This window comes from Pteronotus mesoamericanus, unplaced genomic scaffold, assembly GCF_021234165.1.
Source record: "Pteronotus mesoamericanus isolate MK-2021 breed Mesoamerican mustached bat unplaced genomic scaffold, CSHL_Meso_final scaffold_99, whole genome shotgun sequence".
Taxonomy (NCBI): domain Eukaryota; kingdom Metazoa; phylum Chordata; class Mammalia; order Chiroptera; family Mormoopidae; genus Pteronotus; species Pteronotus mesoamericanus.
Genome location: NW_026555330.1, coordinates 16,106,099 through 16,177,130, shown reverse-complemented (window position 1 = coordinate 16,177,130; position 71,032 = coordinate 16,106,099). Strand labels below are relative to the sequence as shown.

Here is a 71,032-nt window from a genome sequence, read left to right as displayed (position 1 = left end):
TCCTCCGGTTTCTCCCTTAACAGGCAACGAAGAGCTGACTTTTTCACTTTCCACAAAAGGGTGGCTGGGACACGGCCCCGCCGTTTCGTTCCACGTCCCTGGGCCCTCTTCCGGGCCACTTCGCCACTCCGTCTCCCCACCGCAGACACACACTTCCAGCCGCCTCTGGCCGTCCTCCAGGGATCGGGGATTTTACTCCACGAACAGGCTTTGGGAAAGGCCCAAACCGGGGGCCTTCTGAACGTGAAGGCCTGCAGAGGACTGCGCGGGAATCAGAACCGCAAGGCCGGGCGGTGACCGCTTTCCCCCGGTCGCCAAAGGGACACGGATGGGAACGGGGCGCTCTGCTGTCCGCCGATTCAGGTCTCGTTCCCACGGGCGGAACTCTCCGTGGCCCTGACGGGGAGCGGCGCTCCTTGGACGTGACCGTCCCGTTTCCCGCTCAAACCTCCTAGTACCGGACTCCCTCCCCATGCCACCGGCTGTGCACACGGCACCACCTCCGTAGGACGAAGACCGCCTTTCGGAGTGGCTGCTGCTCGTGGTCCCTTCCGTGAGCCCACGACCTCTCCCGGTCTACAGCATGACCACACCCCCAACCTGGCGTAGAAACAGAACTTCTCATTACGTTTCTGCAGAGAGCCACACGTGGAAAAGCGGTCAGGGAGTGGCACACCCGTCCTCCCCGCTCAACCTCCGTGGAACACAAATGTGAAACCGGTTACAACGCCCCTGCCGCCGCTGCAAGCGAATCCTGACGCCTGAGTGGAGTTCGGTGGCCTTCCTCTCACCTGCCACCACGCGGTTTGTCCTTGGTTAATGTCACAACTCACTGGCGATGGACTTCAAATGGCCTACCCGGCCCTTGGGGAAGCTCCGTGTGAGAAACCTTGGGCATGAAACGCCGCCCGCCAGTCCTCCCGCGAGCCCTCGCTCACGGCACCTCCTCCGGACACGCCGAACGTCTTTTAAGGAGCCTCAGTCGCGCTTTTCTCTTTCCGGAAACGACAAAGCCTAAGAGGCCAAAAGCGTGGCTCACCATCACCCATCTTCCACAGCCCGCACAAGCAGCTCTGACGGGTTCTTTTCATTCCATGCACGCCGGTGTGACACGTTGTCAAGGGGATGGTCCAGCAAAACAGTTCCCAATGAACCTCCAGGCAAGTACTCGAACCACAGCCGTATGGAGGGAGGGCGATTGGCGGGGCGCGTGGGGGACGGAAGCGAACGTTTTCGGCAACGGGGTATTACGGTCGGGGGACCGAACAGATTTTGGGGGCCAACCGCGCGAGACAGCAGGGTGACCGAGCGGGCTTTGTGGCCACCCTCGTATGACGGTGGAGTGGTTCAGGCTTTCGGGCCAATCCGGTATGACGGTGCGGGTGGCCGAATGGGGCTTTTGGCCAGCCCTGCTGGATGGTCCGGAGACGGACCGGTCTTGCTGGCCAACGCCCTATGGTGGCCGCGGCCGCCGAACGGACTTTTTGGCCACCGTGTATGAGGCGGGGGGGCCGAACGGACTTTTGGCCACCCCGGTATGATGGCGAGGACGACCGAACACTTTATAGACAGCCTAGCGTTGCGGTTAAGAGGGCCCCAGTGGCCTTCGTGTCCAAACCGGGAGGACGCAGGCTTCACCCAGCATCGCCGCGATGAAGCCTGTTCTCGTGACGGCACCGACGCTGGAATTCACTGAGGAGCGGTGACTGCACAGGTCTCTGCTCTGGTACCGATGACACGGGCTCCTAAGCGGCCTCCCAGACGAACCACCCTTTGCGTCACACAATAGGCTGAACCGGAAGGACACCAGAGGTACTACGTGCCGAAACGGGAGAATAACATCGTCACTCCACGACCCCCCCCCCTGCCCGGGCGCGAGTGTTCAGACCAAAGTTCGAAACGCACGAGAGGCGCACCCCTCCTAGGAACCGAAAGGCGTGAGGGAAGTGCGGACAAAGCCGGAGGCACCGTCTGCACACCCGTCCGGAAGGGCGCGTACACAAACTGGGACAGCGCATCAACGGTCTTTCATTTCTTTTTTCCCCCTCTACGGAGGGGATTCTGCGTGCGTTTTGCTTTCCCCCTTTGTCGGGAGAGGCTGCCGCAGACGCACCAACTCACGAACGAGTCTCAGGCGAGCTCGGCACACCTGAGCTCCTGCCTCCGGGACGCCACCACGCCAGTGCCAACAAAAACCGCCGAGACACGCTCGGGTCCCCCTTGGCCCCGAGCCCGCAGCCCAGTCACAAGGTAACGGGTCGGTCCCGGCACGGGGGCGCCTCAAACGCGCTCCCGAAGGACCCCGCCATGCAAAATCCATGACTTCCCGCGACTATCGACCGCTTTCCCCGCGGACCCGCGCGAGGGTGTCATTCCCCGAAACGGCCACGAGACGGCAGCAGAGACCGTGAGGCGGAGGACACTCGGGCACATGGGCTCCACCAAAAGCTTCCTCCGGTTTCTCCCTTAACAGGCAACGAAGAGCTGACTTCTTTCACTTTCCACAAAAGGGTGGCTGGGAGACGGTCCCGCCGTTTCGTTCCACGTCCCTGGGCCCTCTTCCGGGCCACTTCGCCACTCCGTCTCCCCACCGCAGACACACACTTCCAGCCGCCTCTGGCCGTCCTCCAGGGATCGGGGATTTTACTCCACGAACAGGCTTTGGGAAAGGCCCAAACCGGGGGCCTTCTGAACGTGAAGGCCTGCAGAGGACTGCGCGGGAATCAGAACCGCAAGGCCGGGCGGTGACCGCTTTCCCCGGTCGCCAAAGGGACACGGATGGGAACGGGGCGCTCTGCTGTCCGCCGATTCAGGTCTCGTTCCCACGGGCGGAACTCTCCGTGGCCCTGACGGGGAGCGGCGCTCCTTGGACGTCAGTGACCGTCCCGTTTCCCGCTCAAACCTCCTAGTACCGGACTCCCTCCCCATGCCACCGGCTGTGCACACGGCACCACCTCCGTAGGACGAAGACCGCCTTTCGGAGTGGCTGCTGCTCGTGGTCCCTTCCGTGAGCCCACGACCTCTCCCGGTCTACAGCATGACCACACCCCCAACCTGGCGTAGAAACAGAACTTCTCATTACGTTTCTGCAGAGAGCCACACGTGGAAAAGCGGTCAGGGAGTGGCACACCCGTCCTCCCCGCTCAACCTCCGTGGAACACAAATGTGAAACCGGTTACAACGCCCCTGCCGCCGCTGCAAGCGAATCCTGACGCCTGAGTGGAGTTCGGCGGCCTTCCTCTCACCTGCCACCACGCGGTTTGTCCTTGGTTAACGTCACAACTCACTGGCGATGGACTTCAAATGGCCTACCCGGCCCTTGGGGAAGCTCCGTGTGAGAAACCTTGGGCATGAAACGCCGCCCGCCAGTCCTCCCGCGAGCCCTCGCTCACGGCACCTCCTCCGGACACGCCAAACGTCTTTTAAGGAGCCTCAGTCGCGCTTTTCTCTTTCCGGAAACGACAAAGCCTAAGAGGCCAGAAGCCTGGCTCACCATCACCCATCTTCCACAGCCCGCACAAGCAGCTCTGACGGGTTCTTTTCATTCCATGCACGCCGGTGTGACACGTTGTCAAGGGGATGGTCCAGCAAAACAGTTCCCAATGAACCTCCAGGCAAGTACTCGAACCACAGCCGTATGGAGGGAGGGCGATTGGCGGGGCGCGTGGGGGACGGAAGCGAACGTTTTCGGCAACGGGGTATTACGGTCGGGGGACCGAACAGATTTTGGGGGCCAACCGCGCGAGACAGCAGGGTGACCGAGCGGGCTTTGTGGCCACCCTCGTATGACGGTGGAGTGGTTCAGGCTTTCGGGCCAATCCGGTATGACGGTGCGGGTGGCCGAATGGGGCTTTTGGCCAGCCCTGCTGGATGGTCCGGAGACGGACCGGTCTTGCTGGCCAACGCCCTATGGTGGCCGCGGCCGCCGAACGGACTTTTTGGCCACCGTGTATGAGGCGGGGGGCCGAACGGACTTTTTGGCCACCCCGGTATGATGGCGAGGACGACCGAACACTTTATAGACAGCCTAGCGTTGCGGTTAAGAGGGCCCCAGTGGCCTTCGTGTCCAAACCGGGAGGACGCAGGCTTCACCCAGCATCGCCGCGATGAAGCCTGTTCTCGTGACGGCACCGACGCTGGAATTCACTGAGGAGCGGTGACTGCACAGGTCTCTGCTCTGGTACCGATGACACGGGCTCCTAAGCGGCCTCCCAGACGAACCACCCTTTGCGTCACACAATAGGCTGAACCGGAAGGACACCAGAGGTACTACGTGCCGAAACGGGAGAATAACATCGTCACTCCACGACCCCCCCCCCCCTGCCCGGGCGCGAGTGTTCAGACCAAAGTTCGAAACGCACGAGAGGCGCACCCCTCCTAGGAACCGAAAGGCGTGAGGGAAGTGCGGACAAAGCCGGAGGCACCGTCTGCACACCCGTCCGGAAGGGCGCGTACACAAACTGGGACAGCGCATCAACGGTCTTTCATTTCTTTTTTCCCCCTCTACGGAGGGGATTCTGCGTGCGTTTTGCTTTCCCCCTTTGTCGGGAGAGGCTGCCGCAGACGCACCAACTCACGAACGAGTCTCAGGCGAGCTCGGCACACCTGAGCTCCTGCCTCCGGGACGCCACCACGCCAGTGCCAACAAAAACCGCCGAGACACGCTCCGGTCCCCCTTGGCCCCGAGCCCGCAGCCCAGTCACAAGGTAACGGGTCGGTCCCGGCACGGGGGCGCCTCAAACGCGCTCCCGAAGGACCCCGCCATGCAAAATCCATGACTTCCCGCGACTATCGACCGCTTTCCCCGCGGACCCGCGCGAGGGTGTCATTCCCCGAAACGGCCACGAGACGGCAGCAGAGACCGTGAGGCGGAGGACACTCGGGCACATGGGCTCCACCAAAAGCTTCCTCCGGTTTCTCCCTTAACAGGCAACGAAGAGCTGACTTTTTCACTTTCCACAAAAGGGTGGCTGGGACACGGTCCCGCCGTTTCGTTCCACGTCCCTGGGCCCTCTTCCGGGCCACTTCGCCACTCCGTCTCCCCACCGCAGACACACACTTCCAGCCGCCTCTGGCCGTCCTCCAGGGATCGGGGATTTTACTCCACGAACAGGCTTTGGGAAAGGCCCACACCGGGGGCCTTCTGAACGTGAAGGCCTGCAGAGGACTGCGCGGGAATCAGAACCGCAAGGCCGGGCGGTGACCGCTTTCCCCGGTCGCCAAAGGGACACGGATGGGAACGGGGCGCTCTGCTGTCCGCCGATTCAGGTCTCGTTCCCACGGGCGGAACTCTCCGTGGCCCTGACGGGGAGCGGCGCTCCTTGGACGTCAGTGACCGTCCCGTTTCCCGCTCAAACCTCCTAGTACCGGACTCCCTCCCCATGCCACCGGCTGTGCACACGGCACCACCTCCGTAGGACGAAGACCGCCTTTCGGAGTGGCTGCTGCTCGTGGTCCCTTCCGTGAGCCCACGACCTCTCCCGGTCTACAGCATGACCACACCCCCAACCTGGCGTAGAAACAGAACTTCTCATTACGTTTCTGCAGAGAGCCACACGTGGAAAAGCGGTCAGGGAGTGGCACACCCGTCCTCCCCGCTCAACCTCCGTGGAACACAAATGTGAAACCGGTTACAACGCCCCTGCCGCCGCTGCAAGCGAATCCTGACGCCTGAGTGGAGTTCGGCGGCCTTCCTCTCACCTGCCACCACGCGGTTTGTCCTTGGTTAACGTCACAACTCACTGGCGATGGACTTCAAATGGCCTACCCGGCCCTTGGGGAAGCTCCGTGTGAGAAACCTTGGGCATGAAACGCCGCCCGCCAGTCCTCCCGCGAGCCCTCGCTCACGGCACCTCCTCCGGACACGCCAAACGTCTTTTAAGGAGCCTCAGTCGCGCTTTTCTCTTTCCGGAAACGACAAAGCCTAAGAGGCCAGAAGCCTGGCTCACCATCACCCATCTTCCACAGCCCGCACAAGCAGCTCTGACGGGTTCTTTTCATTCCATGCACGCCGGTGTGACACGTTGTCAAGGGGATGGTCCAGCAAAACAGTTCCCAATGAACCTCCAGGCAAGTACTCGAACCACAGCCGTATGGAGGGAGGGCGATTGGCGGGGCGCGTGGGGGACGGAAGCGAACGTTTTCGGCAACGGGGTATTACGGTCGGGGGACCGAACAGATTTTGGGGGCCAACCGCGCGAGACAGCAGGGTGACCGAGCGGGCTTTGTGGCCACCCTCGTATGACGGTGGAGTGGTTCAGGCTTTCGGGCCAATCCGGTATGACGGTGCGGGTGGCCGAATGGGGCTTTTGGCCAGCCCTGCTGGATGGTCCGGAGACGGACCGGTCTTGCTGGCCAACGCCCTATGGTGGCCGCGGCCGCCGAACGGACTTTTTGGCCACCGTGTATGAGGCGGGGGGGCCGAACGGACTTTTTGGCCACCCCGGTATGATGGCGAGGACGACCGAACACTTTATAGACAGCCTAGCGTTGCGGTTAAGAGGGCCCCAGTGGCCTTCGTGTCCAAACCGGGAGGACGCAGGCTTCACCCAGCATCGCCGCGATGAAGCCTGTTCTCGTGACGGCACCGACGCTGGAATTCACTGAGGAGCGGTGACTGCACAGGTCTCTGCTCTGGTACCGATGACACGGGCTCCTAAGCGGCCTCCCAGACGAACCACCCTTTGCGTCACACAATAGGCTGAACCGGAAGGACACCAGAGGTACTACGTGCCGAAACGGGAGAATAACATCGTCACTCCACGACCCCCCCCCCCTGCCCGGGCGCGAGTGTTCAGACCAAAGTTCGAAACGCACGAGAGGCGCACCCCTCCTAGGAACCGAAAGGCGTGAGGGAAGTGCGGACAAAGCCGGAGGCACCGTCTGCACACCCGTCCGGAAGGGCGCGTACACAAACTGGGACAGCGCATCAACGGTCTTTCATTTCTTTTTTCCCCCTCTACGGAGGGGATTCTGCGTGCGTTTTGCTTTCCCCCTTTGTCGGGAGAGGCTGCCGCAGACGCACCAACTCACGAACGAGTCTCAGGCGAGCTCGGCACACCTGAGCTCCTGCCTCCGGGACGCCACCACGCCAGTGCCAACAAAAACCGCCGAGACACGCTCCGGTCCCCCTTGGCCCCGAGCCCGCAGCCCAGTCACAAGGTAACGGGTCGGTCCCGGCACGGGGGCGCCTCAAACGCGCTCCCGAAGGACCCCGCCATGCAAAATCCATGACTTCCCGCGACTATCGACCGCTTTCCCCGCGGACCCGCGCGAGGGTGTCATTCCCCGAAACGGCCACGAGACGGCAGCAGAGACCGTGAGGCGGAGGACACTCGGGCACATGGGCTCCACCAAAAGCTTCCTCCGGTTTCTCCCTTAACAGGCAACGAAGAGCTGACTTTTTCACTTTCCACAAAAGGGTGGCTGGGACACGGCCCCGCCGTTTCGTTCCACGTCCCTGGGCCCTCTTCCGGGCCACTTCGCCACTCCGTCTCCCCACCGCAGACACACACTTCCAGCCGCCTCTGGCCGTCCTCCAGGGATCGGGGATTTTACTCCACGAACAGGCTTTGGGAAAGGCCCAAACCGGGGGCCTTCTGAACGTGAAGGCCTGCAGAGGACTGCGCGGGAATCAGAACCGCAAGGCCGGGCGGTGACCGCTTTCCCCGGTCGCCAAAGGGACACGGATGGGAACGGGGCGCTCTGCTGTCCGCCGATTCAGGTCTCGTTCCCACGGGCGGAACTCTCCGTGGCCCTGACGGGGAGCGGCGCTCCTTGGACGTAGTGACCGTCCCGTTTCCCGCTCAAACCTCCTAGTACCGGACTCCCTCCCCATGCCACCGGCTGTGCACACGGCACCACCTCCGTAGGACGAAGACCGCCTTTCGGAGTGGCTGCTGCTCGTGGTCCCTTCCGTGAGCCCACGACCTCTCCCGGTCTACAGCATGACCACACCCCCAACCTGGCGTAGAAACAGAACTTCTCATTACGTTTCTGCAGAGAGCCACACGTGGAAAAGCGGTCAGGGAGTGGCACACCCGTCCTCCCCGCTCAACCTCCGTGGAACACAAATGTCAAACCGGTTACAACGCCCCTGCCGCCGCTGCAAGCGAATCCTGACGCCTGAGTGGAGTTCGGCGGCCTTCCTCTCACCTGCCACCACGCGGTTTGTCCTTGGTTAATGTCACAACTCACTGGCGATGGACTTCAAATGGCCTACCCGGCCCTTGGGGAAGCTCCGTGTGAGAAACCTTGGGCATGAAACGCCGCCCGCCAGTCCTCCCGCGAGCCCTCGCTCACGGCACCTCCTCCGGACACGCCAAACGTCTTTTAAGGAGCCTCAGTCGCGCTTTTCTCTTTCCGGAAACGACAAAGCCTAAGAGGCCAGAAGCCTGGCTCACCATCACCCATCTTCCACAGCCCGCACAAGCAGCTCTGACGGGTTCTTTTCATTCCATGCACGCCGGTGTGACACGTTGTCAAGGGGATGGTCCAGCAAAACAGTTCCCAATGAACCTCCAGGCAAGTACTCGAACCACAGCCGTATGGAGGGAGGGCGATTGGCGGGGCGCGTGGGGGACGGAAGCGAACGTTTTCGGCAACGGGGTATTACGGTCGGGGGGACCGAACAGATTTTGGGGGCCAACCGCGCGAGACAGCAGGGTGACCGAGCGGGCTTTGTGGCCACCCTCGTATGACGGTGGAGTGGTTCAGGCTTTCGGGCCAATCCGGTATGACGGTGCGGGTGGCCGAATGGGGCTTTTGGCCAGCCCTGCTGGATGGTCCGGAGACGGACCGGTCTTGCTGGCCAACGCCCTATGGTGGCCGCGGCCGCCGAACGGACTTTTTGGCCACCGTGTATGAGGCGGGGGGGCCGAACGGACTTTTTGGCCACCCCGGTATGATGGCGAGGACGACCGAACACTTTATAGACAGCCTAGCGTTGCGGTTAAGAGGGCCCCAGTGGCCTTCGTGTCCAAACCGGGAGGACGCAGGCTTCACCCAGCATCGCCGCGATGAAGCCTGTTCTCGTGACGGCACCGACGCTGGAATTCACTGAGGAGCGGTGACTGCACAGGTCTCTGCTCTGGTACCGATGACACGGGCTCCTAAGCGGCCTCCCAGACGAACCACCCTTTGCGTCACACAATAGGCTGAACCGGAAGGACACCAGAGGTACTACGTGCCGAAACGGGAGAATAACATCGTCACTCCACGACCCCCCCCCCTGCCCGGGCGCGAGTGTTCAGACCAAAGTTCGAAACGCACGAGAGGCGCACCCCTCCTAGGAACCGAAAGGCGTGAGGGAAGTGCGGACAAAGCCGGAGGCACCGTCTGCACACCCGTCCGGAAGGGCGCGTACACAAACTGGGACAGCGCATCAACGGTCTTTCATTTCTTTTTTCCCCCTCTACGGAGGGGATTCTGCGTGCGTTTTGCTTTCCCCCTTTGTCGGGAGAGGCTGCCGCAGACGCACCAACTCACGAACGAGTCTCAGGCGAGCTCGGCACACCTGAGCTCCTGCCTCCGGGACGCCACCACGCCAGTGCCAACAAAAACCGCCGAGACACGCTCGGGTCCCCCTTGGCCCCGAGCCCGCAGCCCAGTCACAAGGTAACGGGTCGGTCCCGGCACTGGGGCGCCTCAAACGCGCTCCCGAAGGACCCCGCCATGCAAAATCCATGACTTCCCGCGACGATCGACCGCTTTCCCCGCGGACCCGCGCGAGGGTGTCATTCCCCGAAACGGCCACGAGACGGCAGCAGAGACCGTGAGGCGGAGGACACTCGGGCACATGGGCTCCACCAAAAGCTTCCTCCGGTTTCTCCCTTAACAGGCAACGAAGAGCTGACTTCTTTCACTTTCCACAAAAGGGTGGCTGGGACACGGTCCCGCCGTTTCGTTCCACGTCCCTGGGCCCTCTTCCGGGCCACTTCGCCACTCCGTCTCCCCACCGCAGACACACACTTCCAGCCGCCTCTGGCCGTCCTCCAGGGATCGGGGATTTTACTCCACGAACAGGCTTTGGGAAAGGCCCACACCGGGGGCCTTCTGAACGTGAAGGCCTGCAGAGGACTGCGCGGGAATCAGAACCGCAAGGCCGGGCGGTGACCGCTTTCCCCCGGTCGCCAAAGGGACACGGATGGGAACGGGGCGCTCTGCTGTCCGCCGATTCAGGTCTCGTTCCCACGGGCGGAACTCTCCGTGGCCCTGACGGGGAGCGGCGCTCCTTGGACGTGACCGTCCCGTTTCCCGCTCAAACCTCCTAGTACCGGACTCCCTCCCCATGCCACCGGCTGTGCACACGGCACCACCTCCGTGGGACGAAGACCGCCTTTCGGAGTGGCTGCTGCTCGTGGTCCCTTCCGTGAGCCCACGACCTCTCCCGGTCTACAGCATGACCACACCCCCAACCTGGCGTAGAAACAGAACTTCTCATTACGTTTCTGCAGAGAGCCACACGTGGAAAAGCGGTCAGGGAGTGGCACACCCGTCCTCCCCGCTCAACCTCCGTGGAACACAAATGTGAAACCGGTTACAACGCCCCTGCCGCCGCTGCAAGCGAATCCTGACGCCTGAGTGGAGTTCGGCGGCCTTCCTCTCACCTGCCACCACGCGGTTTGTCCTTGGTTAATGTCACAACTCACTGGCGATGGACTTCAAATGGCCTACCCGGCCCTTGGGGAAGCTCCGTGTGAGAAACCTTGGGCATGAAACGCCGCCCGCCAGTCCTCCCGCGAGCCATCGCTCACGGCACCTCCTCCGGACACGCCGAACGTCTTTTAAGGAGCCTCAGTCGCGCTTTTCTCTTTCCGGAAACGACAAAGCCTAAGAGGCCAAAAGCGTGGCTCACCATCACCCATCTTCCACAGCCCGCACAAGCAGCTCTGACGGGTTCTTTTCATTCCATGCACGCCGGTGTGACACGTTGTCAAGGGGATGGTCCAGCAAAACAGTTCCCAATGAACCTCCAGGCAAGTACTCGAACCACAGCCGTATGGAGGGAGGGCGATTGGCGGGGCGCGTGGGGGACGGAAGCGAACGTTTTCGGCAACGGGGTATTACGGTCGGGGGGACCGAACAGATTTTGGGGGCCAACCGCGCGAGACAGCAGGGTGACCGAGCGGGCTTTGTGGCCACCCTCGTATGACGGTGGAGTGGTTCAGGCTTTCGGGCCAATCCGGTATGACGGTGCGGGTGGCCGAATGGGGCTTTTGGCCAGCCCTGCTGGATGGTCCGGAGACGGACCGGTCTTGCTGGCCAACGCCCTATGGTGGCCGCGGCCGCCGAACGGACTTTTTGGCCACCGTGTATGAGGCGGGGGGGCCGAACGGACTTTTTGGCCACCCCGGTATGATGGCGAGGACGACCGAACACTTTATAGACAGCCTAGCGTTGCGGTTAAGAGGGCCCCAGTGGCCTTCGTGTCCAAACCGGGAGGACGCAGGCTTCACCCAGCATCGCCGCGATGAAGCCTGTTCTCGTGACGGCACCGACGCTGGAATTCACTGAGGAGCGGTGACTGCACAGGTCTCTGCTCTGGTACCGATGACACGGGCTCCTAAGCGGCCTCCCAGACGAACCACCCTTTGCGTCACACAATAGGCTGAACCGGAAGGACACCAGAGGTACTACGTGCCGAAACGGGACAATAACATCGTCACTCCACGACCCCCCCCCTGCCCGGGCGCGAGTGTTCAGACCAAAGTTCGAAACGCACGAGAGGCGCACCCCTCCTAGGAACCGAAAGGCGTGAGGGAAGTGCGGACAAAGCCGGAGGCACCGTCTGCACACCCGTCCGGAAGGGCGCGTACACAAACTGGGACAGCGCATCAACGGTCTTTCATTTCTTTTTTCCCCCTCTACGGAGGGGATTCTGCGTGCGTTTTGCTTTCCCCCTTTGTCGGGAGAGGCTGCCGCAGATGCACCAACTCACGAACGAGTCTCCGGCGAGCTCGGCACACCTGAGCTCCTGCCTCCGGGACGCCACCACGCCAGTGCCAACAAAAACCGCCGAGACACGCTCCGGTCCCCCTTGGCCCCGAGCCCGCAGCCCAGTCACAAGGTAACGGGTCGGTCCCGGCACTGGGGCGCCTCAAACGCGCTCCCGAAGGACCCCGCCATGCAAAATCCATGACTTCCCGCGACGATCGACCGCTTTCCCCGCGGACCCGCGCGAGGGTGTCATTCCCCGAAACGGCCACGAGACGGCAGCAGAGACCGTGAGGCGGAGGACACTCGGGCACATGGGCTCCACCAAAAGCTTCCTCCGGTTTCTCCCTTAACAGGCAACGAAGAGCTGACTTCTTTCACTTTCCACAAAAGGGTGGCTGGGACACGGTCCCGCCGTTTCGTTCCACGTCCCTGGGCCCTCTTCCGGGCCACTTCGCCACTCCGTCTCCCCACCGCAGACACACACTTCCAGCCGCCTCTGGCCGTCCTCCAGGGATCGGGGATTTTACTCCACGAACAGGCTTTGGGAAAGGCCCACACCGGGGGCCTTCTGAACGTGAAGGCCTGCAGAGGACTGCGCGGGAATCAGAACCGCAAGGCCGGGCGGTGACCGCTTTCCCCGGTCGCCAAAGGGACACGGATGGGAACGGGGCGCTCTGCTGTCCGCCGATTCAGGTCTCGTTCCCACGGGCGGAACTCTCCGTGGCCCTGACGGGGAGCGGCGCTCCTTGGACGTGACCGTCCCGTTTCCCGCTCAAACCTCCTAGTACCGGACTCCCTCCCCATGCCACCGGCTGTGCACACGGCACCACCTCCGTAGGACGAAGACCGCCTTTCGGAGTGGCTGCTGCTCGTGGTCCCTTCCGTGAGCCCACGACCTCTCCCGGTCTACAGCATGACCACACCCCCAACCTGGCGTAGAAACAGAACTTCTCATTACGTTTCTGCAGAGAGCCACACGTGGAAAAGCGGTCAGGGAGTGGCACACCCGTCCTCCCCGCTCAACCTCCGTGGAACACAAATGTGAAACCGGTTACAACGCCCCTGCCGCCGCTGCAAGCGAATCCTGACGCTTGAGTGGAGTTCGGCGGCCTTCCTCTCACCTGCCACCACGCGGTTTGTCCTTGGTTAATGTCACAACTCACTGGCGATGGACTTCAAATGGCCTACCCGGCCCTTGGGGAAGCTCCGTGTGAGAAACCTTGGGCATGAAACGCCGCCCGCCAGTCCTCCCGCGAGCCATCGCTCACGGCACCTCCTCCGGACACGCCGAACGTCTTTTAAGGAGCCTCAGTCGCGCTTTTCTCTTTCCGGAAACGACAAAGCCTAAGAGGCCAGAAGCCTGGCTCACCATCACCCATCTTCCACAGCCCGCACAAGCAGCTCTGACGGGTTCTTTTCGTTCCATGCACGCCGGTGTGACACGTTGTCAAGGGGATGGTCCAGCAAAACAGTTCCCAATGAACCTCCAGGCAAGTACTCGAACCACAGCCGTATGGAGGGGAGGGCGATTGGCGGGGCGCGTGGGGGACGGAAGCGAACGTTTTCGGCAACGGGGTATCACGGTCGGGGGACCGAACAGATTTTGGGGGCCAACCGCGCGAGACAGCAGGGTGACCGAGCGGGCTTTGTGGCCACCCTCGTATGACGGTGGAGTGGTTCAGGCTTTCGGGCCAATCCGGTATGACGGTGCGGGTGGCCGAATGGGGCTTTTGGCCAGCCCTGCTGGATGGTCCGGAGACGGACCGGTCTTGCTGGCCAACGCCCTATGGTGGCCGCGGCCGCCGAACGGACTTTTTGGCCACCGTGTATGAGGCGGGGGGGCCGAACGGACTTTTTGGCCACCCCGGTATGATGGCGAGGACGACCGAACACTTTATAGACAGCCTAGCGTTGCGGTTAAGAGGGCCCCAGTGGCCTTCGTGTCCAAACCGGGAGGACGCAGGCTTCACCCAGCATCGCCGCGATGAAGCCTGTTCTCGTGACGGCACCGACGCTGGAATTCACTGAGGAGCGGTGACTGCACAGGTCTCTGCTCTGGTACCGATGACACGGGCTCCTAAGCGGCCTCCCAGACGAACCACCCTTTGCGTCACACAATAGGCTGAACCGGAAGGACACCAGAGGTACTACGTGCCGAAACGGGAGAATAACATCGTCACTCCACGACCCCCCCCCCCTGCCCGGGCGCGAGTGTTCAGACCAAAGTTCGAAACGCACGAGAGGCGCACCCCTCCTAGGAACCGAAAGGCGTGAGGGAAGTGCGGACAAAGCCGGAGGCACCGTCTGCACACCCGTCCGGAAGGGCGCGTACACAAACTGGGACAGCGCATCAACGGTCTTTCATTTCTTTTTTTTCCCCCTCTACGGAGGGGATTCTGCGTGCGTTTTGCTTTCCCCCTTTGTCGGGAGAGGCTGCCGCAGATGCACCAACTCACGAACGAGTCTCCGGCGAGCTCGGCACACCTGAGCTCCTGCCTCCGGGACGCCACCACGCCAGTGCCAACAAAAACCGCCGAGACACGCTCGGGTCCCCCTTGGCCCCGAGCCCGCAGCCCAGTCACAAGGTAACGGGTCGGTCCCGGCACTGGGGCGCCTCAAACGCGCTCCCGAAGGACCCCGCCATGCAAAATCCATGACTTCCCGCGACGATCGACCGCTTTCCCCGCGGACCCGCGCGAGGGTGTCATTCCCCGAAACGGCCACGAGACGGCAGCAGAGACCGTGAGGCGGAGGACACTCGGGCACATGGGCTCCACCAAAAGCTTCCTCCGGTTTCTCCCTTAACAGGCAACGAAGAGCTGACTTCTTTCACTTTCCACAAAAGGGTGGCTGGGACACGGCCCCGCCGTTTCGTTCCACGTCCCTGGGCCCTCTTCCGGGCCACTTCGCCACTCCGTCTCCCCACCGCAGACACACACTTCCAGCCGCCTCTGGCCGTCCTCCAGGGATCGGGGATTTTACTCCACGAACAGGCTTTGGGAAAGGCCCACACCGGGGGCCTTCTGAACGTGAAGGCCTGCAGAGGACTGCGCGGGAATCAGAACCGCAAGGCCGGGCGGTGACCGCTTTCCCCGGTCGCCAAAGGGACACGGATGGGAACGGGGCGCTCTGCTGTCCGCCGATTCAGGTCTCGTTCCCACGGGCGGAACTCTCCGTGGCCCTGACGGGGAGCGGCGCTCCTTGGACGTGACCGTCCCGTTTCCCGCTCAAACCTCCTAGTACCGGACTCCCTCCCCATGCCACCGGCTGTGCACACGGCACCACCTCCGTAGGACGAAGACCGCCTTTCGGAGTGGCTGCTGCTCGTGGTCCCTTTCGTGAGCCCACGACCTCTCCCGGTCTACAGCATGACCACACCCCCAACCTGGCGTAGAAACAGAACTTCTCATTACGTTTCTGCAGAGAGCCACACGTGGAAAAGCGGTCAGGGAGTGGCACACCCGTCCTCCCCGCTCAACCTCCGTGGAACACAAATGTGAAACCGGTTACAACGCCCCTGCCGCCGCTGCAAGCGAATCCTGACGCTTGAGTGGAGTTCGGCGGCCTTCCTCTCACCTGCCACCACGCGGTTTGTCCTTGGTTAATGTCACAACTCACTGGCAATGGACTTCAAATGGCCTACCCGGCCCTTGGGGAAGCTCCGTGTGAGAAACCTTGGGCATGAAACGCCGCCCGCCAGTCCTCCCGCGAGCCCTCGCTCACGGCACCTCCTCCGGACACGCCAAACGTCTTTTAAGGAGCCTCAGTCGCGCTTTTCTCTTTCCGGAAACGACAAAGCCTAAGAGGCCAGAAGCCTGGCTCACCATCACCCATCTTCCACAGCCCGCACAAGCAGCTCTGACGGGTTCTTTTCGTTCCATGCACGCCGGTGTGACACGTTGTCAAGGGGATGGTCCAGCAAAACAGTTCCCAATGAACCTCCAGGCAAGTACTCGAACCACAGCCGTATGGAGGGAGGGCGATTGGCGGGGCGCGTGGGGGACGGAAGCGAACGTTTTCGGCAACGGGGTATTACGGTCGGGGGACCGAACAGATTTTGGGGGCCAACCGCGCGAGACAGCAGGGTGACCGAGCGGGCTTTGTGGCCACCCTCGTATGACGGTGGAGTGGTTCAGGCTTTCGGGCCAATCCGGTATGACGGTGCGGGTGGCCGAATGGGGCTTTTGGCCAGCCCTGCTGGATGGTCCGGAGACGGACCGGTCTTGCTGGCCAACGCCCTATGGTGGCCGCGGCCGCCGAACGGACTTTTTGGCCACCGTGTATGAGGCGGGGGGCCGAACGGACTTTTTGGCCAGCCCGGTATGATGGCGAGGACGACCGAACACTTTATAGACAGCCTAGCGTTGCGGTTAAGAGGGCCCCAGTGGCCTTCGTGTCCAAACCGGGAGGACGCAGGCTTCACCCAGCATCGCCGCGATGAAGCCTGTTCTCGTGACGGCACCGACGCTGGAATTCACTGAGGAGCGGTGACTGCACAGGTCTCTGCTCTGGTACCGATGACACGGGCTCCTAAGCGGCCTCCCAGACGAACCACCCTTTGCGTCACACAATAGGCTGAACCGGAAGGACACCAGAGGTACTACGTGCCGAAACGGGAGAATAACATCGTCACTCCACGACCCCCCCCCCCTGCCCGGGCGCGAGTGTTCAGACCAAAGTTCGAAACGCACGAGAGGCGCACCCCTCCTAGGAACCGAAAGGCGTGAGGGAAGTGCGGACAAAGCCGGAGGCACCGTCTGCACACCCGTCCGGAAGGGCGCGTACACAAACTGGGACAGCGCATCAACGGTCTTTCATTTCTTTTTTCCCCCTCTACGGAGGGGATTCTGCGTGCGTTTTGCTTTCCCCCTTTGTCGGGAGAGGCTGCCGCAGACGCACCAACTCACGAACGAGTCTCAGGCGAGCTCGGCACACCTGAGCTCCTGCCTCCGGGACGCCACCACGCCAGTGCCAACAAAAACCGCCGAGACACGCTCGGGTCCCCCTTGGCCCCGAGCCCGCAGCCCAGTCACAAGGTAACGGGTCGGTCCCGGCACGGGGGCGCCTCAAACGCGCTCCCGAAGGACCCCGCCATGCAAAATCCATGACTTCCCGCGACTATCGACCGCTTTCCCCCGCGGACCCGCGCGAGGGTGTCATTCCCCGAAACGGCCACGAGACGGCAGCAGAGACCGTGAGGCGGAGGACACTCGGGCACATGGGCTCCACCAAAAGCTTCCTCCGGTTTCTCCCTTAACAGGCAACGAAGAGCTGACTTCTTTCACTTTCCACAAAAGGGTGGCTGGGAGACGGCCCCGCCGTTTCGTTCCACGTCCCTGGGCCCTCTTCCGGGCCACTTCGCCACTCCGTCTCCCCACCGCAGACACACACTTCCAGCCGCCTCTGGCCGTCCTCCAGGGATCGGGGATTTTACTCCACGAACAGGCTTTGGGAAAGGCCCAAACCGGGGGCCTTCTGAACGTGAAGGCCTGCAGAGGACTGCGCGGGAATCAGAACCGCAAGGCCGGGCGGTGACCGCTTTCCCCGGTCGCCAAAGGGACACGGATGGGAACGGGGCGCTCTGCTGTCCGCCGATTCAGGTCTCGTTCCCACGGGCGGAACTCTCCGTGGCCCTGACGGGGAGCGGCGCTCCTTGGACGTCGTGACCGTCCCGTTTCCCGCTCAAACCTCCTAGTACCGGACTCCCTCCCCATGCCACCGGCTGTGCACACGGCACCACCTCCGTAGGACGAAGACCGCCTTTCGGAGTGGCTGCTGCTCGTGGTCCCTTTCGTGAGCCCACGACCTCTCCCGGTCTACAGCATGACCACACCCCCAACCTGGCGTAGAAACAGAACTTCTCATTACGTTTCTGCAGAGAGCCACACGTGGAAAAGCGGTCAGGGAGTGGCACACCCGTCCTCCCCGCTCAACCTCCGTGGAACACAAATGTGAAACCGGTTACAACGCCCCTGCCGCCGCTGCAAGCGAATCCTGACGCTTGAGTGGAGTTCGGTGGCCTTCCTCTCACCTGCCACCACGCGGTTTGTCCTTGGTTAACGTCACAACTCACTGGCGATGGACTTCAAATGGCCTACCCGGCCCTTGGGGAAGCTCCGTGTGAGAAACCTTGGGCATGAAACGCCGCCCGCCAGTCCTCCCGCGAGCCATCGCTCACGGCACCTCCTCCGGACACGCCGAACGTCTTTTAAGGAGCCTCAGTCGCGCTTTTCTCTTTCCGGAAACGACAAAGCCTAAGAGGCCAAAAGCGTGGCTCACCATCACCCATCTTCCACAGCCCGCACAAGCAGCTTTGATGGGTTCTTTTCGTTACACGCACGCCAATGCGGCCTGTGTCAAGGGGAGGTCCCGCAAAAACAGTTCCCAATGAACCTCAAGGCAAGTCCTCGAACCAGAGCCCTGTGGAGGGAGGGCGATAGGCGGGGCACGTGGGGGACAGAACCGGACGTTTTGGCCAACGGGGTATCACGGTCGGGGGACCGAACATACTTCTTTGGCCAACCCCACGAGACAGCAGGGTGACTGAAAGGAATTTTTGGCCAACCTCGTAGGGCGGTGGCGTGGTTCGGACTTTTGGGCCCATCCGGTATGACAGTTGGGGTGACTGATTGGAGGTTTTGTCCAACCTTGCAGGACGGTCCAGAGACACAATGGCGTTTCTGGCCAACACCCTATGGTAGCCTCAGTGACCGAACGGACTTTTTGGCCAGCCGGTATCACAGTCGGGCGGTCGAACGGACTTTTTGGCCAACATGATATGATAAGTGGGCCCGAATGGACTTTTTGGCCAACCTGGTATCATGGTAAGGATGACCAAACAGTATTTAGACTACCCAGCATTGTGGTGGTAGGGCCCTTATGGACTTTGTATCCAAACCGAGATGTCGCAAGCTTCACCCAGCATCGCTGCGATGAAGCCGGTAAAGTATGCTTTTTGTTCTTATGACGTCCCCTAGGCTGGAATTTACTGAAGAGCGGTGACTGGAGAGCTCTCTGCTCTAGTACTCACGACACATCCTCCTAAACGACCTCCCAAATGAAACCACCAAAAAATTGACCCGACTGATCCTTACGGCTTTATGTACCGAAACTGGAGAATAAAATCTCCACCCTCAGACACGCGTGATTCGAACAGAAGCTCTAAATGTACAATAGTTGCACCCACATTAGGAACCTGAAGATGTGCGGGAGGTCCAGGCGAAGTATAGGAAATGATCCGCTGACATGTCTGGAAGGGCACATACACAAACAATAGCACGTTTATTTCATTTCCTTTCTACCTCTAAGTGGAGAATTCTGAGTAAGTTTTCCTTTCCCCTTGTTCAGGGAAGCTGTAAGGAACACGGCAACTTACCAACGATTTTCAAGCCCACTGGGCACTTTTAAAAACCTCCCTGTCTGGAGCCACAACGCCAGTGCCAACAAAAGTGACATAAAACACACTTATTGCTCCCTTGGCCCTTAATATGGAAACCAGCCCCAAGCGTGTTACAACGCTCTTCTGAGTAACCCGCCATCAAAACTCACTGATGTTCCGCTACAACAGACCACTTCTCCTGCTGACCTGCACCAAGGTGTCATTGTGGAAAAGGGCCACGAGATGGCAGCTGAGACCGTGAGTTGGAACGCATCGGTAAAAGCGGCTCAGCCGCAAGCTTCCTGAGGTGTTTCCTGTAACAAGCAAAGACAGGCCAGCCTTTTCATTTTCCACAAGAAAGTGACTGGACAAAGGTTTCACCGTTTCGTTCCACTACCCAGGGTCTTCTTCTGGGCAACCTCGCCACTCCATCTCCCCACAGATTTTTATCTTTTGGAGCAGACAACTCCTCCAGCTGCTTTGGCCATTCTCCACGTATGGGAAATTTTTGTCCATGAAGACTTTGGGAAAGACAGAAATGAATGGCGATCCGAGGTGCAAGGTCTGCTGCGGACTGCGCGTGCATCAGAGCTGTCAGGCCAGGCGGTGACCACCTTCCCCTGGTCACCAGACAAACATGTGTGCTCCCGCCTTATCCTGCGGGATGATGGTGCGCCTTCTGCCCGCACCTTCAGGAGCCTTTCCCTGGGGAGATGCTTTCCGCTGGTCTGATGCAGGACAGTACTTGCTGCAAGTAACCGACTGGTTTTCCGCAAGGAGCTCCTCCCTCAGCCCTCCCGCCTGAATGCACGGTATACAGACACCACTCTCTTTGGATGGACACCGCCCTATGGAGGGGGTGCTGGTGGTTCCCTTCGTTTGCCCACAATCTCCCCCCTTCCACATTAATGCAAAATATCAACGGTTCGTCCTCCCCCTCACAATCTGTCTTTAAACGGAGCATTTTCCTTACGTTTCAGTAGCAAGTCGCCCATGTACATGCGGTCAAGAAGGGCCCCCACAAACCCCGCTTAACTTACATGGAACCCAAACATCAAAGCGATTAACGTCACCATGCTGGTGCAAATAATTATCAACGCTTCAGTTTGATACATTGAGTATGTCGCCTGTCTCATATGTGGCATAACGTGATTGGTCCTCGATTTACATCTGGACTCGATGGCTCTCAACTACAACTGGTTGGCCAGACCCGTGGGGCAACATCGAGCAAGAAATCTCCAGCATGAAACTTTGCCAAACACTCCTGACACATTCAATCACTCACAGCTCCTTCTCCATACACACCACCAATCTGTTTTTGCATTCCAGTTGCATTTTCACCTTTCTTGAAATGATAATGCCTATTGTGCCGAAAATGTTGCTTATGTTCATCCATCTTCAATATGAAACTGGCCACACAAACATTCCCCAGTTCTGCTGAGTTTCTGAATGCCCTTGATATGACATCTATCATGATACAGTCTAACAAAATGGTTTCAAATGAAGTTAAAGACAAGTTGTGCCCCCAAGCACAACACCAACGCCAAACCTTAACCCTAACCCCCAACCATGTCACATACCAGACACTGGTCCAGGTGTCTGAAGCCTGTCCCTGACTCTGGACACCTGACTCTGGACATCATACTCCAGAGAACAGTCTATCCTCCTATTTTGAACCTGTAAACTATTGCAACCTAAATATCTAATGTCTAGTAATATAATTCAGGGTGTTGCAAAAAACAGGTTAAATAAAACAAATTGCCCTGACTTCTGTGGCTCACCGGTTTGAGGGCAGGCCTGCGAACCAAAGAGTCGCCAGTTCAATTCCCAGTCAGGCCACATGCCTGGGTTGAGGCCAGGTCCCCAGCAGGGGGCATGGGAGAGGCAACCACACATTGATGTTTCCCTCTTTCTCTTTCCCTTGCTCTCTCTCTAAAGATAAATAAATAAAAATTTTTAATAGATAAATAAAACAATATAAATGACACAATGATGACACACATTAGACATGAGATACATGAGACGCTGCTGCATCATATAAAGATAGGCTCTTTCAAAGCAAAAGCAATGAAAATAAATGAGAAATTAGATGTCCTCCAGCTTAAAAAATTCTGGGCAGCATAAGATATTCAGAGTAAGAAGACAACCCACAGAATCAAATAGTTGCACATTATACTTTCGACAGGACTCTTTGATCCATAACAAAAAACTTTATAACTCATCAATGAAGAAGACAACTGTATTTTTAAAGAACCTGAATAGTCCCTTCTGGAAAACAAACACTAGAAAAGATGTTTGACAGCTACATCATGGTGCGATACCTCTTCCCAGACACTAGAAAGGCTATAATTCAGAAAACCGAAGTGAGAAATGTTTACAACCACAAACAAACAGAAAAATTGACCATTTCTTTTGTAAGTGTTAAATAGTACAGAATTTGCATAAAATAGTTTGGCATTTCCTAAAAAAAATTACCGTACTGTGGTCAATAACTCCACTTCAAAATATATACCTGAGAAATTGAAAACAGGTGCTATAACAAACATATATGATTATTCATAACAGCACTGTGAACAACCACCAAAAGGTAGAAAGTATTCACATGTCCATCCACAAGTCAATGAATAAACAAAATTTGGTCATTCTGTCACTGAAAAGGTATCCGGCCCAAGGTGGGTCTTCACTGGCAAGATCTCAAATGTGTGGATTCTTGACTTGGTGCAGTAAAAATTTCACAACACAAAGCCAGGGGATACTGACAGTTTGTATATTAAATGTAGGGACAATGAAACAAAGAAAAGGCTTAATATAGAAAAGGCAAACTCACAGCAACAAAAGGTGGAGCTGCTTCATGGAAAACAGAAAAATGAAGACACAAAGAAGGTCCCAGGAGAGAGGGTCAGGGGGTTAGCCCGGGACGAGCTGCCGCTGCCCACTGCTCCCCTGGTTGCAAGTCTCGTAGGGACCTTTGGAGCTGAGACACAGAGAAGGTCCCAGGAGACAGGGTCAGGGGGTTAGCCCGGGACGAGCTGCCGCTGCCCACTGCTCCCCTGGTTGCAAGTCTCGTAGGGACCTTTGGAGCTGAGACACAGAGAGGGTCCCTGGAGACAGGGTCAGGGGGTTAGCCCGGGACGAGCTGCCGCTGCCCACTGCTCCCCTGGTTGCAAGTCTCGTAGGGACCTTTGGAGCTGAGACACAGAGAGGGTCCCTGGAGACAGGGTCAGGGGGTTAGCCCGAGACGAGCTGCCGCTGCCCACTGCTTCCCTGGTTGCAAGTCTCGTAGGGACCTTTGGAGATGAGGAGAAACAAAGCAAAGATGTGCACTTAAGGGAAGAAGAAGGAAGGTGCATTGTACTCAATGAACAGTGCATGCTGGATCCTTTGTCTTAAGGGTTTTACATGTTTTCTAACATTGAGGACTTTTTAGACTGTGTCAACTCGATTGGGGACTTATGCTGGCATGGAATTTGACAGAATGAACATCGGCTGGCAGACATGAGATGCCAGAGCCAAACTCAGGACCCTGGACACAGACCCTTGACTCAATCCTGGACCCTGGAGTGGACCCCAAACCAAAACCTGGACCCTGGGTCCAAAGCCCCAAACAGAGTCATGTGCCTCCTCCCAATCCTGACCATTTGCAATTTGGACTCTAGAGCACAGACCCTGGACACAGAACCCAGATCTACAACCAGGATGCTATGGCGAGAATTTGAAGTTGGTGCCAGGACTGGACCCCAGGTGCAAGATGCAGGAGCTGCTGAACCAGATGCTCACACAGTAAATAAACCTAGGGTTCCATAAAATCAACCCATGCCTCTCCAAGTGCAAACTTCAAGTTTTACCAAACCCAGCAGCAACAGGCCAAAGACAGAGTGGACAAAAATAACGCTTAGCTTTGGTGGCAGACGTCCACACTCTCTCAGCTGCATCAGGTTCAGGAGTTAGCGCCGTCTCAGCCATTCATTCCACACGGCCGGCTCTTCAGACCTGGGGGGATAAGAAAGCAGCATTTCTCACAAACCTGGTTGGTTCTAACACCTGTGGGATAACAATCAATATAACATGATCAGATTAATACAAGGTATTCAACATTTAATACGTAAGTATGAATGAATACCAGACGAGGAGGTAACATTAGACACAGAGGGCACTGAGGAGTGTGGGGAACAGGGCCTCACAGAGGTGAAACGGGTGCTGTGCAGGTGACTTATGGGAAGTGCAGCAGGCGGGGCAGGTTAGTTTCTGTTAGTCGATCCCAAAACCACTGGCCACGTGGTGTAAGGTAAAGGATTCAACAGAGTCCTGGCTGGAATATCAGTGTCTAAACCTAAGGTGATTATGCTAACTTCCCCTTCTTAAACCATGTTTTTCCAAGTAAATTTCTTAGGAAAAAAATTGGGGACAACCATAGTTGTGTTTTCTTCCTTCCATTTTCGATTCTAAAAACATCAGCTTAAAATCAACATACCACACGTCAAACTTTGGTCCCACTCATTCTCAGCTTTGAAACATGAAAGTCTTACATGCACCAACTAAATTAATGAACTCTTCCAAGTTTCATTAACATAATCATTCAGTTGAGAATAGGTTTCTTTCCTTAAATTATTCAATGTTGTGGCAGCAGCGGCAGAACCGGCCTGAGAGAGCGGCCTGCAGCACCCACGGGGCCCAGGACCGAGCGCCGCGTCCCCTGCAGCGTGGACCGTCTGCCTCCGCCCCCGCCCCGCTGCCGGCCTAGGGCGGCGGGGCCGCGACCGGGCGGTGAGGGCAGCGGCACAGCCGGGACAGCGACGCGGTGGGGGCTTCATCACCGCAGGGACATCGGGCGCGCTGGACACACCGACGCCGTTGGGGCATCGCCGCACCCCCTCCGTTCTTGGTCTGGGGACCCTCGCCCCGCGCACCCCGCCGACGCCCCTCTGCCCACGCGGGCTCCTCCGTGGACACGTTCCGGCCCTGCGGCCGCTGGGAGGGAGAAGAGGGGACGTGCAGGCCGAGGGGGCACAGGCTGGAGCGGAGAAGGGCTCCGGGACCAGGGCTGCGGGGAGGCCCAGCAGAATACCGGGCAGGTGCGGCACGGGCCTCGGGGCGCAGGGGAGCGCACGACCCCACCTGGGCGCGGGGACGCGGAGCGGAGGGCGCTCACTCGGTAAATACGCGTGAAGCATCTGCTGATGTCGGGCCCAGGGACGGGCATCAAGTGCGTAAGACACGCACGTTGGTGAAAGAACAAATGCGCCTTCGTGGAGCTCACTGTTCTCAGGGGTAGGAGACAAATATATTAGTTTACAGGGGAATAAGTGCTGTGAAGAAAAAAAACGGGATATTCAGACAGGAAAATGAATGACCATGAAAAACCCTCTCTTTACAGAAGCAGCGTGGACGCTGAGACCTAACGAGCAGCGCAGGGCCGGGCGTCGAGCCGAGACGCGGCGGAGGCGCCCAGGCCGCGCAGACACGCGCCAAGCGCAGAGCGAGGGACACCCGACAACTGGGGAGACCGGGTCCCGGTGCGGACGCGCTGCGGACGTCTGAGGACAGGACGGCCGCTTCCTTCCTCATTGCTCACACATCACTCCTTAATCCCTGTTCCGTAATGTCACTAAAATACTCTTTTTTAGATTCCAAAATTCACCATCTAAAATCTTCCTTACTGAAAATGTGGGCATTTGCAATACTGTGAGTTCCTCAGACAACCTAGAACGGGCACCATTTCACTTACAAAATACCTCTGATTCTAGAAGACCAGGGGTCCAAGCCCTGAATATTTAAAAATAGCCTGTTCCTATTTATTTAATCATTAATGAACTTATCACCAAAAAAAAAATTCCTAGCTCCCCACATTACCTCATTTCTTCATGTTTTCTTCCAAGCTTCATCTATTTTTACGTTTTTACAACGCAGTTTTCTTACTGTATGATAGCTTATTTACCTTGATAATCATGAAAGGCAACTTAATTATTACAAGTAATAGAATGTATTACAGGGAGGGGAAATAACATGCGGAAATAAATATCCTTTAGATGTATGCAGAGACAGTAAGTTAAAGATATGATCAAAGAAACAAACTAATAGCAACAGATAAAATACCTAAGATAAACCTTAACAAGAATGTGCACTGTCTGTAGGAATAGAATTTTAAAATAATACTTGAGGGAAGACACTTGAGCGACTGGAAAGAAACATCATATTCTTGTATAAACAAAAACATTAGGATGTCAATTCAGTTATTTATAAATTTAATGTGATATAGATTAAAAGACCATAATCTTTACAACCAAAACAAACTTATTTTCAGTTCACCATTTAAAAAGAAAACTTGAAAAGAAAATTCTGAAAGAGCAAAGTAATGCATAAAAGCTACCCCAACCAGACATATAAATGTATTATAAACCCACAGTAACTAAAACAGGGGGCACTGCCCTGTGAATAGACGAATTGATGGGACAGAATTGAAAATCCAATAATAAATGCAAAATCAAATGGTAATTTTATATAATAAAGAGGATCTTTATCAGGTGGAAAATATTCATTATATATCAATGATGTTGAAATAGCTGAGTGGGGAAAATATTGGACCCCCACATTATATCCTCCACCAAAATCTATTCCTTACTGATTTTAGTAGCCACTTATAACAATATAAAACACTGAGAGCTATCTAAAATATACAAAAAGACCTAAAGTGAAAGAATGGGAACAATATACTACACAAATATTAACCCAATGAAAATTACATTACATATAGTAGACAAAAAAAAGCACTACTAAAAATAAAGAGTACTTTATATAAATAAGTTCAATTTTCCAGTTAATTCAAAATTTGTATTCATTTAGGAATATATGCTCAAAATTATATAGAACAGAGGTACACTGAAAAATACACAAATTGAGATTGAACAAACCTCTCATTCAGGTTCTGTTTCAGAAACAATTAGGCCCACCAAATATAGTAAAAACATAAAAAAATAACATGAGAAGCCAACTGGATTCACCATATGTAAACACTTAACTGTAGCCCAAAACTGCAAATTACAGATGATTTCCAAGCAACCTGGCAACAACATTTTAAAAACTGACATTGTGATGTAGAGCTAGTTCCTAAAAATTTCAAAGGGCTGAAATTTTTATACATAAAGTGTTTCTTGCTTTCCTTGCCATAAATTTAGAAATCAGTAACAAAAGACACCTATAAACTATAAACTATGAAATATAATCATAAATCATTCCCAAAATAAATCACAATCAGTGTTAGAAAATAATTTGCACAGAATGATAATAAAAATACTGCTTACCACAGTCAGATCATTATGGTTCCAAAAAAAATGATCAAAGCTTCAGGAGCTGTGGTTCTTCACCAAGGGCTGACTTTGCCCTCAAGGGGACATTGTATGGAGACCCTTCAGGCTGTCGTTAGAGTGGGGGGGGTCACTGGCCTGCAGTAAATAGGGGTGATGGACGCTAATGAGCACCCACAGTGAAGGGGAAAATCCCCCAGGAGAATGAATTATCCAAGGCAATGAGAAACCTTACTCTGTATGGAGCAGGATGGGGAGTTAATGAGAAGAGAAACAGCCTGTGACTTTGGATGGAGATATGAAATAATGCTTCTCTTTGGACAGGGAGCAAGAAAGCTGAGAGCTACACAAAACAACAATAAATGCCAGCTGTCTTGCAGAGATTGGTAGTGTCCTGGAATGGGAAGAAGCCTGCAGAAGCTCAGCCGCCAAGGAAGACCTGACACCTTAGGAGACGGAACCACACGGTGATAAACCACAGCGCACGCCTGAGGTTCACGCTTCTTCTCACTGCCCATGAATCACTCGCTAATAACTGTTTCCTAAAGTTACTTAGAATCTATAATCTTACTCTTTTAGATTCCAGAATTCACCATCTAACATTCTCTTCTTTGAAAATGTGGACATTTGCAATATTGTGAGTTCCTCAGATGACCTACAAGAGGCGTGTTTTTCTTACAAAATACTTCTGATTTCTGGAATACCACTGCTCCAGATCCTGAACTCATTTTAAATACAAAGAATTCTGTTATTACTGTACTTAATTATTAATGACCTTAAAACTAACGCATTTTTTAACTCTTCATTTCTTTATGCTTTATTCCAAGCTTTAACCATTTTTCATGTTTTATATAGGTAAACTAACAATTTTATTATTGCATGATCTTATTTATCTTGACAACTCACAAACATCAACTTAAAAATTATTATAAATAAGCTTAGTTCATTGTGTGGTAAATGACATGCAGAGATGAATATCTTTTATGTATAAAGGGTAATTTAAAGATAAAATAAAAAAAAAAGAACTAATAGTGCACTCCCAAATCCGGTGTCCGGTCTAGATGCTGTGCTCGTAAAAAGTGGACCAAAGGAATTGGTGGCCTAAATTGGGACCTGAGACTTGTACATCACAGTCTTTTAAAAAAATAAAATCAATATTCCACTACAATCAACCACTTTTCTTGCGGGCCTACACTAAGATATTATTCCCAAAAGTGCCCACGAGATGGCAGCAGAGACGCACACTTGGAACACGTATTAGTGGCTTGGCCAAACTGTTCGACTTTTAAGTATAAAATGATAGCGGTCTTTTCTTTTTTTTAATCTCTTGGGTTAGAATTTTAAATATATTTTACTTTCTTCATTGTTTAAAGAAGCTGCAACAGACAAAGCAAATTAGAAATAATTTTCAAGCACTTTTAAAAACCTATTACACCATAAAGCAAGTTCCAACTAATGTCACATAAAACACATTTATTGCTCCCTTTGCCATTAATCTGGAAACCAGTCATAAGGTAAGTATAGTCTTTACATTTAGATGTTTTAAATTACACTTCTAAATAACATTACAACCAACAGTCCATTTTCCACTAAAACCAACTGCGTTTTCTGCTGACCTGCACTAACATGTTATTTCCAAAATGCCCACGAGATGGCAGCAGAGACCACGTTACTGTACTACTGATTTGCCCAAAAGCTTCGCTCGGTTTTTATGAGAAGACACATTTTTCATTTTCACCAATAACTCTATGGAACAACGTGTTCACCGTTTTGTTCCTCTGCCTTCTTCCATCTTCCATCCTTCAGGAAACTTCATAATTCTATCTTCCCAAAACTATTTATCTTTTGGACAAACCAATATAAAGCAAGATTCAACAAGCATTGCGGCAGTGAAATGCTATACAATGTTTCTTGCTCTCATTGCATTTAAGCTACAATCTGCTAAAATTCAGAAACCAAAAGTCCTTATATTTGTTAGTTATGAAATACACTTATAAACCTAAAATATGAACCACAATTTGAATTACAAAATATTTTGAACTGAATGATGATAAAGATACTACACATCAAAACTTATGAAAAATCTTCATGCTTAAGTGCACAGATTAAGCCCTGGCTGGTGTGGCTCCGTGGACTGAGCGCTGTCCTGTGAATCAAAAAGTCACCTGTTCGATTCCCAGTCAGGGCACGTGCCTGGATTGCAGGCCAGGTCCCCATTGATAGGGAGAGGCAACCCCACATTGATGTTTCTCTCCCCCCTCCTTCCTCCCTTTCCCTCTGTCTAAAATAAATAAATAAAATGCACAGATTAGAAACAAAAGCTGGAAATATAAAAGTTTTGCACCTATATTAAGAACCTGTAATAGTAAGTGAAATCCAGAGAAAGAACATGGAAACGTGCATGTCAATGTGTATGGAAGTGCATACACCTAAAATGACAACAGGGTTTTTGTTGTTGTTTTTACCTCTTGGGGTAGAATTTTAAATAAATTTTATTTTTCTCATCGTTTAAGCTGCCACAAACAAAGCAAATTACAAATGTTTTTCAAGCACACTTGGAACTTTTTAAAAACTGACTATATTAAGCTATGAAGCAAGTTCCAATTGTCACAAACACTACTTTTATTGCTCTTTGCTTAGCAACAAGTCACAAAGTAACTAGACAGTCCCAACATTTAGATGTTTTGAAAGACACTTCTAAATAACTTCAAAATCACAGTCAGAATTGGAAAATAATTTGCATGTTAAATTAATAAAAATACTGTGTGTCAGAGCCAGATCATTCCGGTTTCAAAAACAGTAAAAACTTCGAATGCAGTGGATCTCAAACGAAGGTGGTTTGTGCCCCCAAGGGGACGTTAGGCAATGTGTGGAGCCATTTCAGATTGTCCTGAGGGGAGGGGAAGGGAGGGTGTCATCTGCATGCAGTGAATGGGGGTATTGGATGCTAATAAGCACCCACAATGCAGAGGACAATGCCCCAGGAGAATGAATCCTGGGGCCCAAAAGTCAACTGTGCTGAAAATGAGAAACCCTGCTGTGTCATGAAGAGAATATTAGAATAGAAACAGGATGTCCCTCTGCATCCTGGACCTGAAAAGGTCCCTTTCTTTGAACAGGAAGCAAGAAAGCTACAACTTAAACAGCAACAAATGCCTACTGGGGAGAAGCGCCCCAGGCAAACGGTCAGGGGGCAGGGGAAGGTCTGCCGACTTAGGAGCCTGGATCACCCTGTGACCCAACAGGGCAGGCGTCTGGGGGCCACGGCTTCTTTCCATCGCCCACGAGCGACTCTAACAGCTGTTACATAATGTGACTCAGAACAAATGATCTTGCTCTTTTAGATTCCAGAATCACCATCTAAAGTTTTCCTCTTTGAAAATGTGGACCTTTGCTGTATTGTGTGCTCCTCAGATCACCAACTCAGGGCACATTTCCACTAACAAAATATTGGTGATTTCTGGAACACCATGCACCCAAGGGCTTAAACTCATTTAAGTTACTAAGAATAATGTTACCCTTTTATTTAGACATTAATATATTTATCACTAACAAAAAACAATTTTCCAGCTCCTCACATCACCTCACTTCCCTGTGCTTTCTTTCCAGCTTTAACTATCTCTACATCATATGCAGCTACAGAAATTCAGTGATCACTCTTGCATGACAGCATATCTACCCTGATAACTCATGAGAATCAACTGAAAAGTATCACAAACATAATTTAGTACAGCGATGAGGAAATAACATGCAGAAATAAATATGTAGAAATAGTAAATTAAAGATATAATTTTTTTAAGGACTTAATAGCAACAAAACAGATTTTTAAAAACCTAACCGTAACAACAACGTACAGGATCTGCAGGCACGAAACTGGAAAATGCTACTCAATAACAGACTTCAACAAATGAAAAATATCTTCTTGTTCTTGGATTTTAAAAAAAAACATGTAATGATACCCATTTACCAAAGTTTTCGATAAATGTAATATAATCTAGATTAATATAGAAAAGTGGTCCCACGGGAAGTGGTCACTTAATTGGGACCTGAGACGTGTACCCCAGAAATAGCCTGGCCACCCTTTTCTGCTCCCCACAGGGCGGCTGTATCGGCCGCCCACGCCCTCACCTCGCACCCCACCCAGCTCACCTACGGCCCCGGATCCCACGGCTGGCGTCACGTTCGGCCCCAGGGTCACCTCATGGCCCACGCAGCCCAGAATGGCTCTCCCCTCAGGCCTGCTCCCCCAATCTGCCTCCCACCCAGCCCCCATCTGTGGCCTGCCCCCCTCTTGCCTCCAGCCCAGCCCCACCCCTGGCCTCAGACAGGCCCCACCCCTCTTCTGTAAGTAGGATGTTTAGTGGTCCATTTAAACAAAACAGCCAGGAACCAGGTGTACCTGTGGACATTTAATAAGGAACTACATTAATAATGTGTACTTTATAAAATTAAAGAACACTCTTGAAAAAGTTCAGAGAATAAAAAGACAAGACACAAACTGGGTGAAAATTGGAATTACCTAAAACACAGAGTACAAAAAAACTGAAAGTGAAAGAATACAAAAAGATACACCGGCCAGTGCAAAAGTAGCTTTACAGTTCTTATGGAAAATAATTATTAAATAATAAGACGATAAACTTTGTTTCTCATACTCACAACTCTAAACCTACTTTTGCCCCACTCTGTATTATGCAAACAGAAACCAAATGAAAATTATACAGTAACATGCAGTAGACTTCGAGGCAAAAAACATTACTAGAGGTGAAAAGCGCTTCATATCAAGAAGTGTAATTTACCAAAAGATCCAAATTCACAATGTACTTAATATCTTAAACTTAAATTATATAGAACAGATATACACAGAATAATTAGTAATCATAGTAGATTTAGCACACCTCTGTCATGAGGGATAGAGCGGACCTCTTTCCAAAACAAGAGACCTTCTCAAAAAATCCAGCAGGGATACAAGGAACACCGTGAGCAGCAAATCAGATTCATTCGCCACAAGTAAACAACTATATGTGACTCTACCTGGCGACCTGCACTAAGATGTTATTCCCAAAATGAACAGAATGAACTGAGATGCATGCTTGGAACATTCTTTATATTGAGCATACTGTAATGAAGCAAGTTTCAAAAAAAATTCAACAGACTAAAATTATATAAATGATGTTTCTTGCTCTCATTGTAATTAATCTAGAAGTCAGTCATGAAAGGTAACTATGAAGTTATGAAATACACCTCTAAATAAACCTCAGAATAAATAACAATGGAGTTAAAAAATAGTTGAACCTAAATAATAATAAAAGTAATACATTAAAAACCTATCAGAAAATGTAGTGATAACTCTGCACATTAAAGGGAAACAGCTGAAAATACACAAGTTTTGCATCCACATTACAAACCCAGAATAATAAATTAAATCCAGAGAAGAAGAATAAAAACACTCAAGTAGAAATGTCTGGAAGGGCATATACTTAAAAAAAGCAGCAGTTATCTCCTGTTTTGGTAGGATTTTCAAATACTTTTTATTTTTTCTGTATATTGTAAGTAAGCTGCAACAAGAAAAGGCATTCTCAGTTTGTGTTTGAAAAAAAGTACTAGAGGAAAATGCGTGATTTGAGAAGAACAGTAACCTAGACTGTTGGGGGGCAGCACCCGGGGGCTCCTCTCCGTTTGCCCAGCCCCACCTCAGAGGGGCCCCTTTACCAATTCGTGCTATTTTGTGCGCAAGTGCAGCTGAGCACGGAGGAAACGGCAGGGCCAGGCCAGAAGGGGCAGCACAGCCTGCGGGGGACCTTGTCCCTCGGCTGCCTCACGTCAGGGCCTCCTCACAGCCCTGAGTCTCGCAGCCAAGAAGCAGCCCCTCCGGGCTGACCCACAGCGGCCACTTCACAAGTCACCTGCGACACCACTGAGCCTCTCAGCAGCCACGCTGCCCCCCAGACATTCTGCATCAAAACTGAGCTACTTGCACTAAATAAAGTTTCCTTCTTCTCCACACCCCAACTCTGGGACTCCTGTTGGCACTGAATTGGAGCCAAGGACCATCGGTTCACAGACACCAGATGCCAAAGACAGCCTCAGAACCCGGACACAGACCCTGGAGCCCAGAGCCTGGACCCCAGAGCAGACCCAGGACCAAAAGCTGAACCAGAGCCCTGTCCCAATCCCAAAACTGTCCCTGAGACCTGGGCCAGACCATGGACCCTGAAAGCCAGACACCAGACACCAGGGACTGACAACCAGTGCTGGACACCAGGTTCCACACCTCAGACCCTAGAGCCAGAGCGGCACATGGACCCCACACACCAGCTCAGGGCATGAAGCCGCACCCAGAGACCCCAGATCCTGGACACCCAGCCAAAGACAGATTCAAGCCCAGGCCATGGACCCTGGAGACAGAGCCCAGACCTGTGACCAAGGCCCCACAGCCAGACTCCAGAACGGAAGCTGGACAACGGAGCCCAGTGGCCCGATGCAGGAGGGGACCAGGTCCTCGCATGTAAACAGAGCCAAGAGTCCGCAGAGACACTCCTGACTCTCCAAGTCCGAGCACCTGCCTCAGAAATACTTTTTCATGTCTGCGCAAATGTACAAGAGAGGAAATAACTCCAAGCACTGCTAAATTATACCAAATCCTGCAGAAATAGATTTAAAAAATACTGACTGAGCAAAAAATAATAATAACGCTTACTCTTGCCGGGAGACGTCCATGGTCTCTCGACGGCTGCACTTTCCAGAGGTCAGAGTCCCAGCCGTGAGTGCCACGGGGCCGGGTCACCAAACCTTTGGGGGAGTAAAAGGTTATTTTTGCCACACCTTCTAACAGCTGGGATAATGATCAAATTAACATAATCAGATTAACAGGAGATATTCAACATTTAATACACACATAAGGGGAATTCCTGTTCAAATAAATACCTAACACAGTGAGGTAACATTGAGTATGTAGGTCATGTGGGCAAAGGAAAGCACAGAGTCTTAGATCTTAAAGGTGACATGGGTGACGTGCAGGTAATTTAGCTACAAGGCAGCAGACCTGCCAGGTTCATTTTTGTTGACCCCCCTCCCCAAACTGTAAGACACAAGGAGTAAGGTGAGAGGGTCAGCAAGCTCTTGCTGGGACTATTACTGGCTAAGGCTCAGGTGATTGTGCTAAAGCTCTTCCTACACCAAATTCTGGCAACTAAATCTCTTAGGAAGAAATGAGATGATAATCCTAAGTGATTTCTCAGTTTTTCCTTTCTTAACAGCCAGTGTAAAATGAACATGCCATATGCGAGATGCTGGACCTCCCCATCTCCACCTTTGAAACTTTTAACAGAAGTTTTATACCCACAAACTAAATTAGTACATTGTTCCATATTTCATTGACATAACCGTTCAGTTTTGAGAATAAACTACATTAGTTAAATTGCTAAATCTTACTTAAGCAAATGTTGACGTACAAGTACTCCCCAAACTCACCTCCTGTTCAACACCTTGCTGCTTGCTCACGAGGTGGGGAAACCACCTTTCCTCTAACCTCAAGAATCTTTGGGTTGGCCTAATGATCCAATAGCAATGACACAGATTAGCAAATGAAAGTAACAAAATTTAAGACGTACACAGGCATAGGCTCACTTACAGGAGAGAGTCAGACGCCCCACATGCAGAAGAGCATCAGAAACAGAACGGGAACGTGGGCACAGAAAACGTACTGAGGCTGTGACGCTGGGACGAAGCGTCCTAGTAAAATGGTCAGAGCAGCTGCTGAGTATGTAGGTGCCATTCCCAGGACGTGCGCGAGGTGGCGCCAGAGGAGAGCATTTCGGGGCCGCGGCATCCGAGAGCGCGGCCCGTCTGCCAGCACAGAGGGTCCCAACCCTTCAGCTCCGGGTTCTCTGAGTCGGGGGAGGGGTCTCACCAGACACATCAGACACATCAGACCTGGGCCCTGTGATTGGGGGAGGGGCCCCCCCGAGAGAGTAGGGTGTTCTGTCACGTCACCTCTGAGTCCTCTGACTGTGGGGACAGGTTCCCTCGCGTTAGTGTTGGGGATCCTTTCACATCCCTTCAGGTGGGTACACTTAGTGTGAAATGTGAACCCACCTGAAAGAGTATCGGGTCCTTTGACGTCACCTCTGGGTCGTGGGACTGTGTGGGGGAGTCCAGCCTGAGAGACTGGGGGGTACTGGGATGTCAGCGCTGAGTCCTGTGAGTGTCGGGAGGGGCCTCGCCTGAGAGGGCCGCCGGGGTCCCTACGCGGTTGTCACATCTTTGGTTCTTAGGACTGAAAAGTCAAAGGCCTGATTACAGCAGGACGAGGCAGGCCCTGGCCACGCGGCTCAGCTGGGGAGAGCGCCGTCCCAGCACCACTTGTGGGTTTGACCGCGGGCCTTGGCACACACACAGGAATGGACCGATGTGCAGGAACAAGTAGAAAACCAATTCAAAGTTTCTCTTTCTCCCTCTTCTTTCCTCTCTCTCTAAAAAGAAAAAAAATCAATAAAAATATTTAGAAAAACAGTATTTAACAAAACGTGTTTTAAGGAAACATAGTATCTTTGCTGCCTGGGCAGCAAATGTCTCACACCTTCCTGTCTGGTGCTCTGTCCTTTTCACAAAGTGAAATAAACCAAACTCTGCTTCCGTTTGAGCTTAAATGTTCACGTTTACATTCATTCACCTAATGAAATCTATTCCCATCTTACTCAGCTTCGCATATATAAAACTTCCTCTTTCTTCATTTATCTTCCCAAATCTGCGACTTTCCTTTCTACATTCAGCTTTGGTCCGGCTTTCCCTGTCTCGCTCTAGAACCAGCCTCTCTTAGAACAAAATTAATTCCCTTTCTCTGAAAAACATATGGCCAGACCTCATTCCTTTTAAGTCAGTCACAACATATCTTGTTTTTCTCTTATACGCCTTTCTTTTCTCTATTGCTTTTTTCTGTACCTTTAATTAGAATTCTTAACTTAAAAAAAACCTTAATTTGTAGTGTAAGCTAACAGTAAGAAATTGTGAATTCTGTTACACTGGTGTTAAGATTCATATTTATAAACAAATTCAATCACTTCTAGAGAGATTTAGTCGTAGCACAAATTTTTTAATATTTCACAAGCCATGTTTACTAATAGTCTCAAATATCCTTAGTTCCTCTACAATTTGCAGCAAAACACAACCTGTATTCTGTCAACCTAACCCTCACCCAAACTCTCATTCCCTTACACCACACAAAAACCTAAAAACCCACAATTTCCCACACGCGGCGGCTCCCTGTGGGTCCTCCGAGGACCGACCTCCCGCCGCCCGACCTGTGCCTCCGGGTCCCAGGAGACGCCTCCCACCGGGGACCGCGGAAGCCACTTAAAATGTCTCAGCTGAAAGGCACTACATGAAGCCACGACGCGCTTCCTGACCGGACACAGCTGTCCTGGGCGTCCCGACGCCACGACCCCCCTGCATGTGCCCAAGTGCCATGTGGGACACGGAGGCGGCTTGGGCGCCCCCCGCCCCCCCCCCCCGCCGTCCCGAGGGCCAGCGCAGCCCGCACCTCACTGTTCAGGGGCCGGCCCCGCGGTCCCTCTCTAGCAGCCCTGCTTAAATCCGTTGCTTGGGAAAATTCCAGCAGAAATGCAGCCACGTATCCTATGACTCCTTCTAAAATGGTTACAATACGATTGGAAACTATAGACCCCAGGAAACGAAGCGATACTGTGTCCACATTTCTCACCACCGGAAAACAAGGCAGAAGGCAGCCAACACTGTGGTCTCAATTACTCAGCAACGCAACTCACAAAACACCACCAGCCCCAGAACTTCCAGGCTCAGTAGCTCACGGCCAGGAAGGTCCCAAATTTAGCAACGGCAGTGGGGGTGTGGGGGTGGGAAACAATGATCCTCTGAGACCTTACACCAGGTTCCTCTAGACCATATGGGACCCGCCGAATTTTGTTACGATATCAACGTTCACTTTCGTCTTTAGGGAGAACGAGTCACAGTGGCTACAGCAAAGACCGTTTCCGTCAATCACTTCACCGGACCAAAGCTCTCCCCAAACGCTATCTTCCCCTTGCAGAGGACGCGGCGAGCACAAGATGCCCAGTGGGGCGGCATCCACTCGGACACGGACCTTTGTTTCACCAGGAACATTTCTGACATAGAATGCTGATTCTCCCTGCTCGCACCTAAGCAGCAGAATAAAGGTCTGGAGAGAAAAGCGCTCACGTAACGAGCCTGCTGCCCAGAGGCCGCTCGTGTGCGCCGGTCCCCTGCCCGCGCGTCCGGAGCCTCTGCTTCGGCACGTGGGGTCCAGCGCAGCGCACCTCTCTCCCTGTTCTCGCACCGCAGAAAACTGGGGAAGTCCTCCCTCCTTTAGCACCCTCCCGGGACGCCGGTTTTCCCATTTGTTCTTCTTTTCATAACCGGGAAAAAGAGAGGGCTGAGCTAGGCAGCCTTTGAAAGCGCATCCATGTGGACCCCCAGCCCGCTCCAGCCCCGCGAACCCCCGGGCCTGCCCCGCCCGTGAGAAGATGGAGGCCGGGCGCGCAGGGTCGCTCGCCCTGAGGCCGCTCCGCTCCGCTCTCTCTTCCTTCCCACGGCGGAGAGGACCCCCAAACATGTATGAGCGCAGCCCTAGGCTCCGGTCTCCACCCCATCCCCTATCCCCCAAAACCCTCCTTCGAGTCTCTCACGGTCTCTGTCCCCAAATCTCTATTCTCTCTATTCCACCCAAATTCTGCCGCTGGCCCTTCCCCCACCCACCCCCAAATTACCCAGTTCGAACCTCCCCCTAGGCGTCTACGGTCCTACCCTCTTCGGTGCCCACCTCTTCCCAACCAGGTGCTCACTCGGATCCACTCCTCCTTCTAGGCCCCGGCCTTCCCTGCTCCCAGGGGGGAACCCGCTGAACGCCGACCCGCCGGGATGGCAGCCTGGCCTGCACCTCTGCCGCCCCCGTGCCCCTCCCGGGGCCGCCTGCGCCCTCTTTTAAGCCCTGACCCACGCTTCGCCCGCTCCCCGGCCCCTCTGTCCCTCGCCAGGCAGTGTCCTGGTCACTCCTCCCCCCGAAGATGCCGAAGTTCCCGGGCGGGCATCGCTCGCGCCCCGCTTCCACTCTCCTTCCAGGGACCTTTGCCCCCCGCGCGGCCCGGCCAGAGCCCCCGCGCGGCCCGGCCAGAGCCCCCCCGCGCCCGCGCACCGGCCGGCCTTCTGACAAAGTGGGCTCATCCGCCGGCGCGTCCCGGTCCTGCGGCCGCGGGGAGGGAAGAGGAGACGGGCGGGCCAAGCGCGGACAAGCCGCGATCTGAGAAGGGCTCCGGAACCGGACCGGTCGGGCCAATGTGGAGCCAGGACCGCAGGGAGGCCAGGCTGAGCGCCGTGCAGGTGGGAGGTCCTGGCTGAGGCCCGCAGGGGTGCGGGAGGCTCCGCCCGGGCGCGGAGTACGCGGACCCGGCGGCCACGCTGTTCTGGGGCAAGGTGGCGGCGCAGGTGTGTCTTCAAGGAGGGCGATCTCGGGCCCGGTCGCTGAGATCGTTCATTCACACTTTCAGTTACTAGTTGCACAGGAAACGGCAGCGAGCCTACACGCAGGCGTTATTCACAAGATACACACCAGAGTGCAGAAGAATATAGCATTCTACGACGTACATTCCGTTGTTATTCACTACTTAAACACTACATGGGAGCAGAGAAAAACGTTTTCTGGTAACTTTCTCTGAGGTGTGCTTCTCAAGATGCACTGGAAATACCAGAGCTTTTCCACTCTTATTCCCGAATGCGCTCTAGCATCAGAAAAGCGTTTCCAGTCCTTCCATTCGGGTGCTATTCGAAAAGTGCACACGAGAGGGCGACACAAGTTTTCCCAGTCGCATAGACAGAAGTATTATTCCCCAAATTTCCACGAGGTGGCAGCAAAGACCACATTTTTCCTGGCTTAAGCTTTCTACCTGTTCTGCATTAAAATTAGAATTCAACCCTAGCTGATGTGGCTCAGTGTATTGAGTGCCGGTCTGCTAATGAAAGGGCCGCTTTGTCGATTCCCAGTCAGGGCACATATGTGGGTTGCTGGCCAGGTCTCCAACTGGGGGCGCACAAGAAGCAACGGCACGTTGATGTTTCTCTTCCTCTCTCTCCCTCCCCCTCTCTGAAAATAATCAAATGAATAAAGTCTTCAAAATAAATTTTTTTTTTATTAAAATAAAATTGGACTTCCAAAAGAAAATCCAGACTTGGTTACAAGCTCATCCTATTTGCTTGATGAGGCAGGAACAACAGGAACATCTGTCAACTGCATTTTACAAGTATTTAAACTGAAGATTCATTCTAACCTAGTTTGAAGTCTAGAACCCAGGCCTAAATGGGCCCAGGTGGGCCAGAACAACATGCACACACACTGTCCTGAGCAAACACAGTAACCAAACAGTGCTCACAACTTTGGGTTAAATCCTGGTCCTTCGTTTAAGGAAAATTTGCACATACCTAATGATCCAGCTTGCCACACACTCGCCCCCTCTGGTGTTTGGGGTGGGACCTGGGCAGGCAGCTGCGAAAGGGGCAGGTGGGGAGGGAGGCGGTGGTTTGGCCCTTTGCAGGAGCACAGCCAGCACCAGATCCCTGTCACAGTGACTTCCCCACTTCTGCTCCCTGCCCGTCCCCTCTGGCCATTTAAAATCTGTTCTATCCAGAACACCGGTCTGCTCCTGCCTGTGTTCCCTTCCTCTGAGGCCTCACCTGACAAGAGCTCCCTAGAGGCTCAGAATGGACTCTAGGGCAGCAGTTTCCTTACAGGGAAGAGCCTGAGTGCCAGGCAGGCGCAGAGCTGACTCCTGGCACCACCCACCCGCTGCGTGACTTCAGGCCAATAAATGGAGACTCGGCCTCCTCCTCTGCCAGATGGGGATAACCCCCCATCTCAGTGCGGCTGTGAGGACTGAGTGAGGTGGGGCGCGTAGCTCCTGCACGTCCCCCTCGGCTCAGGCCGCGCCTCCTCCCACCGGTCCCCTCGCTGCTCCCTCTGCTCCCCGACCTGTCCCATCCAACCCGACCTCCACCTGTGACCGGCTGACCTTTCAAAGGTGGGGATCTAATCCTGTCACTTCCTGGGCATAAGAAGCGGTTATTTCTGAGAGATCACTGAAATTACTCATAACTCACTCATAACTCATAAGCCATGATTTTTAAAGGATTTCACTCATCTCCGGGATGTAGAGAAAGGGGTCTGAACCAAGAAAGTACATATTCTGATAGAAAACGTAAAATTCATTGTAACTACAAAAGTATTATTACGTTGTCATGGGCATTTTAATATAAGTTTCCACATATTGGATTGTTTTCCTCGTCTGCCGAAGCACAAAGTAAGTGCTTTAAAACAACAGCAATTCAACGTCTCTCTGTTCTGGAGGCCGGAAGTCCAAACCGCCGGTGTGGGCAGCGCCTCCGACCCCTGAGAGGGTTCCTGGCTTCGGGGGGTTGGCGGGCCCCTCGGGGCCCCTCGGGCTGTCCTGTCTCCGCCCCGGAGCCGCTCAGCGTCCCTCTGCGCCCCTCCGCCTTCTGCTGTCTTCCCGAGAGCACTGGTCACATTGGATTAGGGACCCCCCTCAGTGAGGAGAACCACATCTTCACTCGCTCACATCTGCAAAGACTCTTATTTCAAATAAGGTCACGTTAATAGGAACAGAGGGTTCGGATTTTAACGTATCTTTTGCGGGGTGCACAATTTACCCCATAGCAACAGTGCGATGTAATCGTGCCGGTCCGGTTCCAGCAGTTCTTCACTGTCAATGCCGGGCGGCGCTGAGCCTGCGGTGCAGGACTGTATTAGTTCTCTCTTGTTCCAAGTTCCTAAAAGAGATATGCTGCGATCGTAACTGTTAATTATTCAGATTATGACAAATTTATGTTTTTATTTCTCTCATTTCTATTGGAGTATGGATAGCAGAAAGCTACTCTGGATGGCAGTAATAGAAAGAACCAACCACCCCCCGTACAATAATATCCAAGAAAGGCTTGTATCCTATACATAACTTTGTTACACTTTACAAACCTAAAACATAGACCATATGACTATAAAACCTAGCTAGCATGTAGCACTGGGAGAAAAAATTCTTATGTCCTTCTACTTCTCTGGCGAAGGGGTACTCAGCTAATCTGGAGTCCAGCTTCCTCTTCCCAGGTCAGAAGTTACTCGAAGGGCAAACTCACACACAGTTACTGACTCTGCAGGTAGCACCACCACCTTTTTGGTTTCAGGGATCCGGAGCAAAAGGAACAACATCAGCAGGCCTTAGAAACATTTGAATGGGTGTCAGACTAAGAATATGGCATCTTCTTCCACAGAAAACTAACAAAGATTACAGACATCAACTACCTTCTGGAAGAAGCAACGTGGTCTTTGAAGGACCACTATAGTTCTACTAAACTAGAGGATTGGCCTAGTGATGGGAAAGTTAGTATCTTCCAGATGAAACCACATGACTATTGGTCCACCATGGGGTGCTTTTACATTCAGCTGTTACCAAGGGGTGTGTGGTCTTGGAAATGGGGGTGTTAGGGAATGAAGCACAAAGAACAAAATCCTTACAATAAATACAGATCTGTGCATTAAAAATATGCCTAAATTTAAACAAATCTTAGGTTAGTTCTTGAAGATGATTAGTCATCAAATGCAAAGAAAGCAAAAATTGCTACTCACTCAGGCTCTGCTGAAGTTAGTACCAATTCTTTTTAAATTTTTAAAATTTTTATTTATTTACTTTTTTTTTTTTTTTTTTTTTTTTTTGACAGCGGGGAATGGAGGGAGAAAGGGAGAGAAATATCAATCAGTTGCCTCTTATCTGCTCCCTGACTGGGAACTGAACCTGCAGCCTACACATGCCTCCTGGCCGACAATTGAATCAGCAACCTTTCACTTTGCAGGACAAAGCCCAACCCACAGAGCCAGCCAATCAGGGCAGCGCCAATTCTCTTTTAAAGTCACTGTTACCATAACTGTGTCATCCCCACTGTTTCCCCAGGGAGGTTGTCCAGTGTTCAGGCGCATGAGAGGGACGGGGAGACACTTGAGTCTACAGTTGAACCAAAGGGGGAATCTGTGAATTCTATGGAATCTAACTATGAACAAAAATGCTAATATCGTAACTGAAAGATACTTTTAGAAGCCTCCAAAATCAAAGTACATTCTTTAGGGACTGAGATGCTTGGAGGCGTGTGTATTTCTGTGGCCACAAAGATGTTTTTATTCCTGCAGCTACACCACCTGCTTTCCTGGGTCTCCAGTTCACTATCTGCAGACGTTTAGATTTCTCATGTCAGCCAATTCCTTATAATAAATATTTCTATATACCCATCCTATTGATCCTGTTTCTCTGGAGAACCATGACTATTACACATACGTGAAGAAAGTTTGGAAACCATGCAATATGTTTTTATCAGTTTAAGAATTCACTCAAACACTTTAAATAACCATGTAGTTTGTTAGTGTAAGACAAATAATTTACTGTAAATACCTACGCTTGGAAACTGAGAGAAAAAACAGGGACTTCGATACACCTGCAGAGGCTTTTGCATAAACAGGAAAGAATGTATCACAATGCAAATCAATGAACTGTGAAAAGTGACCGGAAAACCTTGCTATATAGGATCCAGAGTCTTAAAATGATATTCTAAATAGGGGAGTGACTGCTAGTGCCAGAAACCAGTGAGAAATATGAGCAGAGGAAACCACAAAAGCATATTTCTATAATAAATAAAAGTGATACACTGACAAAAAGTTTGCAGGAAGTAGTTACCCAGACATACTTTTGTAGAAATAGCTGCATTTGAAATATATGTAATACTTCTTCATACTGCTGACTAGAAAGTTTTCTCACTTGAATTCACAAGACTGAAATGTTGACTATCATGAAGAAGAAGAAAAAAAGACGGCCTATGAACAATGTTGAAAGGAAAGTAGATGGCCTGAGGATTAACTTAAAGTTCTCACCATGATTAATGGAGGAAATAGCACCAAACGCTGGCTTGGAAATCAATGCACATGAAGGCCAAGGTGGTCGCACACTAATACTCAATTTTGAAGCCATGAGTGATACTTGTTTAAAGTATCCACTGACCTACAGCGTAACTGTTGATGCACCATCAACCGGGGGTGTCCAACCTTTGGGCATCTCTGGGGCACACTGGAAGAAGAATTGTCTTGGGCCACGCATTAAATACATTGTGAGGCATAATCACAAAAGAAATCTCATAACTGTTTTAAGTAAATTTATGATTTTGTGTTGGGCCACACTCATCGCTGTCCTCAGCTGCTATGGTCGGACACGCCGGACACGCTGCAGGGAGGGAGGGGGTTGCTGGGCAGGACACTGAAGCTTTAGAGAGCGCTCGGTCGGCCCAAGAGAAATAAAAGGTGAGAACCAAGATGCTGAGCGTTACGGAATTCATCCGTACTTTATTCTCACTTCATAAGTCATTCTTACACTGGCTGAATTATGTTATCTCCCCAAAGCTAAGCAAATTAATGTCAGGGAAATATTAACAAAAGAATGAAATTCAATGGTTGGCATATGCTCACAATTACTTAATGATTAAAAAAAAAAAGGTGTCTACAGAATTCACACTAGAATTCCTAGTCATTTTTAAGAATTTTGGTTTCCTTCTATCACAATACACAGTCCTTATCCGCATTCTGTCAATCCTAAGTGTTTAATAAAAAATGGATTACACAGACCCATAATCTAGAACTTCAGAGAATTAGACACACCCACAGATGGCCATAGTTAGAAATTCCTCAAAATTCTAGACATCAGATTTTCAGAGAAGTGAAGGTCATTTCACATGTAGCAGCTATAGGCAATGCACCATGGGGGGAGAAGACGTCATTGACCCAACCCACGGCTGGAGGGTTCCCTGTGGGTAGAATGAGCAGCCAGAGCAGCAGCCCCTCAGTCAGAACCACCGACCCAGGAAAGGTGGTGGCTGAGGGGATGATCCAGTCTGGAAGCCCCCGGAGTCCAATAGATGGGGACAAACTTGTCTCAGGTCCTACGTCTCCCAGACAACAATTCAGGGCCTCCTTTCAAACAAGGATTTTTCCAGTCACCCTGTAGAATGTGGAAGATCTAATACCTGCCTGAGGGCGTGTGGTGAATAAAGCCCCAGCCCATTACTTCTGTGGTCAGGAGGGGCTCCAGGGAGGCTTCGTTCAAAGAGGAAGGAGCAGCAATTTGGGCACCAAAGATACAGGTCCCCGGGACACGATCTTTTTGACAACGTGGCTTCTCTGATGTTGAACAAGGTATGATGTTCAGGTGAAGCCTTTTCCACATGCCTCACACTCGTGGGGTTTCTCACCAGTGTGGATTTTCTGATGTTCAACAAGGTTTCTGTTCCTCGTGAAACTTCGCTCGCACTCATTACATTTATAAGACACGGGAGCCGCGACCTCCCCCTCCTGGCTCGCCACCTTCCCGTGACTCTCCCAAGTCTCTCCGCGCTCAGGATCCTGGACATGTCCATCGCCATGGACCCTTTGGTGTCTCAGGAGATGCGAATTCCGCCTAAAGGCTTTGCCACATGCGCTGCAGTGGTATGGCTTCTCCCCAGTGTGGATTCTGTGATGCTCAAGCAGACTGCAGCTCTGGCTAAAGGCCTTCCCACAGTCCTCACACTCGTAGGGCTTCTCCCCAGTGTGCGTCCTTTGGTGCTTGATGAGGTTTGAGCTGTGGCTGAATACCTTGCCACAGTCCTCACATGCATAGGGCTTCTCCCCAGTGTGGACTTTGGTGATGAAAGGGCCGAGCTGCCAACGAAGACTTGACAGTCCTCACATGCATAGGGCTTCTCCCCAGTGTGGATTCTCCTGTGCTTAGTCAGGCCTGAACTCTGAGCAAAGCTCTTTCCACACTCGTGGCAAACGTGCCGCCTCCTCACGCTGGTGTCCCTCTGCTTCGTCTGTAACCTGCCCTGTTCACCTGCCCCTGCTCGTGGGGGTGTCTGGGCAATGGCTTCGCCCTGGTGGCACCGCATCAGCCCCGGCTCTTGTTCCGGATGCTCCTCAGCTAGAGGCAAGTCCCTGATCTTCACCTGCATTTCACCACCTGAAAGAACAAAGGGCCAGCCGCTGTCAGTCATGCCCTGCTACAGAGGAGCGCTCTCGGCAAGAACCACAGTGGCCTCGCTCTGCTCTGCTCTGCTCTGCTCTGGACAAGGGTTTAAGCACAGGAATGGGGATGGAGGTGCAGAGGAAGAACGGGGGTGCTGCAGGGGGAAGGAGACCCGGCTCGGGAGCGGGTCCATCAGAAGAAGGGCACAGACAGGGTGAGGGAAGGGGCGAGGCCAGTGCTGGCCTCTGAGGCATGGTCAGGCAGGGCCTTGCACCCTGGACCAGACCATGAAGGGCTGGGCAGGACGGCAGGCAGGCAGGCAAGGCGCGGGCACGGACTTCTGAGCGCTCTGTACAAACCAGAGAAAGGCGGAGCTCAGGAAAGCACGGTCTCCCCTGCTCCCATCCCGGGCAGACGCGGGGTCCCCACACACAGCCGGCCTTGGTGCTGGGGGACCCGAGGAGGAACCCCACTGGAACTCAGACCAGCCAGGCCTCCTGTGAGCCTCTGCGCCCTCATCTCTGACGAGGTCAGGCTCCGTCCTCATGGCTAAGTAGCTTCCAGCTGCCTTGCTCCGGCCCCGGGCCCGTTTCCGGAAGACACCCCCCAGCTCTCCCCTCCCCGGGCTCGCCACAGAGGGGGACTCGGCTCGGACTGGGCGCCAGCTCTGAGCCAGACCCGTCCTGCCTCCTCATCCCGCTTCACCGGACTAGGGTGCAAGGCAAGACGGTTAAGGGGCTGGTCGGCGACAGGGTTCAGAAACCGTGACTCCGAATCCAAATGCCGTGGCTCTCAGTGGCTTCGAGCAGCCCAGGTGGTTCCGAGACTCAGAGGCAGTCAGGACCCTTATGAGCCCCCGGTGCCCATCCGTCTTACCCGCGGAGGTGAGAGCGCCACGGCCCTCCTGCCTTCCACCTCCACACACGTGCGCCTGAGGCGACTCCAGCTCCATCCGTGCAGGGGAGACAGTCAGAGCCACAGCTTCCATTTTCCGCAGCCCCTGAAACAACAGGGGACCCCCTCCTAGCTCCTCTGCCCAGGATGGGTCCCAGGGTTGGCCACGTGCAGGAATGCACGGTCCCCGTTTACCGTCTTAATCCTCGCTCTCATCACGGGTGTCAAGACAATAACCGCTAGAGAAGGACCTATCCCACACATTAGGAGAAGGGCTTTAATTTAATCCGAAACAGCCCAGAACGGGACAAGGGTGTGAAACAAGGGCCAGCGCAGTGAAAAGCAGGGAAGCTGCGCCCAGACCTTCTCGAGCTTATGGCTCTCAGACCCGCGCCCGCCCTCCACCTGCGGCTCGGGCTCCGCCCGCGGGCCCTGCAGATCCTCCAGCAGCGCCACCGCCTCCTCACCGCTCTGCGGGCGCAGCTCCCGCATCCGAGCCCGCAGCCCGCGGGCAAGATGCGCAGGAACCGCTCGAGCACCAGCAGCTCCAGCATCTGCTCCTTGCTGTGCGTCTCGGGCCGCAGCCACAGGCGGCAGAGCTCGCGGAGCCGGCGCAGCGCGCGGCGGGGTCCCCCGGCCTCCGGGTACCGGAAGCCGCGGAAGCGCTGGCGCGAGCGCTCGGGACCCGGGGCCTCCTCGTCCTCCGCCTTTACGGCCGGGATCCCGGCCCGGTCGTCGGCCTCCCGGGCGTCCAGGGCCGCGCCCGGGCCGCACTCGCGCGTCCCTGCACCGGAGCTGTTTCCGCAGAAGGTGCCCGGCGGTGCGAGGTCGCTGTCCGCTTGTCACTAGGGCACTGGAGCTGGGGCCCATCCACGCGCTCAAGGGCCGGGGCCACTGCCCGGGAGGACTGGCGAAGATTTGCCTTCCCAGCGTTGGGGCCCTGGGCTCCCAGTCTGCGTCTCCGCAGGGCGAACAGCAGTCCCGCTAAACGTGCTCTTCTCTGAACAGCCTTTGTCACCCCCTTAGGGCCAATGACACTTCCCACCTTCCTTGCAAATAAGTACAAAAGCATATAGAAAGGGTACGGTGACTGTGCTCCATAATAAACTTCGTGTTAAAAAAATAAAACAACAGCACTTGCACATCCTTGTTCTCTACCCTGCTGGACTAGGGTCCTGGAAACAGTTGTCATTAGCCAAATCATTTTTGTGTTCCCTGGGGCCGACACATGAAAACACCGATGAAGCTCGTTATTGTCACGTGAAAGGGCAGAGTACGACAGCCTTCGGTGCAGTCATCTCTCTCCAGGAACGGAGGAAGGGAGGCAGAGAAGGTAGCGCAGACCCACGCAGGCCTCGTAGCTCAGAGGCCCTGGCCCTGGGCCTGCCCGGCCTAGGAGGCCAGAGACGCCCGGAGCACCACGGGCTGGTGGATGAGGTGGGTTCGTGAAACAAGGCAGGGTCCGCTGCTCTGGCCCAGCAAATTCAGCCAACTCTTCACCAAGGATGTCTGAACAATTCCTAAAAATGTCTGCGTTAGGGAAAAGCAGCTGTTCCAGAGCTCCTGCTCTCCCTCCTCCCATGAGCTCCAGGATGAAGGGGACAGAGGTGGTCCATGTTCTGAGCTCCACAGGCCTCACCCCGTCCTCCCCTGGGCTCTCAGCATCTCAGGACACAGGAGAAGGTCGCAGCTAGGTGCCCTGCCCTAGGGTGCTACTTACCACACAACACCGAACTCACCTCGGTCCCCCTACAAGTCAACCCCTGACAATTCTGTGTTTCTCCTATGGAGGCTGCTGTTGTACTCCGCTGTTCTAGAGGGTAATCTGAAGGACAGCTACCTTTCCCCATCAAGCTGTATCCAGAGTGGTACAGCAGCCTGTTCTAGTTAGAAAAGAGATTCGCTAGAAGCTTACTGTTTAGTAAAGGATATGACCTTAACACAGAGACCTGACCCGTAAGCACCACACATGTGGGTGGACGGAGAGGCCAGAGGTGCTGGCTGCAACGGTGGGCGGGACAAAGGAAAACATTCTCTTGGGCCTGATCTCAAGGACCTCTGGGAAAGCTGCCCACCTTCCAGCCGGCACCGAGGCGGCAACCGTTGGGATGCGAAAGGAGCGCAAGGACGCGTGGCCGTGACCCGTGGATGTTCTGCCTTCTCTTCACCCTCCAGACTGACTCACAGGCCCTGGACTTGAACACTGAGTCACAGGTCACACCGCTCCTCAAGCGCTGCTCCTTCGGTTCTCTGTCCTGACGCCTTTCATCCTGGACCCACTTATCGCCCGAGGTGATTTCAGCGGGGACTGCTATCCTCTCCTTTCTTCTCATGATTCTCTTGTTGCTCTGACTTGCTCCCTCTGTCCTCCGTTTTCTTTAGTCTGGGCTTCGGCGCTGACTGCCACAAGCACAGCAGGGCACACCTAGCCCGGATCCCGACCCTAACAGGACACACCGCCCGCTTCCCCTCCCCAGGCTCAGGCCCCGCGGCCGAACCAGCCTCACGCCAGGCTGAGCCGTCAGCGGCTTCTCAGCCCGTTTGGTTGAGAGCATCCTGATCTCCTGGGCTCTGTCTCAAGTTTCAACTGTGGCCTCAGTGACATTCTTTGGTTTCTATGATGTTGCCTGCATTTAAAAACCGGCATTTTCCAGAGAAAATTACCAAAAAAGGGCAGTACTTCACTCCTTCAATGCACAAAATAATTCAACAAATAAATGTTGCCACATGTCTGACAAAATACAGGATACAGGAAAAGGTACCACTGGAGTTCAACATTTTCAAAGACACTTTTACACATTACTTGTTAATATAGCCTTTGAAAATCTATATGAATTTCTGGGTTTTTAAAAAATATTAATTTCATTACATGTCTCAGATTTGGTTTGGGAAAGTATAAACTGATGTGTAGTTGCGATTTTTCTGTCTTATTACTGTCCGCCCGGTATCTGTTTTTTCTGCCTCAATCCGACAGACCCACGTTGTGCTCCAGGTAGGCATGCGCAACATGTCTCCGAAAGTCTAGTAGGTCCAGGGAGGTGCCGGGGTTGCAGGCTCGGTGTAGCTGCCAGGCATTGTTCATGGCTAAATCAACCATGTAGCTCACCAGAGCTGAGTACCACTTCTTGCTCCTTATCCCCACCCTGTATTTGGAAGCGATGTGATCCATTTTAGCTACGCCTTCCCTGCATTCATCATACAGCTTCACTATGGATGGGCGGCTTATCTGAGAGGCCTCGTCATCCGCAACACTGCTTACCTCGCTGACGGGCTCTATGCCAACAGCGCTGGAGCACAGACTGGTAATGCTGTCACCATGCCAACGACACAAAATTATCTCATCGTTTTCTTCCACTCGGAAATCGAAATACCCCTTCTTCATTTTTTTCATATGCTCTGCATTCATAAGGGGACATTTTTCCATCCTGTTCTCACGGATTGTTCCTGTTGCCCTCACGCCTTTCTTCTTCAAGGCTGACACTAACTTGACACTTGTGAAGAAGCCATCGAAACACAGGTGATAGGGGTGCTGACCTCTCTCTAAAAGAACATCAGCAAAATGCATCACTAGATTTCCCCCTAAACCAAGATCAAGGTCCTTATCTGCCGCTATCGTGGATTCTTCTTGATGGGGCTCAAACCAAACCAGATACCCCTGTGTGGTGGTACCACACCAAATTTTATAGCCAATCCTTATAGGTTTCCCATTCAGGAACTGGTCGCTATCAAAGCATTCACACATTGTCTTATCAAAACAATAGTATTCTTGTAGGGGGGCATACAGGAGGAAATTTTTATTCATTTGCTTTATGAGAGGCCTCAATTTTGTAAACTTATCTTTTGGATCTAGGTGGCTATTATCTGCAAAATGCAGGTAGGAGAAAATCAATTCAAACCTGTCTCTTGTAATGGAATCTCTAACCTGGTTCTGATCAGTATCCGAGATTTCCCAATACATCCCCCTTCTGGGACGTCTCACAATTCCACTCAAAAGCAGGACACCAAACACACACTTCATTTCTTGAACTGTGACTTCCAAGTTGACATTTTTCTGAGAGGCATACTTATTGGTTTCATTGACAATCAAGTTGAATGTTTCATCATCAAAAAATAATTCGAAAAGCTCTACTGGGCTCAACTTTTCACTCTTGAGATTCAACAGCCCTGAATCCAGTACGGACCAGCTTGGGAAGCCGGGTTTAATGTCTCTCTGGGTCCAAGTCTTCTCTGGGACTCTGGATGCCTTCAGCTTTTTTGGAACCGGCTGGGTCTCTGGCTCATTATCGTCTCCCACATCTGAGTCCCCGGAAAATGCGAGGCCTTGGAGCAGCTCGCTCACTCGAGCTTTGTCTTTTTTTCTCCCTTTTCGGGTAATGTCTCCCGCAGCGTATTCCAAGGACGAGATGTGCATGCGGGCCCACAGGTCGCCTGGCTGACGGTCCTTCAGGGTGTTCAAATGTGCAGCAGACCTTTCAGTGGCGACAGGAGCACGAGGGGCCTGAGGCCCCTGACCTCTGGGGAAGGAAAAGGAACGCGTGCTGAGAACCGGTGTCATTCGCCAGCGCACAGCCCCACGGACCCCACGGTCCTCGTTTGCGGGGTTCACCTAAATCGCACTCACGTTCCCGTGAGGACGACTTTGGCCAGACCGCCCCACCCCACTCCCTCCTCAGCTGCTGAGTCTGGGGAAGGGAAGGGGCCGCCGTCCTCAGCAGCGAGGGGCAGGCACTGCCACCGGGTGCCCGTCCAGCTCCGCCCCGGGGCGGCCGTTCCCGGGGCTGAGGTTCCCGAACGGCCTGTTTTGCTTCTGGGTCGCTAGCAATTCGTTTTGAACTTGGACAAAGAAGGGCGTTGTCACCAGCCCTCACCTCTCACAGCCCCGGTCACGGGAGGACTAACGTCTCCTAGCTCTGCACCCACTTGGTGGGCGCACTGTTCTGAGGAGAAACAAAGGAGAAAGTCAACCTTGCTGCCCTTGGATTGATTTTTATGGGGTTCACAAGGAATCACGCTAAAGTCACTAAGACGAAAAGTATTATTTTACATGAACTTCTTTTTTAATTGTAGAAATTTACATTTCATACACTAATGCCCTATTGGTAGGTAGTGTGGCTTTAGAAGACACGGGGGAAGGCAGTGAAAAGGATGTTGTGACATAACCGACACACTTGTATTTCTTTGCCTGAAGCCCACGTCGCCCTGCCCGTCTTCCACGCCCACACACGCCACCCGCCTGCCGCGCCGTCAGAGGTCGCGGACTTTCCAGCCGCAGGGACCCTCCCTGAACCCTGTCATCGCGCTGAGTCTTTCCACAGCTGACATCTCAACTCTCGAGACCGGACCCAATCGTTCCCATCCTGACTCTTCCATCCCCTCCCTCCCCTCCCCTTCCTATTCAGTCCCCCGACCCCCCGGCCTGCGCTGCTCCTCCCCCGGGAGTGTGGCCGGGGTCACAGGGCCAGGCAGACACCCTGCAGGAGACGGTCTCCAAACTCGGCCGGTTCCGCCGCCCAGCGACCCTCCGCCTTCCTCCTGTCCCTCGTCCCCGCTCCCCACAGCAGGTACTGCAGATCTGTCACCCTTTTCAAATCTTTTGCCCGATTCCTGGATTCCCCAAATACAACCTCTTAGTCTACTCCAAAGAACAGAATTTTTCAAGCCAAAACTGGCTCTCTGAACCGGCTCCTACCACGGCTCTTCCCTGCCCTCCCTGTGCATGTGCGTATTCTGTGTCCGCCTCCTCTCCTTTCCATCTCCTCTTCATCTGACAAGTTTCTATCTGCTCATCGAGTCTGGTCTCAGACGTCGCCTCTGCTGGGGCACCTTCTCTACTCCTCCACGTTTCAGATGGGCGCCTCGCGGGCGGCCCGCCAGAGCCCGCGGCGTGGCAGCTCTGCGGCTGAGGGCAGCGTCTGCCTCGTCACACACGACCAGCCAGGAGTGGCGACGTGCTTGCTGTGAGTGGGAGAAGGGAAGACTATCTCCTGGTCCCTGCTCCCGTAGCCGTTTGTCACTCGAGTCTCCAAACCCAGTTCTCGACCCCTAGCTCACCACGGCCTGTGACATCCAGGGGGAGTTGCAGGTCCCCAGCGCCCTGCTCCGCGGCAGTGGCAGACTCTGACTTTCCTGCCAACGTCCCTTCCTGCATCCTTCCAGGGAAGCAGGTTTCTGACAGCTGGTTTCTCTGGTTCCATTCAAATTCCGTCTCACATGTGCTGGGCTTGTTACACCCAGAACCCTGGCCACTCACCTTCCGGGTGCTCCCGAGGCCTCGGCGTCTTGGTCCATCTCTTCAGATGTTTCCTGCTTTGCGTGAAACGATGCACCTTTACTTACAACTTCTTCAGCTAAAACAATACAGTAATAATTTAAATGCCAGCTGTTGTTCAAATTTAGAAAAAACTATGTTCAGAGCAGAGATAGAGTTTCCAATTTAAAACAAACAGAAAATTGACAGGCGTCCCAGAAATGCGGTCTGAGCAACCACACCACATGGGCCCCGCGCAGGAAGCTGCTGAGAAAGGCCAGTCGGCCAGGGAGTGGGCCTAACGGGGCAGAGCCGAGCTGAGGGAAACCACACAGGGGCAGCAGTGCCGTCAGCGACGAGAACCCCTGAGGTGAAGCAGGATGAGCCGGAGTTCAAGGATCTCCCACCTACAGCGGGACGTCTGAGGGTGAGAAAGCGCACGGGACCCTTGAAAAGGCAGAGAAGCGGAAGCAGAGGAGGAGCCGTGGCGGGAATCAGGGAGGGCAGGGGGACGGTCGGAGAAGGGAGAACCAATAACCACGTGATTAGCAACAGAGGAGGAGAATGTGACCGGGGACGCACCATGACAGGGGCTGAAAGAAGGCCGAAGACAGAGGCCAGAAAATGGGGGGAGCGGGCGGGGGTCTCAGGAAACGTGGGTTCACCAGGCCCGGGGTCAATCGGGGATGGGCCAAGTGAGCACAGAAGGGGACCAGCCAGAAGCCCGTCCTTACTCATGAGGAGGAGGTCTGTCACCTCCTGAGCCGAGTCCCCACAGAGGCCCCTCTGAGCCAGACGCAGCTGTGGCCACTCCTCTGGGACAAGGGCCGGGACCGCTTCGTCCTCAGTCTTCACTGGTGTCTGCAAAGGCAAGAACGGCCCCTGACTTTTCCCGGCGCTGAGCATCCCACGCCTGGACCTGCAGCGTCAGCCCCTGGGTGGGGCCGGCTCTCCCCGCGGCCCCCTCCCCTTGCAGGTGCGCCTCTGACGCAGGGCCGTCTTAGAGGGAGGCACCCACTGGCCGGGGGGCCCACTCCGGTCCAGCAGGACCGCAGCTGAGCTCCGTGACATCCACACATGACAGAGTCTCCGCCCACATCCAGCTGCATCCACAGGCCCCGGGGGTGAGGGCCCGGCTGTTCTGGGCGACACAGCCCCGCCCACACCCCTCAGCCCTGCTTCAGTTCAGGGCCTTTATGATTTTACTCAACGTTCATTTTTATTCTATTGTCCACCCAACTCTGTTGTTTCATTTCCTAGACTTTGTATTTCTCCATAATTCAAACGTGGATTATTCACCAGAGCAAACGTTTAGTTACTCTGTTCTGGTGTAATCATGCCCATCCTCATTTTGAAACACACGCTGCTGTTTATATAAATTACTTTTTCTTTCTTTCTCCAGTGTGTTACATTTAAGACAATTATGCTGATTACAACATATATAAGTAAGTTTTATTTTCTATGCATTTCTTTATAAGAAAGCAAAGTATTTGGTAAAAACAGGAGGCCTTGGGTCTGATAGGATGGAGAACCAATTACAAGCCACGGACAACGACTAACGAGAAGACGCCGTGAAGACGGGGTCTTAAGAAAACTGGTGCAGCAGCAGGGGCTTACACGGGAGACCTGATTATTTTTTAACTAAATCACTAGGAAATTTATTTGAACCACTGAGAGAATTAAAAAACAAAAACAAAAACCCAAGACATGAGGTTGTGTCCTGCACACACAGAATCTCCATTTCCATCACCAGATGGCAACTGGGTCTGAGCGAAACCCTGGACTGCAGAGGACTGTGGCGGGGAGTCCGGTTCCCGGGCTGCGGGGGGAAACCAGAGGCCCGCAGAGAAAAACCGTCGGCCACTAAGCAGCCAACGCGTGCAGGCGCTTCCTGACCGCCCGCCCGTCACCCCCACGCTTGGCACTTGGAGGTGCCCCCTGAACGCAGTGCCGGGTGGGGCGCTGGCGCGTAATCACAAGCCGCTCCTTGGAGGAGGCTGTGGCCTGCGATGCTCTGCGAGGGCTTAGGGGTGAGAGGTGGGAGTCAAGACGGGGTGAGGGTCGGGCTCAGGCCCAGGAGGGCTGCGGTGGGGGTTCCCACAAGGGCACCCTGCTCACCTGGGGCCAGGCCGACTTAAATTCAGGTGCTGCTGCCTTGTCTCTGGAGGCTTTTTCCTGGAGAGGAGCTGGGTCCTGGGGAGCAGGCCCTGTGAAGGGGGAGGTGAGTGTCCTGGGTGAGTGAGGCCCAAGTGCTTAGGGCCGCCCTCGGGGGCCCAGCCCCACAAATCTTCCTACGTTTGCTACGCGTAGCATCGCTCTGTTTCCGTTCTGCCGGGAATGCTGCGGTTCTGAAACGCTGGGATCTCCTATCCCTAAAATCGAGTGGTGTTTATGAACCATGAAGTGCTTTCCAGTGAAGCGCTTTCATGTATATAAAGGAAATTTTAAATCGCACCTGAAAATACATACATGGACAGGGAGGAAAGAGGCTGGTGATAAAGGAAACGTGAGGCACAGACAGAGAAATGGAAGAAAAGAAGTGGAGAGTCGAGAGGTGAGGCAAAGGGGAAACTGGAAGGCAGAAAAGAAGATGAAAAGAGAGGAAATAAAGATATAAAGACACAGAAAGAGTGGATAATGGGGAAGGCTGTGCATACGTGGGATTAGCGGTTGTGTGGATTATTAGGGGTTATTCTGTACCTTCCTTTCAACTTTGCTGTGAACCTAAATCTGTTCTACAAAAATAAAGTCACACACACACACACACAGAAGAGGTAACACCCTGCAAGAGGAGGAGTTCAGGTAGCCTGGGAACCGGACCTCCAGTTCACTTGGCTCAGGAAACCTGGAGAGGGTACCCAGGTACAAGCGGGTAGAGTCTCCCCGATACTTGGGAGGGGCTAAGAGCATAAAAACAGCCCTTCCAAAGAAGGACGAGAGAGCACCCCCATCCCAACCACACGTCCGCAGCAGCGGGGCTCCCATGGCGCGCTGAGGGTCCGGGGTCGCCCCTCTGCCCAGGAGGCTTTGCTGGAGCCCAGCTCTCCGAGATGCCGCAGGCGGTCCCTCAACCGCCACGTGCACGAAAGAATCTTACTGCTACGAGCACTGTGTGCTTTCGCCAGCCACTCTGTCGACTCGCCTTCATACTTCACTGCCCCTCCCCCCGCAGCCAAAATGAACCGCAATCAGGGCGCGCAGATGTGCTCATCACTTCCCAGGCCGATGGGAAGGCTCACCCTGCTTCTGCGCCGCCGCAAAGCCCCTCCTCTTTCCCAGCTCAACACAGGCTCCCCGACCCTGGAAAGTTTCCCAGCCCCCAGGACTGTAGGGCTCCCTTGCACCTCAACAGTTCTGCACATAAACTAAATATTTCAGGCTTCATGGGGTGGTGGTTTTTTATAACAGAATATGATAGAACCACCAGCGAAAAAGCGGGGAAATAGCAAGTTCTACTTACGCTACAATGGGTGTCTGAGGCCTACACACCTCACCTCCCTTTAATGTCCGCCTGTCATTTATTATAGGACAGTGAGGCTGCATGTACCATCAAAATATCGATATTCACAGACCACCAATGTGGTGACTGGTAAACAAGGACTGGAGTAAATCGTGAACCCTCAGAAATCACGTACATAATTGTGTCTGGACAGTAACCGCCCCCCTCAACTGTAGGGAACAGATCCCAAAACCCCCCGTAGGTGCCTGAAACTGCAGAGAGCAAGTACCGAACCCGAAACACACCGCGCTTCTCCTAGACATACTCACCTCTCACTTGAAGGAAGGCCTTTCCGGCTCCTCTCCGGTGTCTAAATGGCCAGCATCGCTGCTCTTGTGCTTTGGGGCCCGAATACATACCGATTACGAACCTGAACACCAGCACTGAGACAGCAGGGCGGCCAGCTCAGCCGGCTGCCACGTGACTGAGTGGGGGGCAGCGGACACGCTGGACGAAGGGAGGCCTCTCGCCCTGCGCGGGACGGAGCAGGACGGCACAGGGTTTCATCGCACAAATCCGGGCACATCACAACTGAAAACTCAGGAACTTTCGAAAGTAAACTGTGACTGAAAAATAACTTATTTCTGGAATCCCCTGTTCAATACTTTTGGACTGCAACTGACTGAATAACTGAAACCTCAGATAAGGGGGAACTATGGCACATGATTTTTCCAGGGCGGAGAGTTAATTTTCAGCAAATTCCAGGGAAAGGAGTTAGTGCCCTCACCATGAAAATTACTACACTGTGCAGTTTTATTTCTTTTTAATTTAATTTATTTTATTTTATAGAGAGGGGAGGGGGAGAGAGAGACATTGATTGGTTGCCTCTAGTATGCACCCCCCCTGGGGGCTGAACCCGCAACCCAGGCATGTGCCCTGATGGTGAATTGACCAGGCGACCTTTTGCTTTGCGGTCTCCTCTTTGAACTGCCTGGGGGCTTCTGTTTGTTCTCCGAAATCCCTCAGCATTTGGGTGCGTGCCCCCCGCCCCCGCCCCCCAAGAGCACTGCCCAGAGCTGAGGGTGAGGGACAGCTGCTTCCCTGGGGGTGGAGCCTGGGTGTGGAAAGTGAGGGAGCCCTGTGCACAGTGAGTGCCCCCAAGTAGAAAAGAAAAGAAACTATGTAACTCTAAAGCTGTATTTAAAAGGACTGAAAGGTTACATTGGGCTGGGAGGGTATTCAAGGAAATGTTACCATCGGGGAAAGACAACTTTGTGGAAAGCCACCAAGTCAGTATTTAAAATGGGGTAGATTAGAGACGTGGGGTAGAGAGAGAACTCTGGTTGAAGGTCAGGTGACCTGAAATTCTAGAGGCTGCCCTGCCTTCGCTGATCCTGGGCAAGCCATTTAAACTCCAGTGCGGGCTGTCCTAATTATTAACGGAGCATGTTGAGCTAGAAGATCTTACAATTGCAACATTTTACAATTCCAAATGACTTAAAAAGCTCCGTTGGGTACAGGTTTAGACAAAAACAGAAGTCCGGGCACAGACACAGGCTTTCACCCAAAGGGCCACGCACCTGCCGGTGACCCGACGGCACCCCTGGCTCCGCCGTCCTCGCGGGGGGACTCTGGCGGCTCCCGCTTCAGAGTGGACGCTCCAGGCAGCACTTGGAGGCTCTGCCGCTCCGAAGAGGCCCCTTTACAGTCTGTCACCAGGAGGTGCATGTCCTGTCCCTGAGCGTAGACAGAGGCCTGGGGATGAAAGAGTCACCTTGAGAAGGCGTCCTGGTGGGAACCGCACCCAACAGCAGTAAGGAACCTTCTCCATGGAGCACAAGACAAGCCCTGCTCAGTCCTCTAAGGAGGCAGGTAAGACGGAGGACAAGACAGACAGTCACTCCTTCAGCACAGGTGGACGCACGCCTGCAGCAAGCGAGAGAGACGGGACGGTCATGCAAAGAAAAACAGAACACGAAACCCGGCAGGGACGCTTAAACTAGTGGGTGGAAGTTTCATGCAAAATATGATACGCACGGTCTGAAACCGTCTCCCACAGATTGCTTATCACACAGGGGAAAACGGTAATTTCCTAGTAAGGAATCTGAGATTCCACCTTGACATCATCGATAATGGGACGACCCACGTGCTGCCGATGGAGTGCATTGAGGACACTCCGTTGCTGCGTGGGAATTGTGGCCAAAACGCGCACAACCTGGGTCTTATCATGAGAAAACACAGGGCGAACCCAACAAAGACTGAGCCACGCCTCCACAGTCAGGAAAAACAGGAGATGTGGGAACTGAATGCAGCGGGAGATACTGGAGGGGGGCGGGGCGCCGGGGGACTCGCCATGAAGAACACTACTGGGATGACATGCCAAAATCTGAACAAAGACCTCCTTTTGGATGATAGTATCATCATTTTCATAAGTGTCTGTTTACACAAGTCCTTGTTCTTCAGAAACACACCCGGAAGAGTTTAGAGGTAAAGGGGCACGCTCTCTGCGGCGAGTGCGCGTGTGCAAAGCACATCTGCACATCACGAGGCAAACGCTGGCGACTGGCGGGTCTGGGTGAAGAGGATACGGGTCCTCTTCCCAATTCTTCTCTAAGTTATAGATAATTTCAACATAGAGATAGAAGTGTTTTCTTCCCACCTGCTGTGCGGTGTCTCCTGCGTTGGTCCCTATATCCTCCAGCGCCGCCACCGCCTCCTCGCCGCTCCGCGGGTGCCCCTCCCGCACCCGGGCCCGCAGCGCCGCGGGCAGGATGCGCAGGAACTGCTCGAGCACCAGCAGCTCCAGCATCTGCTCCTTGCTGTGCGTCTCGGGCCGCAGCCACAGGCGGCAGAGCTCGCGGAGCTGGGCCAGCGCCTCCCGAGGTCCGGGCACCTCCTGGTAGCGGAACTGCCGGAAGCGCAGGCGGCAAAGCTCCGGGGCGTGGGAGCCGCGCTCCTCTGCGCTGCGCGCCTGCTGCTCCCACGTGGAACCTTCCACCTTGACTGTCACTGGACTGTCCCTGTTTTCAGGAGCGGGGCCCCACCAACTTTCCTCCATGTCGTGCTTTACCGCTGGGATTCCCTGGAAGGCGTCGCGCACAGCTGCCCCTTGAACGACACAAGTTTAAACGGTGCGTGTTCCTTTGCATGCAGATTTCTTTCAATAGAGACTATAACTGTATTTTCTTTCCTTATGATTTTCTTAACATTTTTCTCTATCTTACTTTGTTTAAGAATACAGTATATAACGCATACAACATACCAAAAAAAAGGCAAGGAAAAGGCTCACTTAGCTGTGACCTATGTGTCAGGCACTGATCGTAACAGGGAAATAGCGCTTCCAGCGCCGCGCTCCACACCCACCCTCCCTCCTCACTGCGGGCGGGGCCGACGGGGGTGGGGGGGCGGGTAACAACGGCGCAGCTTACACTGCAGCTGGGGAGAAAGGATGCTTTCACAAACAGATGAATGTTCCCTCTGCATTTCTCAGATAACTGCCCCTCACATGCAGGTGCGGTGACTGCGTTCGCAGTCTCCCCCCAAATACCTTTTGCGACCAGACTACGCGCCCTCCCATCTGTGCGGGACTAACGACTCGCTCGGAAGGACGGGGCACAGCAGGAAGGACGCTGCGAGCGGGAGCGCCGCTGCAGCTCGTGCCCCCGCCGGGGCTGCGCTGGCCACGCAGGAGGGCGCGGTGAGGACAAGGCGCCAAAGCCCGGCGAGGCCTGGACCTCGGCCGGCCGTTCACCAGCTGAAGGCAGCACCCGAGGCGCTCAGGCCAGGCCAGCAGGGCTGCCTGGCAGCCTACACACTCCTACAAGCAAGCGACCGGGGCTGTCGTACTCGGGTTGGGATTTAAATTTATTTTTTTTTAACATAGTAATAGATCGCTGAAACAGGAGACAAGCTTCCAGTTCTTTTTGTCCGTCTCCCTCTTCCTTCTGTGATCTCATTCAGCACAATTACAATGTATCTCTATTCCAAGGACACGCCGGAACCTGCCTTTCCCATGGCAGGCTCACGCCCTCCAGACACGGTCGCCTCCAGACCCGGCCCCGCCGCCCCGTGGCCCCACGTCCCCACCTGGCGCCTGGGCCGCTCGAAGCCGCGCTCGCTGTCTCCCCGTCCCTGCCGGTCGCGGGCAGGATCCCTCCGAGTCCGGTCAGACCCCTCCGTCATCACCACCTAAAGTCATCACGACGACCATTTTCTCCGCTATTCCTCTCCCTCCGTCGCCGTGCGGGACTCGGACCAAACGCCCCAGGCTCCCCTCCCAAACACCGGGTTTCAACTGCTGCCCCTCGGACTAAACCCAAACCCCGCCGGATCTGATCCATGCTGAGTTTTACTGGTGCGTTTGTCACTCACCAGGCGTTTAGGGGGCACGTCATTATTTCGCAGGCACATCACTAACCCTGGAATGAATACAAGTCACGTCCCGACCTCCCGTCCCCGCCGACTCCCTCCGCCCACCGGTCGCTCACGGCGGGGACCCCTGCAGCGCAGTCACAGCCCGGCCTGGCGCTGGCGCCGCCCCAGGCCGTGTGCGCGGGAGAACTTTGTCCTCTGAGCCACACCGGGAAGCGGGTGTCCCCGTGGGTCCGGACCACACCCCTGCGCGGGGATGGGCAGGCTCTTACCTGGCCCCCGGCGCACCCGGGGAGCTCGGTGAGCCGCGAACGCGCCTGCCTCCTTCCGGCCCCCCGGCCCTCCTGGCAGAAGCGGCCGCAGCGCGGGCTCAGGCCCGCCAGCGGGAGGAAGGCGGGGCCACCGCGCACAACAATGATGGACCCACAGGCCTCCTGAAAGGGTCCGGAGCAGAGGAGCCTGGGGCCCGAGGGCAGGGGGCGCAGGCGGGGGAGGCCTGCGCACCCGGGTGCCCGGCCTCTCTAGGACGGAGCGACACATCTCTCTGGTGCGCTCGGAGGACCCTCATCTGCCCAGACACCAACCAGCATTTATGTAAATCGTTGCATTTGAAACCAAAAAGGGTCAGGGTAAAACTGAGCTTGTCTTTAGGGTCTTCACAGGCTGCACGGGTTAGGAGGTGGGAGAACAGATGAATAAATTACAATACAGCAAACAGCACGTTATTTTTTAACTAAAATATACAGATTATACATGCACAGGAAGTCAAGTTGCATACCAGCTGAAAAATGAAGTGTCTCAATGTTTTGTGCACCCACACAGAACTGCGCGCCAGAAGGTAGTGTTGCAATAGTTCACGCTCTCTGGGGTCCTGCCCTCTCAAGACTCTTAACTCACCTTTCAGGGTGTCTGTGGTATCTTATATGCAGGCAAGACCTTAACTGAGATCTGGTGTGACAACCTTTGTTCAGCTTTTTTATAATTTATGAGAACAAGAAAAACATGTTATTTAAATATACCTGCATCCAACATTTATGCCCAGTGGTTATGGGTCTGCCCTCAGGGTACTGATGAGAACACCACTCCCCTGAAGAATTAGGTGTCTATGAATTTAGAACACTTACAATATTGTATTATAGAATTATCATGAGAGAAAGCCACGATCAATTTTCCAGATATTTAAGGACCTATTTGATTTTCACACTTGGAATCTTTTCATTGTCATTGCTTTTTTTTTTTTTTTTTTTTTTTTTTTTAATTTTAGAGACAGGGCAAGGGAGGGAGAAAGAGGAAGAGAAGATCAATCCATACGCACCCCAACCAAGGACAGAACCCACAACCCAGGCAGGATGATGCCCAACAAATGAGCCACATCAGCCGGAGCTCATTGTTGTTGCTTTTAGTAAGATAGAAATTATGTGTTCTCTCCTTCTTAAACTAAACAGAAACAGGTTTAAACTATGAGACAGAGCTACATGTTTAGGTATTGACCACAGCACAGGCCTCAAAACACTTAGAGGGAACTCCTGATATCAACTTAATTTCACTCATACAGGCAGAATGAAAAACACATAGCTTTATGGCTACCCAAGCAGTGGAAGATGATTTTCTATTACATTCTTCAATTTCTCAAGAAGTTACAGCTGCTCCTCCTACAGATGCGGTCCTCCTCTGGACCAGGCAGTCGCTACGGTCCCCCATGTGCTCCCACCAGTCCGATCAGAGGGGGAAGGAACAGTGGGGTGGATCAGGGTGCTCAGTGCTTCTTCCAGAATTCACTCCCCTTTGTTGTTCGGGACAGAAGCCTGTTTTCAGCTGCGCACTGCAACCAAGAATAAGATACACTCTCCAGCCCCCTTTTCCTACGTTTTGGCCCCCAACACAGCGCCGCAGTGTCTGTGGGAAGGCTGTTCACAGGGCGCTGGCTCACTTCAGAGGAGCCTCCTTTGGTCCTTCGGCCTGTCGGCCCCATTCTGCAGGGGACAGCTGGAGCTAGAGCAGCCATCGGGGATCATGCGAGGACTGTTCAGGACCCACGGCGTGCACCAGGGCGGTGGTGGTGCAGAGAAGCGGAAGCCAGTGATGTCACCGAACCACCTTACCAGTCCTGGACTGCTTATCTCTAGCCTCTCTTATTGGAGATAAAAACTGACTTTTAGTAAGTCGCCCCTACTCTTTTTTTCAGCCATATGCATCTGAACCAAATCCTCAGCAATCCACGATGCTTAACCAATCTTCCCACGCGGTGGCAGAATGTGAAGCCTTTTCCAGACAGCAGAGCCGCAGCAGCTCGTGTCACTCAACAAGTGATGCTCTCCACCCTGGCCATGCGCCTGGAAGTGGAGCCCCCGAAGCCTAATACTCTTCGTGTTAAGCTGACTTTATCTGACTTTCAGAGAATTCCAGAACAAGCAACATTTAAAAAAAGGTATCATCAGTATTAAAAAAGTCTAATTTCTTCGCCAGGCGTTCACTCAGTCGTGCCTACGTGGCAGTGACTACGCGGGCACTGCCGTTACGGGGGAAGACAGCTGCGACACGAAGTCAGCACGGTTCATCCAAAGGACTTAGGAATCTCTTCTCCAGACTAATTTCTAACTGGGTCAATGAGATACTGTGGTGGGGATGGGCGTGGGAAATGGTAAAATGGGGTGATCCGGCTTTCCAAAATGCCTCTCCTGGTTGGGGGTGGGAGGAATGAAAGTTAGTAAAGCCATTGGGGGAAATAGTCACCATTTACCCACACTTTAAGACACCTGTTTTATTTCATAGCCATCTCTTGCTATAGCATATGAAAAAAATATCAACCTGCTCTTGTTCTGCTTCAGCCTGTAAATCTGTGAATATGTCATTTGCTGCCGACTTCAAAACCCTCCCTCAATCATGAGGCTCTCTGCTGCTTGGAGATGTATCATCATGCTTTTACCATATCAAAGGCTCTGAGAAGCCCTGCAGTCAAGAATGCTGTTCAACTCTGACCCCCAAGTACCATCTGGATGAAGTTGCCACAGCACAAAGCTGACTTCAAGGAAAACAAAGGAGAAAGAGTCGGGGCAGAGAGCCTCCAAGTCCCGCCTCCCCAGCCCCCAAGATTTCTCCGATGCCAGGACTGGCTAGAGTGAATTCTCCTACAATGCGGTTTGCTTGCTAATGTACTGTCTCTGATGTTCCAACAAGGAGAGGGCCCCTCCGCAAGCCAGTCTGTCTTTGTGGTGGTATCTCTGATGCTGAAAAAGACCTGACCTCTGCCTGAAGGCTTCTCCGCAATCGTTACACTCGTAGGGTTTTTTTTCATTGTGGATTTGCATGTGCTGAGTGAGGTGTGAGTTCAGTCGGAAGGCTTTCCGGCATATACTGCACGTGAAAGGTTTCTCTCCAGTGTGAACCCTGTGATGTCGAGTGAGGTCTGAGGTTAAGCTGAAGGCCTTCCCCACGCGTGGCACTGGTGGCCCCCAGAGTGGCTGTGCGTTCTCTGATGGTGGGTGAGCAGCAGGGCCTGACTGACGGTCTTCCCGCACCCCCGGCACTCGCCGGGCTCTTCCTGGCTGTGGGTCCGCTGGTGTCGATTCAGGTGAGAGCTGCGCCGGAAGTTCTTCCCACAGTGGATGCACAGGAAAGGCTTCTCTCCAGTGTGGATTCTGAGACGCTCCAAAAGGCCTGCGTTCTGGCTAAACACTTTCCCACACTCCTTGCACTGATAAGGCTTCTCCCCGAGATGGATTTTCTGATCTCTGACAAGGTGTGAACTTCTCTGAAAGGCTTTCCCACACTCGTGACACTGATGGCCTTTCTCTCTAGAGCGGATTTTCTGACGTCCGGGAGGACTGGATTCACAGAGCTTTCCTGCCCTGGGCACACCGTCGTGTTCAGCCAGGGCTGAGCGCTGGGGGAATCGCTCCCCACGGGCTGAGCTGTTAACGTCAGCCTTCTCCTTGGGCTTGGCCTGCTGCCGTTCCAAGCGAGAGCCCTCACGGTGAGTCTCCTTGGGCTCAGATGTTTCCCCAGACGACCCCACTCCTCCACAAGGGTCTGTCTTCACCATTGGTGCCCCGTCCTCAGCTATCGTCTCTTCACCTGAAACATTAAATATAGGCCAACGATTACTTGTTTTTTGGTGCTTGGGGAAAGAAGTCTGCTATTCGTAGGAAAAATATTAAATCCAGCTATGTGTGCAAAGTGAAAACGTTGCGGATGTTTGTGTTTGTGTATATTATACACGGAATGATACACAAGGAACTTAACAGTGGCTGCCTTTGGGGAAGAAGAGGGTTGTGGTGGGAGGTGACCTATTCACGTGGTTTGAATTTTATTATCTCTCTCACACACAGACACACACACACATACACACACAGGCTAACAGACTGTCTTAAAGGGAATGGCTATACGTTCTTGAAAACAGCTCGTCACATGGAAAACTTAAAAGATAGGTCAAATGAGGATCCTGGGACCAATAAGAAAGCGATGGGACTTTAACTGAAAATGAAGAACTGTAGGCCGACCAATTGTGTAATTGTAGAAGTACAAATTAAACCTCGAACTTTCCAGAAGAAGCGCACCTTTGAAGCAACATCCAAAACTGAAAAAGTAGGTAGTTGGTTTTAAAATCAACACCAACCATTCAACAGATAGACATTTACTGAGGGCCAACTCTAAGCCTGGAACTGTAACAAACCCAGGAAATAAAGCAAAGGCCCTGCCGATTTTCCTGACAGGAAAAAAGGAGATGTTACCCAGCAACTGTAATACAGTGGGGTCAGTTCTGTGACAGGAGAACTGCCTGGCGGGGAGCCTGACCCGGCCTTGCGGCCCTTAGGGAAGGACGGAGAAAGCGACCTCTGAACCAGGTCGGGAGAGTGAGGGACAGCGGCTCCAGACAGAAGACTGAGCGAGAGACAAAATGCAGCTGGGCAGGGTGGGACAGAGGGCGACTCATTGTCGCGGTCTGTCTGGGGACAGGGGTTTTTCCCAGAACACAGAACAGTTGGTGCTTGAGGCCACGCAAAGCGGAACAAGTTGGTTGCGAGTTGACATGAGGCTGTGAGGACAGCAGATGCCAGAACATGCATACGAGGCCTTTGCTAACAGCTACTGGAAGTCACTGAAAGTGGTGTTTTTCTTCTTGTTTTTTATCCTTCAATATAGAATTTTTCAAACACCCAAAGGAAAAAAAAAAGGTTGAAAGAGTCACATTACTCACTAACTGAAGGATTTTAAGGAGGGAGCAACATTTGTGTTTAAATGACGTGTTTATATGACGGAGGGAACTTCCACGGAGGCACTGAGATGACAAGCTGGGCTTGTATCAAACTGGAGAGAAGAAAAGAAAAAGGAAAGGGACAGAAATCAGAAAGATCTGCTTCGGAGTCAAAGAAAACACAGTAGAGTAAAAAAAAACCAAAACAACAACAAAAAAACAGAAACAAACAGAAACAAAAAAACACATACACACACAACACAAAACCCAATACAGGTGACATTTAGAAACAAGACAGCAGCCATTCAGTGACGAGACGGCAGAGAGAAGCCAGGAGGAGGAGGCCTGGGGCTGGGACTCTGCCTCGGGGAGAGGCCGGCGCCCTTCTCATCCACACGGCAGGCTTCCCTTTTAATGAACCGACAGCAGAGAAAGGACAGCCTACGGGGCGATGCGTGGGTGCCAGAATCGTCTGTCTCTTGATTATGGTGGCGATTAGACCGCTGTAATTACTTCATGCTGGTGAAACTCACTGAACTGCACACTTACAAAGAGCAGATTCCCAGTGTGTGAACTAGACCTCAGTAACCCTGACTCCAAACAAAACAAATAAGACGCCAAGGGCGCTGGGCCGGCTCCCCGCAGGCAGGGAGACCAGTCTGCTGCTCACCCTGTTCCGCTTCAGGCTTCGGACCCGCCGCTCAGGTGCGAGCGGCCCGGCCCGCGCGCCGTTCAGAGTCTCTCTGTCCTCCGCGCACACGCGCTGTTTCTCCGCCTGTCCCGGGTCCTAGGGACAAGTGGGGACAAGTGGGTACAGGGGAAAGCTGCTGCTCAGGAAAACACTAAACATGAGGAAAAAGAGAGAAAAGAACCCCGCGGGGGCAAAGAAAAGCATCTGTTTCCTCCCAGCAGCGAAAAGGTGAGACCTGCAGCAACGAACGGAAAGAAAACAAACCGAACTCGGCAATTCCCGCCGCACCGCGCAGCTCGCGTCCGCCTCTCCAGCCGCGGTCTCTGTCCCCGGCCTCCGGCCCAAGAGCACACCTCACCCCTTCCGCCCGCTGTCCAGCTTCTCGCAGCTCTGGGTGCAGAGCCTCCGGTACAACCACGGCCTCCTCGCCGCTCCGCGGGCGCAGCTCCCGCGCCCGGGCCCGCGGGCAGGACGCGCAGGAACCGCTCCAGCAGCAGCAGCTCCAGCGCCTGCTCCTCGCTGTGCGTCTCGGGCCGCAGCCACGGGCGGCAGAGCTCGCGGAGCCGGCGCGGCGCCTCCCCGAGACCCTGCGGTCTCTTCATACCGCAGCTGCCTGAGCTGCGTGCCCAGCGGCTCCTGCTCAAGGCCAGAGCCGCGTCCTGGCGCTTCGCACGCCGGCTGCCTAGGCTGGCGGGGACCGTCCTTCCCCTCCCGAGGCCCCTCCTTCAGATTCAGAGGAGCCAGGGCAGGGGCACTGGCCCAGGCTGTCGCCATCCCCGGCTTCAGACTGCGCCCTCTGACTGGGAGAACGTTTGACTATCTCCTCAGGGACTGTCCTGGAAATTTAATAATACGTGTCACAGAAACAGTAATAGCAGTAGCAACGATAACAACAGCAATAGCAATAGCAATACTCTTTTGTTGGGCGTGTACATCTTCAAAAATCACTATCCATTTGGTTCTCTCTGGGGAAAAAAAAACTCCTAGAAAAGGAACATACACAAAATGGGAAAACTCTGTTTTACACAAGACACAAGACTGCCAGCTCACACCAGGAAAAACACATTTGAAAATTCCCCACTTTGTAGCTCTTAGAGAATTATTGATTAAATCAATGGCCACAAATGGGTAGAACCACTAGGTTAAAGGAGTGGAGGTGAGGAGGGAATCGTCAGTCTCAGTGACCCTCACCACTTACTCATTACAAAGGGAAAAATGGAGATATCGCAAACTTACTCCTGTGATCTAATCTAGCAACTCCAACACCAAGACAACTGGCATTGTGCCTTCCCACCTGTATACCATTATTATTAAAAATGTTTAATGTGAATCTAATAATGAGGACAATTACAGATAAACCTAGAATGCAGCTCATGCAACAGGCATGGGCTCTTCAAAACAATCAATTTCACAAAAATAATAAAGTGCAGGCAAGAATTATTCTAGATTAAAGCAACACAGAATAAAGCAACATGTAAAACTGGCTCCAGTTCAAAAAAAGATTGCAAATATTATGAAAAAAATCAGAAGTCTAAATAGCTAACTACCGCCCCGAGAACCGAATGGAGCCCCAGACCTGCTGGGAGAAAAGTGCGTGTGCACGTGAAGAGAGCGCACACAGCAGGGAGTGAACCATGCACGACAGCTTACAGTACTAACTGTATTATTCTCTCAACTGTTCTGTAGATCGGAAAATTCTCAAAATGTTGAGGGAGAAAAGACACAAAATAAATAAAACTGCTTACGTGTTCATTAAAGCCAGTATCAGAATTAACAAAAAGGATAATGGTCCTCACAGCTCACCCCCCTTGCTGACTGTCTCCTATGTGCCAGACTCTCAGTTGCTGGGAACAGACATGGGCCCAGCTCCCGGCCTCCACAGCTCCCTGCTTCTCAGGAGGTCACCGTGCAGCGCGTGCAGGGCCACGAGGGAGGGATGCACAGGGTGTGGGTGGGGCACGGTGGTGAGTCCTAAAAGACCAAAGTAAAGGAGAGAAGACAACAGAGAAGGGGCGTTGCAGTCAGAGCAAAGGCTGAGCATAGAGCTGCTGGGGAAAGAAAGCCTGGCAAATTCAGGGCAGCGCGGCAGTCAGTGTGGCTGGAGCCCAGAAAACTCCTAGCGCATGGAAGGGAGGTGAGAAGGAACGGCATCCAGACAGCCAGGGAGATCCGTTTCTGTAAATGTTCCGATCCAGCCCTGTCACTTATGAGCAGTGTGACCTGGAACAAGTTCCTTATCCTTTTGGAGGCTTAGTTTACTCATTTGTAAAATGAACGTAACACCTGTGTCACAGAGGTATTTTGAGGTGAATGAGATAATTGAAAAGAACACAAGTTCACTGATTTATAATTGGAATTAAATAAAAATGCAGTGTTCAAGAGTGTGAAATGCTACAGGAAGGTGGGTGAGTCTAAGACCTCACATATGCAATTAATTAAAAAACACAAGTCAGATAGGCGGTCGCTCGCTCCCTTCTCAGTTCCTGCTTGCGGTGGCCCCGAGTAGATGGTGGCCCAACAGGAGGAGAGGGAGACGAAAGGGTGCAAGCACTGTGGCGGCACCCTCGTGTTCGGCGGCCCCTCATGCAGTATAGACGGGATGGGTCAGAGGCCTGGAGAGCCGCAGGCAAGGATGAGAGGAGAGGAGACGTCAAGGGTTGGGGAGGAGAGGAGAGAGGCTCGAGGAAGGGCTGAGGGAGGGCAGTTCAGCCACAGCCCGCGGCCAGTTAGCACTGCCCCTCTCACCAGGACCAGCACAATGACTTTTGCTTCACGCCTTGAATCCTGATTGTTGTCCCTACAGTTAATAGGGAGACATACCTTCATGATGCACCTTGTAAACCTTTTGGTGTTACTGGTTTACTCTGAGTTTCCCATTACTAGCTTCTAACTAAATACTGAGTCTTGACCCAAATTGTGAGTTTCTGTCAGAGGGCGAGTTTTACCTCCTGTGTGGGAAGATGCTCATTACATACTGTGAAGTTAATAAAGTAGTTTAACAAAGCAGAAAATAAACAAAAACAAAAACACAGAGGCCACTGTGACTTCTGCAAAGGCAATTTAGGTTGTGGGTCAGGGTGATCAGTCAGCCTGCCACAGGAAAATGAGAACGTGAAAAGAATGAGCAAAAGTTACTTTTTTAAAGAATAAGACATTTTATAGAAGGAGAAAATAGGGCAGAAGGTAGGAAGGGGGAATGTCTAGGACAGGTACGTTTGTAACTTAATTACTGTTTTTACCCAAAGATTTCCTTGTGGTCCAGCCCAGATATCTCACGAGTGCCGCATCTGTATTTCCTTCTGGCCACCTGGTACCTGGATACCTCGTAACAGCCTCTCAAACCCAGTGTGTCACCATTGTCCTTTGGGGCAGGCCATTGGTATACGGGGTCTTTGGACTCTTGATCTGGAGTTCTCTTGAGTGACTAGGAGGGTCTGTGGAGTTGCACGGGCCGACAGCTGGTACTTGCCTTTGAATCAGTATGCGGGTGGCAGGGTGGGGGGCTCAGTTAGTGGCTGTGCCTGGCTACGCTCCAAACAGAGCTTGCAGTTGTACATTCCTGGATGTGTATACGTGAACTCTCCCTGTTGGTGGATGCTTTCCTTTGTCCAAAATGGACTTAAAATTTAAAAAGTGAAGTCCTAGTATTCTTTTCCCCCCAAATACTACTACTCTAAATGAAGTAAAAAAAGTCCAAGAAAGTGATAAGTGATGGTTATTAGCCAGAAATAAAAGTCTGGTATTGTGATGGTTAATTTTATCTAACAACTTGACTGGGCCAAAGGGTGCCCAGATATTTGGTCAGACATTACTCCGAGTGTTTCTGCATGAGATCAATATTTATGTCAGTAAACTGACTGAAGCAGACTACCTTCCATAATGTGGGTGACCTTCATCCCATCAGTTGAAGGTCTGAATGAAAAGGAAAAAAAAAAAGGCTGACTCTCCCCCAAGTAAGAGGGAATCCTTCCCGCCTGACAGGCTTCAAAGTGGGACATCAGCTTTGCTCCTGCCTTTGAACTCGACTAGAAACATTGGCTCCTCCTGGGTCTTGAACCTGCTGGCCTTCTGACTGTAACTACATTTTTGAATCTCCTGGTTCTCAGGCCTTTGGACACACGCGGGAACTTAAGCATCGGCTCTCCTGTGTCTCCAGTTTGCCGACTCACTCTGCACATCTGAGGACTTGTCGGCCTCCATGACGACGTGAACCAATTCCTTATAATAAATCTTCCACTATGTGTCAGTCTATATCTACATATCGTTATTGGTTTTTCTTCTCTGGACAACCTGGGTAACAGAGATATGTAGTGTAGAATATTGAATTGGCAGTGGATTGTTTCTATGATGTGATTACATATGTCTAGCACGGTGTATAATGAGTGACTTGAAAAACTGACCTTTCCAGCCCTGGCTGGTGTGGCTCAGTGGACTGAGCCTTAGCCTGTGAACCTAAGGGTCACCAGTTCAATTCCCAATCAGGGCACATGCCAGGGTTGCGGGCCGGGTCTCCATTTGGGGGTGTGTGAGAGGCAACTGCTCACACATCAGTGTTTCCCTCCCTCTTTTTCATCTCTCTAAAAATAAATGAAACCTTAAAAACAAAAAAACAAAAAACCCCCCAAAAACCCTGACCTTTCCAGCCCTCTTCTGCATCTCATATATCTGGTCAATCAAGTTCTATTGAGTCTCCCTAAATATCCGCCAAACCACCGCCTCTCCATCCTCTCTGCCTCCGTCTTCTCCTACCCAGACCGCTGCACGTGGCTTTCTCACTGCGGTCAGTCCTCTTCCTAAAGAGAAAGTATGATTAGATCTTTGCTGTGCATATTTCATTTCATGGCTCATCATTACTCTCGGAATCAAGTTCAAAACATCTAATAGGATTTAAGATTTTCTTATGATGTAATGAACTTTCAGTCTCTCAAGCTTGCAATACCCTTTCCTGCTCCTGGGTCCTTTCCACATCTCGCTCCTTTGCCTGGAACGTCTCCAACCTTCCAATTTTCTTCTCATTAATGCCCCTTCACTCTTTGTGCCTCAGCATAATAAAACAATAAGCCAGCACAACTGTTCTTTGCGGTTTACATACGTTAATGAAGCCCTATTCACTAACGAAAACACTATTACTAACTTCACCACACAGAGAAGGGAACCGAGACATCCAAAGTGAACATTCAAGATCCCAAAGCTGAACCTCAGATCTTTCCTCCAATATCTCTTGCAGCCACAGGCTGAAAACATTACATTTATCTTTGTCTTCTCTCATACTGCCACAGCCCACATCGGATCCAAGAGCAAACCCTGTGGGCTCCACCTTCAAAGTAGATCATTACTCTGAGCACTTCCAACCTCTTCTACCACAATCCTATTCCAGGACCAGCTTTTCTCCCACCTAAATGACTGGCAATAGCCTCCTAACTTTTCAGTTCCCCTGATTCCAACACTTGCCCCTCTACAGTTCCCAGCTACAGAGGCTTTAAAACAGAAATCA

General features: G+C 53.0%; 3 protein-coding genes across 3 annotated transcripts; all 3 read right to left on the bottom strand.

Moving 5' to 3' along the window:
* Positions 1 to 43,415: 43,415 nt before the first annotated feature.
* LOC129063869 (zinc finger protein with KRAB and SCAN domains 4-like) lies at positions 43,416 to 47,929 on the bottom strand. Its single transcript, XM_054564955.1, is given in 6 exon segments — positions 43,416 to 44,385; positions 44,388 to 44,696; positions 45,579 to 45,702; positions 45,960 to 46,102; positions 46,105 to 46,380; positions 47,782 to 47,929. Coding segments are annotated over 6 exon segments (1,584 nt in total). The 3' UTR covers positions 43,416 to 43,801.
* A 471-nt stretch (positions 47,930 to 48,400) lies between these two features.
* PGBD1 (piggyBac transposable element derived 1) lies at positions 48,401 to 58,383 on the bottom strand. The gene is made up of 7 exons (XM_054565056.1): positions 57,942 to 58,383; positions 56,863 to 57,037; positions 53,978 to 54,050; positions 53,621 to 53,636; positions 52,578 to 52,704; positions 51,847 to 51,943; positions 48,401 to 50,110 (listed from the first exon to the last, which is right to left on the bottom strand). The coding sequence occupies exons 1-7, from the start codon at positions 58,338 to 58,340 to the stop codon at positions 48,559 to 48,561; spliced, it is 2,439 nt and encodes an 812-aa protein (XP_054421031.1). The 5' UTR covers positions 58,341 to 58,383; the 3' UTR covers positions 48,401 to 48,558.
* Positions 58,384 to 61,084: 2,701 nt separating this feature from the next.
* On the bottom strand, positions 61,085 to 66,312 carry ZSCAN26 (zinc finger and SCAN domain containing 26). The gene is given in 7 exon segments (XM_054564954.1): positions 61,085 to 63,089; positions 63,092 to 63,727; positions 64,384 to 64,390; positions 65,518 to 65,634; positions 65,897 to 66,002; positions 66,004 to 66,116; positions 66,118 to 66,312. Coding segments are annotated over 7 exon segments (1,482 nt in total). The 3' UTR covers positions 61,085 to 62,781.
* Positions 66,313 to 71,032: the final 4,720 nt, after the last annotated feature.

Excerpts from the sequence above, each read along its gene's own strand:
- PGBD1 (XM_054565056.1), bottom strand. The coding sequence starts at position 58,340 with ATGGAGGAAAGTTGGTGGGGCCCCGCTCCTGAAAACAGGGACAGTCCA. Across the intron at positions 57,038-57,941 it reads CAGGAGACACCGCACAGCAG|GCCTCTGTCTACGCTCAGGG; the intron begins GTGGGAAGAAAA and ends TTTCATCCCCAG. Across the intron at positions 54,051-56,862 it reads TGCCGTCGGGTCACCGGCAG|GGCCTGCTCCCCAGGACCCA; the intron begins GTGCGTGGCCCT and ends CCCCCTTCACAG.